The sequence below is a fragment of the Cotesia glomerata genome, linkage group LG3 (genome assembly GCF_020080835.1).
Source record: "Cotesia glomerata isolate CgM1 linkage group LG3, MPM_Cglom_v2.3, whole genome shotgun sequence".
In the NCBI taxonomy this organism is placed as follows: Eukaryota; Metazoa; Arthropoda; class Insecta; order Hymenoptera; family Braconidae; genus Cotesia; species Cotesia glomerata.
This window is the reverse complement of record NC_058160.1, coordinates 10,480,507-10,552,595: the sequence shown is the minus strand read 5'-3', so window position 1 is coordinate 10,552,595 and position 72,089 is coordinate 10,480,507. Positions and strand designations below refer to the sequence as shown.

Below are 72,089 nucleotides of genomic sequence, written 5' to 3'. Positions count from 1 at the left end.
CCATTACTATATCATTATGGGAATATTTCCTATAATATTATGGGAATGATTCCAATAATTGTATAGGAATCATTCCTATAATTATAGAAACCATTCCTATACCATTATGGGAACCATTCCCATCATTATGGGAAATTTTCCCATAATTTTGGGAAAATTTCCTATAATTATGGAAACAGTTCCTGTAATTGCCTGGGAACTGTTCCCATAAAATTATGGGAATAATTCCCATATTTTTCTTTCCGTGTACTAAATATTTATTTGGTAGAAATAAACGGGCTTTAATAAATGAATTAGTACCTATTATTAAATTTTATTAAATAGAACTAAATCCTTCTATCAGTGGATCAATTTTTATTCTCTCGTTAATTTATCGACTTTAATGGATAACTATTTTGAAATAAAGGAAAAAATAATAATTTATCTGCAAAAAGGAAGCTTCTAAAATAGAATTTCTCGAGCTCGTTATCTTATTGGAGACTAACGAGATCAAAGTGCGTTATTTATTTGAGCAGTGAGTAGTTAGCAAACCGGAGAGGCTGTGTGTGTTTGCAAAGCACGGAGCTGGTACGTGTACCGAGGAGCACCGGTGCTCTTAAATTCATGTGGTGTGAGGGAAATTTTATTGAGGATTTTTACGGGAAAGTTGAACGAGTCAATCGTTAATGGGTTCCCATGGATAGCGACTGACGCAGAGATCCTCGAATGCTTTAAAAAATTTTAAAACTTTTTTTTTGTTGTCTTATTCATTTGCTTATACTGAGGACTGAATACTGGATGTCGTTTCACGTCTCGCTCCTTCTCGAGAGCCGAGCAGGACGTCCCGCAGGATTTATCTCCCGTGTCAGAGATATATCCGGGAATAAATCCAAGTCGACGGGATTCGCGCGTGCTCCACAATGGATATACCTCGTTAGTTGCTTTCAATCTATTTTGGATCACTTCAGGGTCTTTCAGTTGATTGAAATATACTTGTATATGTGCTCAGTCCTTTTTTTTGTCAATAATGGAAGTTTAGTACTAAGAAAAAAAATTTTTAATCAAAAAATCATTTTTTTTAATCAAATGAATTTTTTTATTTATTTTAATTCAATTAATTATTTTTTTAAATTCATAATTTAATTAATAAATTTATAAAAAATTCAATTAACTAATAAATAAATATTTTGGAAAAATAATTATAAATTTTTTAAATCAAAACATATTAAATAATTTTTTTTATTTTTATAAATTTTGATAAGAAAAATTAAAAATAAATGATAAGCTTAATTATAAATAAAAGCAAATTAAATGAAGTGGAAAAATTAAAGTAAATTATTGCAATTAAATTATTGAAAATTAAACAGATTGCTAAAAAATTTATTTAAAAAATTATTGATGTTCAGTTACTTACAAAGTAAAATATTAATTATTATCAGAAAAATAATAATTAATATTATTCTAGTTACTAAATTGAATGTTAAGTATCAATAGTTTCCTTCTCCGTGAAACTAGTTCACACGAATAATTAATTCTCGCGTGTGAGATAATTTTACACTTACAATTTAGCGTAAAAAAATTCGGCTTGCATGTTGGAATTAATTTTAAGAATAAAATTGAGACAGAGTAAAAAAAGTGTATGAACCAGATAATCAGAAAATAAGTAAATCGAAATAATGAATTCTTGATTCGAAACAATCGAATACCTTAAAGAAGTTGAGTGCTGATTTGTTGTAACATTGGGTTTATAATTCAGTCTGTTGACTCTTGAATGGAACTCGGTTTCTTGTAACTGCCGCGATACATTGCAAGACTACCGAGAAAATAAATAGTGTATTTATTTCTGTTTCACTTCTCTTTGTCTAAATGGAAATAACCCTTCTTCCTTTCTTATTTCTCAACCTATTTTCGTCATTCGCCACTCGCCATTTATAATATCCATCGAATATAATGATAATAATAATTGAATAATTGAAATGAGAATTAAATGAAAAATAAAAATTATAAATTAGTGGATCGTGAGAAGAGCAATATAAGAAATAAGATATGCAATAATGATAATGATATTCTGCTGGTACATATTACATATTACATATAGTATGCAAACTAAAGATATTTGTTATTGCCTAGCTCGTAATATCTCGGCCAGTTGGTCCCCGGTATCGGGCCCGTACCTGTACCCGTACCCGTACCCGGTTGAAACCACTGCGAGCCGCATTATCCGTTTATTAAGCGCTTGTCACTAAGATTTACATCGTTTGCGGACTCGCGTCGCGACCTCTGGACATCGTTAGTTTTACAAGTCGGCTTTAGGCTTTAGCTTTAGCTCTCTATATGATATGAGAATTTTACATTTCTCTTCACTGAATATTTTCCTCCGCCTCATCTTCATCCTCTATCGTCCTCATATTCGTCATTTCATTCATTTTATTTATATTTATATATTTATCCTTTTATTATTATTATTATTATTATTATTCTTTAACAAATTTTTTATTAATCAGTAAATTAATTAAAATTCAATAAGTAAAAATTAAGGCTTTTTACTTAAATTTTTAAAAACATTAAATTATTATCTATATCATTAAGAGAAAAAGAAAAATTTTGTGTCCAGGATAGTCATATGATAAAATCGGTTTTATTAGTGAAATTGAGTGTCATTGCAACAGTCTTGATTTGGATTTGTGCCTTTTCAACATTTTATATCATTCTCACCGATAGAAAATTTCTGATGATAAATATTTAGGCTGCATTCGAAAATTCTCTATTTCTAGATACATAATTAAGAAATGATTTTGTATCTTGAGAACTATTGACATTTTTAAAGATATAAGTTCACCCCGACTTTACACTTGTCGAGACCTTTCATTCGAGTACCCACATCAATTTTTCATATATTTATGTATGGCATGTATATATGAAAAATATATCAAAATACATGTGGGTACTCAAATGAAAGCTCTTGATGAGTGTAACATTGGGATGAGCTTATATCTTCAAAACATATTTTATATATGTGTATATATGAAAAATATATCACAAATGCATATGGGTACTTAAATGAAAGCTCTTGATGAGTATAACATCGGGATGAGCTTATATCTTTAAAAACTTCAATAGTTAAAAAAGTACAGTGCAATTCAACAAAAGTCATTATTTAATAAAGCAAAATTTTATTTATTTATAATTCACAAGTCACGGCAGTCACATAGTGACTGCAAGGTTGCTAGTTATTATTATTTATACAAAAAAAAATGTATATGATATTAAAAAAAATATAAATATTTTTTATAATAATAATAAATAAATAAATGAGTCAAAATAACCAGAAATAATTCATATCGAGTATTTAAGTAGATATTTACGATACGGATAATCTTTTCATATGCAAACTGCATCAATAGTTAATATTTTGCGGATTAGAAGGCTTAAATCTGGAATTATGGTAATTGATATAAGTATAAGTATGGAAATTATAGAGAAAAAAAATATGGCTGATATTAACGTGGGAAAATTTTTTTATTTTTCATTATTTCCATCCTAACACCAGAAAAGAATAAAATTAAAAGCATGTTAAGTGATTTGTTAGATTGTAAATTAGCGCTCTTCGGACTCGGCTAAGTAATCAATCGACATATCGTGATTTATAAAAGCCAATGAATATGAAATGAATCCTGAACTCATCAGCAAGTATGGAGTAGAGACTGCCGAGAGTATAAAGATGCGAAACTGATGTTGCTGATGATGATAATGATGATGATGATGATGATGATGATGATGATGATGATGATCGGCATCATGCAACAAGAACTCGAGCGCAAGGTCGACTTGGCTATTATAATTAACTCCCACATACATATAAATATAAATATAAATGTATCTAAAGTTATTACGTCTTAGCATCTCGATAATATTATTAGTTTTTTAATATTTTTTTAGCCTCTTCACCCGCGCTCCTCTTTAGTTTCCATGTTCATCTTCATCTTCATCTTCATCTCATCTCGTAATCGACGATATTTCTCGGTAACTCGGTTTAAAGAAAATGAGCGTGAAATGCGTGCTGTACAGAGGATTTTATATTTTATACATCCTTGAGAATTATAATACTTGATGATGGTTACACTTTTCACTCTAACCATGGAATACTATATGGAATATTTATATTTATGTTTATAAAAATCTATATTATGAATTACAAAAGTGGGATAATAAGAGGATTAAAAAACGCGTTGTATCAGCGATGATCACCGGATGCTCTTGAACTAACACCTTTCAGGGCAGATCTCCTCATTTATTACGAACACCTCATGGCTCATGGCTCATCGCTCTACTCGTGTTCCAATAATTGCGCAAATACGTGTCTTGTGCATTATTGTCGAGTGCATCTGGGCAAAGTGTGGACGTAGACGATGAATTTAAAATAAAGAGTAAAGAGTAAAGAGATTGGCTGATGATGCATAAGCTACACATCCCTGTAGATGAGTTGAGTATGAGAGTATAGAGGGGAATTATGTACACGGTTTACGGTTTACGGTGCGTCGGTCATCTGTGAGTGGCACTCTGATATGATGCGTTATATTATATTCACCTGTATTTTATCCACATTTTGCGCCAGATGTTACGACAGAAGGTCAGATTTACATTTTTTGTGGCTTCTCTTTCTTATTCATGTCTTCAATTAGTTCTCATCAGGATTACAATAACTTTATATATATTTATATTTATATTTATTATATGACACAGTCTCAGGATCTGATTATGTGATTAATCCTCGTTAATTAATCTTATGATGAATAATTTTTTTTTTATTGTATAATTTATTTCAATTTTTAATGAAAAAAAATCCAATTTATTCTTTTAATAATAATAATGATAATAAATTTTTTAAAATGCAAGTTATCATTATTATTAAAAATTTGAAATTAAAATTCTTTTTCGAAATATTTATGGGATTAAAACAGTATAAAAATTAAAGTAATAATAACTAGCAATCTTGCAGTCACTATGTGACTGCCGTGACTTGTGAGCTATAAATAAATAAAATTTTGCTTTATTAAATATTAACTTTTGTTAAATTGTACTGTACTTTTTTAATTATTGACGTTTTTAAAGATATAAGCTCATTCCGATATTACACTCATCAAGAGCTTTCATTTGAGTACCCACGTGCATTTTGATATATTTTTCATATATACATATATATAATATATATAAAAATATGCAAAAATGATGTGGGTACTTAAATGAAAGGTCTTGATGAGTGTAATATCGGGATGAGCTTATATCTTTAAAAATGTCACTAGTTCACGAGATACAAGGTCATTTCTTAATTATGTATCTAAAGATAAAGCATTTTCGAATGCAGCCTAATTACTTATCGTCATGAATTGACTATTAGTGAGAATGATATGAAACCTTGAAAGGCACAAATTCAAGTCAAGACTTTTCCAATGATACCAAATTTGGACATAATTTAACCATAAAAACCCATTTTATCATATAAATACACTGGCCTCAAAATTTTGCTTATTCTCTTAATAATAATAATAAAAAGTTTATATCAATTGGAAAATTCCGGGAATAGTTTTTTTTATTCGTGTTATATCTCGAATATTTAAACAAAATATATGTAATAAAAGACACACATAAATTTTTTCTAAGAATGATAAAAGTGAAGACGCATGTGTAATGTATATAAGTACACAAGCACATAAGACAAAAATAATAATTTCCACCGTAACGCATAGAAGAATATAACCGGGCATAAGGTGGTGAGGTCAAAGGTGAATTTTCTCCGCCTGCCAGCCGATTAAAAGAGGCTTTAATCATCGCGGCAACGATCCTCATCCTTGTGTGTATTATAGTCCCATATAAATGTGTTTGTACGAGTGTATATGACAAGTATTGTGGGCTGCATATGGCGTTATGGGTTATGCTGGAAGAACTCTTACTAATACTGGGATCCGAGATATCGAAGAGGATCATAGGTGTACTGAGACCGAGATCGGGCTACAGAAAGGGGACATCAGGAAAATAGTTGTTGTGTGTGTCTGTGTGTGCATTAATGTGAGTAGTATATGGCCACCCACGGCGTATGGCGGGGTCCTGTGCAATAGCCTGAGTAGCCTTTATTTCTCAAGAAAATATTATCATAACACCTGTCGCATGGTACGCAAGTGTTGGTGAACCTACCGGTTTGCTAAGAAGATCTCTTGTAAGAAGGCTCTCCCTGTCTTTTTCCCTTTTTTTACTCGTTACAAAGAACGGACACTCTTTTATACTTAGCGAATAAAATTTTCGATATCACCGGCACTAACGTTTATTTGTTGTGTGAATGTAATATAATAATAACTCCAGTATTATAAGTACAGCGTAGGTTCACAAGACTCACAATATATTCACAAGACCGATTCTAAATTTTTAAAACTGACATTCAATTTTCTTCAATTAATGCGCTGTTTTCGGACATTTATTACTATTATTATTTTTTTTCCAAGCTTCCGGGTGCATAAACCCACCAGCTATTATCAACGTAACAGACAAGTTATGAATCAGAAGCCCATTTTTGCGAGAATCCCAACTCGTTCAAATATTAATAATGCTCTTGTACCACTTTTAAATTAATTTTTTCTCCTTACCATTCCGTATAATCATTTTTTCCAGCCTCTAAATACTCGAATCAATTTAAGAAATTTGCTACTTATTACCCTTATTTGAATACTAATGAGCTTGTAACACTTTCAGTAGGGTTAAATTAAATTTTTCTGGGCCAGCTTAACAATAAACTCCAAAAATAACGCTTTTAAATTTTTTTCAGCTCAAATCCAAGACAGAAGACTTCCTGGCTGTGATTTCCCGTCAAAATATTTTGCATTGTGCCCAAAAATAGTCAAACTCTAGACTAAGAATTACAAAAATCAAAATTTCGATCTCTTAAATTTATCAGATCTACTTTTGAATATAGAGACCTTTTAAAAAGTCGGTCAGCGTCAGCACACGTCAAAGTGGACAGCTAAATATCATCACCGAGAAGAAGGAGCTTATTATTATTCGCTCACAAATTCTCTTTGTATTGTAAAAATCTAAAATCTTAAATATTTTGTCAATTACATTTACAATGGCACTCACGATTAAATGAAGAGCAAGAAAAGTGGCGTGTGCGACACATCCCGGGAGATTCCATCTAAAATCCCCGAATGCCAAACTTATCTATGATCTGGACCGTGGTCAGGAGGTTAAATGGAGTGAAGAGCACTTACATATATCAGATCTTCTTTTTGTACGTTTTATTTCTAGTTTCATTTAGATTTACCTTAGCTTTCTTTCTTTCCTTGGTCCTTTCTTTGGGGACTGGCCGTCGGACCAGACATCAATTGTTCGAGTAGTCTGGTCCAAATCTATGAAAGTAGTTTCAGTTCCTTTCAGCGGAGCCATAGATCTGCATTGTAGCTTATGAAAGGGCTCCGGGGATTCTATCCAGGTTTATTGTCCGGGATTTATAACAAGACGATGTTTTGGTTTTCCCTCAATGCCCTATGACACCCCTCGATCTCCAGCAACATAACACCGTGTATTATAACGTAGGTGTTATATGAAATAAATAATAAATATATTTATTATTTAACACGGTAGATCATAGATCGTGCAACAAGCAACAGAGCTGGAGAATAAATGAAAGAAGAAAAAATGTGATTTCTGGTAATCGGGATTCTTGCTCAATGACACGTACTCGAGTCAATAAATTACAACTCGCCGGGATCTGGGTATCTGACAATAAAAGATGTTGATCTTAGAAAATATGTTCTGTGGTGAGCGCCGCCTCTTTCCCTATTTTTCCTGCAGGTAGCTCGATATTCTGGGTCGATTCTTGGTCATCTACTCTCAATAGGACGTTACTTATTTTTATTTCAGAGATGACTCAAAAGAGAATCTATTTCTCGTTAGTGATCTCTCCACTTTATTTAATCTCTCCGGATCGTCGCTCGTAAAAATAAATGTTACAGTTTTATTTATTGACGCCATCTATTTACTTTTTTTTCCAATTTCAGTTTTATTTATCGACTCGAAAAATAACTTTAATTCTCTTCTCACAAGCTTACAACATATTCGAGTATTTTAAAGTTAAATTGGAATTTTTTAAATAAGGACAAGTTCTAATGATGGTTATCTTATTGTTTTTGTTCTGAGAATCGATTAAATAAAATTATTGATTAAAAATAATGTTTTGGAAAATTTCAGAGTTTTTATGTTGATATTTTGGGAAAATTCTTTTATTTTTTGATTCAGCTCAATAAAATGTGCACTATAAATTAATGAAAAATTTGATTTAAACAAATAAAATGTATTAACAAAATTATTTGTAAGAAAAAAATTAAACTTGATAAGTTAAACGACTAAAAATATAAAATAAATTTGAAATTCAATATTTTTCAGGTTTTTGGTAATTTCCTCCCATTTACTTCAAAAAATATTTAATTAAAAAAAATTAGGAAAACGGTTGACCCTAAAGGCCATCCCTGCAACTTCCCGCTACCTCAATACCTAAGTGCTCAACAATTCACTTACTTTTTAAGTTCTTCGAGCTCAAAAATATAATTTTTGGATAATTTTGAGCTCTCCGAGCTCAAATAAATCGCTGTTCTGTGATTTTGAGCTCTTCGAGCTCAAAAGGCTAATGGAAGTTTTATAGAACACTATTTTTTGAATTTTCAAACCGCAATAACTTTTGAATGAATTAACCGATTTTCTCGCGGTTTACGGCATTCAACGCAGTTTTTTGAGTTCTCTGAAAAATTTTCAAGCGTAAATTGGTCAGACTAAAAATTTTATAGAAATTCTGAAAACATTTTTTTTAATTTTTTTCGACAACGATATCTCACGAACAAACCAACCGATTTTGACCGGGATGGTGGCAATCGACGTGGTTTTTTTATGTTAAAAGCTGATTAGTTTTTGGAATTGATCAGTTCAGCCGTTTAAAAGATATTTCAAAAAAACGAATTTTTGGAAATTTTATTTTTGAGATTTCTCAAAATTGATCGACAAATTCTGTAAATTAGTATCAGAATTCTAGGGGCAAAGGAACTCTTCAGAACGCCGCTTATTTCAATCGAATCGGATGATCCGTTAAAAAGTTATGAGAGATTAACACACACACACACACACACACACACACACACACACACACACACACACACACACACACACACACACACACACACACACACACACACACACACACACACACACACACACACATACATACATACATACGGACATCATCGCGAAAACAATCAGGGAAGCTTCCTAGGACCTCAAAACGTTTAGATCTGATGAAAACTCGATTTTCGAAAAACGGGGTGAAAACAATAACTTCCCGATTTTTGAAAATTTTCAATTATCTTAGCGGGAAGTTAAAAATTAGGATAACGGTTGACCCTAAAGGCCATACCTGCAACTTCCCGCTCATTTTGTTCTTAAGCGCTCAAAACTCTAGTAGCAGTTTAATAAAACACAATTTTTTGAATTTTCAAACGGTAATAGCTTTTGAATGAATGAACCGATTTTCACGCGATTGGCGGCATTCAACGCAGTTTTTGAAGCTTTATGAAAAATTTTCAAGTTTAAATCGATCGAGCCAGGAATTTTGAAGTAATTCTGAAAAAACACTTTTTTCGGTTTTCTTTCGACAACGATAACTCACGAACGAATCAACTGATTTTGACCGAGCTTGCGGTGGGCGACGTGATTTTTTGATCTTAAGAGCTGATTAGATTTTGGAATTGATCGGTGGAGCCATTTAAAAGTAATTCCAAAAAAACCTCATTTCAAAAACTTTTTTTTTTTGTAGTTTTTTTGAGCTTTCTCAAAATCTACTGGTTCGAATCGGTCCAAATAGTATTCAAAATCTAAGTTTGGTCAAGCCCTTTCAAATGGCACCAACCGCGACTAAATCGGTCAAGCCGTTCAAAAGTTATAAGAGGGTCACATACATACATACATACATACATACATTAGGGTGTCCGTTATTTCCCAAGTTGATTTATTTTTCGCGATCGCCCCCTTGATTTTTAGTTCTTGGCCTAAAAAAAAATATCTTACACAAATAAGCTCTTAATTACCAAATTGAACCGTGCCGAAGTCGAGTTACATTTCCCATTTAAATAACATGGGAATTTGGAACTTTTTGCAATTATTTTTTTTTCTTCAAAAAAAATGTCACCACGATTATGATCGGTGCATATTCTGATGAGAAATTGAATGCTCTACAAAAAAGTTCTCTTATAATTTTTCGATAAAATCATTCCTTTAGAAGTTATTTGTGGTTAAAGTTGTGTTTATAGTTATTATCATAGTTTTACAGTCTTGCTGTAAAGTTTTTTGTGTTATAATCATTTATTTTATCTATAAATGTTCCAAAAATTTTATCAAAATGATTAATAGTTACAGTAACGTTAACAATACGATGTATTGAATACATTTTTAATAATATTTCCGCTTATTTGTATTTTTTCTGTCTCTATTCACATTTATTTGTTAAGCAATTTTTAGTTGCATTATTAGTGCCAATGAAATCAAATTTTCTAAACCAGTTGCATTTCACCATGCACGCTAGATGTCAAAAGCGATTTATTCACTGAAAATATTTTTCGGGACATTTTCGAGTTAGATCTTGAAACGCAACAAAATCTTTTGGATATTTGTTCATTCATAGTATTTATTTATGTATCATTTTGGTTTTTGGCACCTCTTGCAGCATCAGCTCTATACCAAGATATAAATTATATAAAGACTATCATTACAGGACGACCGTTAAGAAAATTTCTGAGGCAGTATTGCACAAATTCAAAAACCATCTGTGGTGTTTAACTGGTGAAAAAGCTGATTTGACTTTTTTCGATTCAAATACATAACTTCACGTAAAACAAAAAATGATTAAGACAGTTGGGTTCTGCAAGGCATATTCCAAGAAAATTATGAAATTTTCTTTATCGAAAGATAAATATATTAACAATTCACAACCAAAATTTCAGATCGATTCACCACACCGTTTTTGAGAAATTAATTTTCGAAATTGCATCATTTATACGCAGAGGTACAGAGAGATGGTAAAGTTAGTATGAAATCTTCCATACCACTCGAGTGATGCAAATAATTTCATACTATAGTATATAATTTCATACTATAGGATATAACTTCACATATAAAAGTTATATAACTTTACCATCTTTCTATACCTTTGCGTGTAAATGTTGCAATTTCGAAAATTCATTGCTTAAAAACAATGTGGTGAATTGATCTGAAATTTTGGTGGTGAATCATTAATATAATTATCTTTCATTCAAAAAAATTTCATAATTTTCTTGAAATATGTCTTGCAGGATCCAACTACGTTAAATTATTAAAATGTGATGAAAATTTCGATTTTGATTCCCCCTGAACGCTATATAGTTAATGCAGATAATGAAATTATCAATTCAAAAAAAAAAGATATTGATTTCTTTCTTAAATAAATTAATTTTTATTAATTCAAATTCGATGAAAATTTTTTTTTTGATTCAACATAAATAAAAAATTGCTAGAGATTAACTTTGAGACATGAGCCACCAATAATGATTGTTTGGAAGGATTAGACATTGTTAATAATCTACAATTGTTAACGATGTAGCCGAAAGAGCGCTTCGATGAACTCAAAAATACATCAACAATTTAACGCATAAAAAAGAACAAAAACAATATTTAGTGCAAATTATTCATGAAAACAAAAACAAACAAATTCATGAATACTTATCACAATGCGACTAAAAATTGCTTAACAAATAAATGTGAATAGAGACAGAAAAAATTCAAATAAGCGGCAATATTATTAAAAATGTATTCAATACATCGTATTATTAACGTTACTGTAACTATTAATCATTTTGATAAAATTTTTGGAACATTTATAGATAAAATAAATGATTATAACACAAAAAACTTTACAGCAAGACTGCAAAACTATGATAATAACTATAAACACAACTTTAACCACAAATAACTTCTAAAGGAATGATTTTATCGAAAAATTATAAGAGAACTTTTTTGTAGAGCATTCAATTTCTCATCAGAATATGCACTGATCATAATCGTGGTGACATTTTTTTTTTTTTTTTTTTTTTTTTTGGAAGAAAAAAAAATAATTGCAAAAAGTTCCAAATTCCCATGTTATTTAAATGGGAAATGTAACTGTAATCAAGTAACTGTAACTGTAACTGTAACTGTAATCAAGCAACCGTTTGAACAGTGGAGTAGACCCCATGGCTCTGCTGTCTAGCAATGCTACAGGGAGTAAAGAAACAGCTCTGATGGAAGTAGACGCACAGCAAACAAACTTTCCTCCAATAGGTAGAAGACCTGTTGCTCCCGTCAACACTCACACATGCCGAGGGAGGATAAACTCTCTACCGACTGTCACCGGTCAACAATCGCCAATGGAACGGCTCGGTAGCAAGATCGAAGAATTAGCTGAGTTCATAAAGGATAAACGAAATCTCCACCATGAACTCAGAAAAATAGTAGCGTCCATTGCCACGGCATATAAGTTGGCCAACAAACCAGCAACGAAGTCGGCGAGAACCACGCAAACATCTCCGGATCTGAACAAAAAATCCCAGACGTTTTCGGTCACTCCTGAGAAAACACAGCATAGAGAAGAGAAAAACAAGAAGAGGCCGCTATCCACGCCCAGCCCTTCCTCGGAAATCGATAAGCCAGCACATAAGAAGACAGCCCGGGGTGATACCTGGACCAAAGTGACTCGGAAAAACAAGAAAAAGGAAGAACAGGAGCCAGTGGCTCAATCTGCTACAGCCCAAAACCAGCCAAGCAATGTTGGCTCCAAGAAACCGAGGAGGAAGAAGATAAAAACTAAAGCTGTGCTTGTCCAACCAGCTGAAGGGCGAACATACGCCGATCTCCTCAAGGAAATCAAAGCCAAGGTTAATCCGACAGAGACTGGAGTAGACATAAAGTCTATCAAACAAACGAAGCGAGGGGGCGTTCTTCTAGAAATAGGTCGCAAGACTGAAGACACTACCGCTTTCACGGCTGCGATAAAAACAGCAACTGCTAACATCGGTACAGTCAGAACGCTTACACCAAAAGCAACGATCGAGATCCTGGACTTGGATGCCATCACTACTGAGAACGACGCCCGCGAAGCACTCAAACGTGACTTCACCGACAGCCTGGAGATCAAACGGGTAAATTTGACAAAGCCTACTCGACGGGGCAACCGGGCAGCCTTCTGCGAGATAGACGAGGCTAGTGCGTTCAAAATCCTTGACAAGGCTCGTATAATGATCGGATGGGTCAACTGCCGCATTCGACCAGTTGTAAAAGTAACACGCTGTATCAGATGTCTCGGATACGGGCACGCGACGAACTCCTGCAAGGGGCCTGACAGAAGCAAGTGCTGCTTTAAATGCGGAGGAGGAAACCACAAAGCTGCAGACTGCGTTGAACAGCCAAAGTGCTTCCTCTGTACAGAGGAACAAGAAGCTCCAGATAGCTTATGTCATATTCCAGGCTCCGGGGCTTGTAAGGTATTCCGCATCGCACTTGCCGAAGCTACAAAAGGGCAGAAATGACACGCATACTTCAAGGAAACCTGAATAGATGTGCGTTGGCGCAAAATTTACTTCGCCAGCGAGTCTTTGAAGAGAGGATCGACGTTTGCTTCATCTGTGAGCAATATCTAAACCTCCAAGATAGAGCATGGTTCGCAGACAAAACTGGCACGGCGGCAATCTGGATTGCAAATACAAAGAACGTTACCACCATCAACAGCGGAAGTGGAGCAGGTTTTGTCTGGATTCAAACCCCCATAACCTACTTCATGAGCGTCTATCTCTCACCTAACGAAGGGATTAGTGTGTTCCGACAGAAACTGGCAAATATAGAGGATGTGATCACTAAGTTCGACGGCGAAGTTATCGTAGCTGGTGACTTCAATGCTAAATCGGCTGAATGGGGCGCTGATTTCTCCGACACCAGAGGCAACGAGGTCGCTGACGTCGTGGCTAGACTCGACCTCATAGTGCTAAATACTGGGAGCACCACGACTTTCAGAAGACCGGGGTACCAAGAGTCCATCCTCGACATTTCGTTGGCGACTCCAAAAATTGCCAACATGATTGAAAACTGGACAGTATCCGAAAAATACAGTGGCAGTGATCACCAGTTCGTGACATTTAACGTTGGATTGGCATCTGCTCCGGTACCACAATACGACCTTTCTAAGCGAAAGTGGAATATCAGGAAGCTTGATCCAGAGGCACTGCGAGCTTCACTTGCACGGAGCTGGTCTACCCTTCAGAACAACCTGACTCCGGATACTTGCAGCGAGACAGAAAGGACAGTACTAAATACGATGAAGGAGATTTCCGCCGCATGTGACGCCTCTATGCCGCGGTTGAAAAACCGGAGTTTTCGCAGGCCGGCGTACTGGTGGTCAACAGACATAGCGGAACTTCGCAAAATGTGCCATCAACTACGTCGCCGCGCAACGAGAGCCGCCAAACGCTCCCCAAGCCAGGACTTGTATTCAAAAGAGTACAAGCAGGCCAAAAAGATGCTAAATCGAGCCATCAAAGCAAGTAAAGCAAAGTTGTGGAAAGAGATCTGCAACGATCTCGACAATGACATCTGGGGTAAAGCCTACCAAATTGTCGCCAAACGACTTGGAAAGGCTTCACCAGAGGCGCCGAAGTCTCCAGCCTTAATGGATAGCATCGTAGCGGAGCTTTTCCCCAAACACCCGCCGCGGGAGAAGAAACACTACACTAAAACAACGAAGTAACGCCCTTCACAACTAAGGAACTACAAGACGCGGCCAAGTCACTCAAAACAGGAAAGGCACCTGGACCTGATGGCATCCCGGCATCGGTGATCAAGATTATAGCCCTAGAATACCCAGACTTACTCCTGAACACCTACAACGCATGCTTGGCAACTGGCACCTTTTCCGCGGTCTGGAAACGGCAGAGATTGGTTCTCTTAGACAAAGGTAAGGGAACCCCCATAACACCTTCGTCGTTTAGACCACTCTGTATGCTAGACATTGCTGGAAAACTGCTCGAGAAGCTCATACAAGGGAGATTTCGCGACGACATCGACCGTGCTGGAGGTTTTGCCACCAACCAGCATGGCTTCCGGAAAGGTCATTCGACAGTCGGAGCGATCAAGAAAGTCATAAAGACAGCAACACAAGCATGGTCTGGTAGCCTCAAAGCTCGTAAAGTATGTCTTCTCTTCACGCTAGATGTCAAAAACGCATTTAACAGCGCAAATTGGGGAGACATTTTAGACGCTCTGGAGCACAAGTTTGACGCGGAGCCAGAAAATCTGGCACTAGTCGACAACTACCTTGACGATAGAAAGCTAATAGTGGAAACTACTGAAGGCCCACAAGAATACGCCATAACGGCTGGCGTGCGCAAGGCTCAATAATGGGGCCTGATCTATGGAACGCAGACTACGACGAGCTCCTTGAAATCCCGTTGCCAGAGCAAGTAGAGCTAACAGGCTTTGCAGACGACGTTGCAGCCACTATAGTGGCGGACAGCGTGGAAGAGGCCGAACTGCTAGTTCGGGAAACCATCGACACCGTCGAGACTTGGCTCGACAAGCATCACCTGAAACTCGCCAAACAGAAAACCGAGATGGTCGTTTTGACCCGTCAAAAATGGTTTCCAAAACCATTCGCTATGGACATGGGAGGAACAACGCTGACGTCAACAAGGGCCTTGCGGTATCTAGGGGTAATGATAGACGAGAAACTATCTTTCCGTGAACACCTCGACAGTGCATGCAAGAAAGCCAGCAAGACTGTGTCTAGCCTAGCACGAATTATAACCAACACCATGGGACCAAGAACAAAAAAGAGAAGAGTTCTTCTAGAAGCAGTCCACTCGGTACTGCTTTATGGAGCGGAGATATGGGCAGACATATTAAAGCAGAAGACCTACCGGCGAAAGATCGCAGCAATACAGCGGCGAGGCGCTCTCAGGGTTGTCTGCGCCTACCGCACAGTTTCCGAAGCGGCTGTATTGGTCATTGCAGGAGCCGCGCCCATCGACCTATTAGCTTTCGAAAGAGCAAAACTCTATGACGCTAAAGACAGTGATGATAACATGAAGGACGCAAGAACGAGGATAAAGGCGGAAACGCAGCAAGAGTGGCAGGACCGATGGACATCGGGAGAGACGGGCAGATGGACAGCGCCCCTGATCCCAAACATCAACGTCTGGCTCTCTCGGAAGCACGGGGATACGGACTTCTTCCTGACCCAGCTATTGACGGGACATGGGCAGTTCAATGCCTACCTTTTCAAGATGGGTTTGCACAGCACACCAACGTGCAAATACTGCCCGGATAAAATCGACGACGCCGAACACACATTCTTCGAGTGTGCTCGATGGAAGGACTACAGAAGAAGCACCGAAGAGATCATAAGCACCAGGCTCTCCCCCTCAAGCCTGGTGACCTATATGATCAAACAAGAGGAAAACTGGTCAGCTGTTGCAGTTTATGCACAGCACCTCCTGAAAGACAAAATCGCAGAAAGGGACCAGTAGCCAGGAGTAGGCGTCGTGAGACGCAGCACGACTGGATTGAAGTAATGCTAACGCGGTTCCAATCCAGTCCTCCCCGTACCATCTAGGGGAGAGGGGAAGAGGAATGTTTTTTTTAGTGGGTAAAAATCTCCACACTACCGACTATCGATATCTGCCGGAAGATGGGCGGCAGAGTTAACGATACCGGTGTCTTTTGAAGATCTTTTTTCGTACCTCTTTACAAAAAAAAAAAACATACATACATACATACATACATACATACATACATACATACATACATACATACATACATACATACATACATACATACATACATACATACATACATACATACATACCCCGTCGGAAGAAGCCAAACTCCCACCGTGCGCGTCCCCAGGTTGCGGATAGGGGGGGTCCTAACCGTTCGTAAGATCGGCGGATTGGGGCGAAATAAAATAGCCCTCGCGGACCAAATCAGGCATCGGAGCTGAAGAGTAACAGCCACCGTCCGTGTATCCTTATGGGTCGGAGAAAGCTCGCTGTTCTTCGGAACAGAGGGTAAGAGCGAAATAAAATAGCTCTCACTGTAAAAAACGAAAACTCCCTTTTCGGCAGGAAGGGTTGGTCACACCATCTGACCTAGGGCCACGTACGCAAGCGGATACGGTGACGCTGCTCGAAAGAGATGTGCGAAATGATCCTTATAGCGCGGTGTACGTGGTAACTCCCGGTATCTACGTGCCGCACCCACGGGAGCAAGAGGAAGCCGATGAAGGAAGCAGGTGCAGGGTCGAAGTGGTTGACCGCGGGATTTCCCGCTTCAATGACCGAAAGCTCTTATAGCAATGGAGGTAGCTGTAAGAGTGATCACCCCTCCACTTCCGGAGGCATCGCGTTCGGAGACGACCTTTTGCTTTGGAGTATCACTCAAAATTATGGATGAAAGTAAAAAAAAACAATAACAAACAAGGAAGCAAAGAAGACGTCCCCATGGATGTTGTACAGAGCACGAACAGTGCCGAGACAGATTCAGGAGGTAGGAAAGCCTTCAGCTCTTTTTACCGAGACCGAGTAAACTCGGCACCTCCCAGTAACTGCCGCCAAACACCGGTTGAGAGACTCGGGTCAAAAATTGTCGAGCTGCTGGAATACATCAAAGACAGAACCAACGTCCACGGAGAAATCAAAAAATTGGCCAGGTCAATCGACACGGCGTACAACCTAGCACTGACGGATTTCACTGCATCCTCGAAAATGGCTCAGAACAGGACAGTGAAAACCACACAAACATCTCCCGGGATGAGTGTCCAAGCGGATACACCGTCAACACCAAACCTTGTGTATCAGGAGCCGAATCCCAAAAGAAGACAGCTATCTACACCGAGCCCCGCATCCGGTCACGATCCTAAGGTGTCTGAAATGCAAGCCAAGAATATCTGGGCCGATGTGACTCGGAGGAGGAAGAAGAAGAAAGTGCAACAAGATGTGGCAGTAGCACCGAAGGAGGCTCAAAGACCACACGTCAACGACGGTCCGCGGGCAAACAGTCACCGTAAGGTTGATAAAAGAAAACCAAGAACAAAGGCTATCCTTGTTCAACCAACTGAAGGGCGAACCTACGCCGATCTTTTCAAAGAGATCAAAATCAAGGTTAACCCGACGGAGACGGGAGTGGACGTAAAGTCCATCAAACAAACGAAGCGCGGAGGCGTCCTGCTGGAGATAAGCCGTAAAATCGAAGACAGCGCCGCTTTTACTGCGGCAATCAAAAAAGCCACCGCAAGCATCGGTACGGTCAAAACACTGGTGCCCTTAACGACGATAGAGATACTCGACTTGGATGGAGTCTCTACGGAGGAGGACGTTCGGGAAGCGCTGAAACGCGACTTCGTCAACAGCCTGGAGATCAAGCGGGTAAACTTGACGAAAGTTACACCGCGAGGCCAACGAGCAGCCTTCTGCGAAATCAACGAAGCCAACGCGACCAAAGCCCTGCACAAGGCCATAATAAAGATTGGATGGGTTAACTGTTGCATTCGCCCAGTTGCGAAAGTAACCCGTTGCTTCAAATGCTTAGGGTTCGGTCGCTGAACAGAAAATTGTACAGGACCTGACAGAAGCAAGTTTTGCTATAAATGTGGCAGGGAAAACCACAAATCTACCGACTGCGTAGAAAAGCCAAGATGCTTCCTCTGTACGGCAAGCAAAGATGTTCAAAATGACTTATGTCATATAGCCGGCTTCGGAGCTTGCAAGGCATTTCGCATCGCACTTGCCGAAGCAACGAGAGGGCAACAATGACACGCATACTACAAGGCAACCTGAATAGGTGCGCCTTGGCGCAAAACCTACTGCACCAGCGTATCTATGAAGACAAGATTGACATCTGTCTTATCTGCGAGCAATATTTAAACATCCAAGACAGAACATGGCTCACTGATAAAACTGGCACGGCAGCAATCTGGATCACAAACCCGAAGAAGATGACCGTTATCAACAAGGAAAGTGGAGAAGGTTTTGTCTGGATAACAACCCCGACAACTTACTTCATAAGCGTCTATCTTTCGCCTAACGAGGGGATCAGTGTGTTCCGTCAGACACTGGCGAACATAGAGAACGCTATTCTCAAGATCAACGACGAAGTCATTATTGGAGGCGACTTCAACGCCAAATCAGCTGAATGGGGTGCCGAACTCTCTGACACTCGAGGAAATGAAGTCGCGGATGTCGCAGCAAGGCTTGACCTTGTAGTTCTGAACACCGGGAACACTACGACCTTTCGACGACCGGGGTACCGAGAATCCATCATGGACATTTCTCTGGCGACTCCAAGAACTGCCAACATGATCAAAGACTGGAAGGTATCCGAAAAATACAGTGGCAGCGATCATCAGCATGTGACATTCAGAGTTGAAAGTGTACCTGGACCAGCTCCGCCATGTAACCTCCAAAGATGGAAATGGAACGCTAGGAAGTTCGATCTCGAAGCACTAAGAACGTCCCTCACGCGAAGTATGTCTACCCTTCAAAGTAATCCTACTTCAAGTATCCGCAAGGAGACGGAAGAAATTGTGTCACGAACAATAAACGTTATTGTTAGTGCATGTAACGCTTCTATGCCACGGCTAAGAAATCGAGGTGCCCGCAGGCCGGCATACTGGTGGTCACATGAGATAACAGAGCTCCGAAAAACATGCCACAAATTACGTCGAAAAGCAACGAGACATGCAAAACGACACTTAGACCAGGACTTTCATACGGCCGAGTACAAACAGGTTAAAAAGAACCTAAACCGAGCTATCAAAGCAAACAAAGCGAAGCTGTGGAAAGAGATCTGTAAGGACCTTGACAATGACATCTGGGGTAAAGCCTATGAAATTGTCGTGAAACGACTCGGAGAGGCTTCACCAGAACCGCCGAAGCCACCTGCTCTCATGAACAGCATCGTCGCGGAGCTGTTCCCAGAACACCCGCTGCGGGAAAGGAGACAGTGCACGAAACATGGCACATCATTCTTCACAACCAAGGAGCTTCAAGACGCAGCAAAGACCCTGAAGACAGAGAAAGCACCTGGCCCTGACGGCATCCCGGCGACGGTGATCAAGACTGTAGCTCTGGAACTTCCAGAAATACTCCTGAATGCCTACAATGCATGCCTGGCAACCGGCACATTCCCTACGACCTGGAAGCGGCAGAGATTGGTCCTCTTAGACAAAGTTAAAAGAACACCCCTAACACCTTCATCGTTCAGACCACTCTGTATGCTAAACATTGCCGATAAGCTGCTCGAGAAGCTCATACAGGGCAGGCTCCGAAAAGACATCGAACGCGCTGGAAGCTTCGCCGACAACCAACACGGCTTCCGGAAAAGACGATCAACAATTGGAGCGATTAAGACAGTCACGGAGATAGCAAGAAAAGCATGGTCTGGTAGTCTCAAAGCTCGTAACGTGTGTCTTGTTCTTACACTAGACATCAAAAACGCCTTTAACAGCGCAAACTGGGGCGACATCTTGGATGCCTTGAAAAATAAATTTGACGCAGAACCAGAAAACCTGGCAATAGTCAATGACTATCTTGACAAAAGAACGCTGATAGCGGAAACAACAGAAGGCCCACAAGAATATGACATAACGGCTGGTGTGCCACAAGGCTCAATTTTGGGGCCCGATCTCTGGAACGTTAACTATGACAAGCTCCTAGAAATCCCGTTGCCAAAACAAGTGGCACTAACGGGATTTGCAGATGACATAGCGGCAACGATAATAGTGGACAGTACCGAGGAGGCAGACCTACTAGTACGAGAAACCATCCGAGCCGTCGAAAATTGGCTTGAGAAACACTATCTGAAACTCGCCAAGCAGAAAACAGAGATGGTCGTCTTGACTCGACAAAAGTGGTTCCCAAAACCCTTTGTCGTTGACATGGGCGAGACAACAGTGACATCTACAAGAGCACTGCGCTATATGGGAGTGATGATAGACGAAAAACTATCCTTCCGCGAACACCTTGATAGTGCATGCAAGAAAGCGAGCAAGACGGTTTCCAATCTGTCAAGAATCATGGCCAACACAATAGGGCCACGAACCAAAAAGAGGAGAGTCCTTCTAGAAACAGTCCACTCAATACTGCTCTATGGAGCGGAAATATGGGCGGACATCCTTAAACAAAGGACCTATCGGCGTAAGATGGCAGCAGTGCAGCGACGAGGCGCTCTTAGAGTTGCTTGTGCATACCGCACGGTCTCAGCAGCGGCCGTGTTGGTCATAGCTGGAGCAGCACCCATAGACTTACTAGCGTTCGAGAGGGCAAAACTATACGACGCCAAGGAGAAAGGTGACAACTCCCAAGAGACAAGAACGAAAATTAAACAGGAAACACTACAAGAGTGGCAAGACCAATGGACGTCGGGGGAGACGGGCAGATGGACAGAGCACCTGATTCCAAACATCAATGCCTGGCTCTCTCGGAAACACGGGGACACGGATTTCTTCCTGACTCAACTACTGACAGGGCATGGACAGTTTAATACCTATCTTTTCAAGATGGGTTTGCACAGCACGCCAATGTGCAAATATTGCCCAGACAAAATTGACAACGCCGAACACACATTCTTCGAGTGCGCTCGGTGGAAGGACTACAGAAGCAGCACCGAAGAGATCATAGGCGCCAGGCTCTCCCCCTCCAGCTTGGTGACCTATATGATAGAACAAGAGGAAAACTGGTCAGCTGTAGCAGTTTACGCACAGCACCTTCTGAAAGATAAAATCGCAGAAAGGGACCAGTAGCCAGGAGTAGACGTCGTGAGACGCAGCACGGATTGGATTGAAGTAATGCTAACGCGGTTCCAATCCAGTCCTCCCCGTACCATCTACTGGGAGAGGGGAAGAGGAATGTTTTTTTTAGTGGGTAAAAATCTCCACACTACCGACTATCGATATTTGCCGCAAGATGGGCGGCAGAGTTAACGATAGCGGTGTCTTTTGAAGATCTTTTTTCGTACCTCTTTGGAAAAAAAAAAAAAAAAAAAAAAAAAACATACATACATACATACATACACACACACACACACACACACACACACACACACACACACACACACACACACACACACACACATACGGACATTATCGCGAAAACAATCAGGGAAGCTTCCTAGGACCTCAAAACGTCAAGATCTGATGAGAACTCGAATTTCGAAAAACGGGGTAAAACCAATAACTTCCCGATTTTTGAAAATTTTCAATTTTCTTACCGGGAAGTTAAAAATAATAATAAGCTTCAAGAGCTAAAAACTCTCGAGTAAAGAGCAGACCAGAAATACTTGGGGATTTTGCCCTTGGAATTAAAATGGTAATAGAAATGTATCATTTGAATTGCGAATGTCATACCGCGAACGAGTGCATCACAAGTACAAGCATTAATGTATGTGTTGTGTGTATATAATGCAGTAAAGTATCATCTCGAATAACCTAAGTGTATGTATATGCTAAGCAGGCACCTTGTTTTGAATTTAGAACAGGATACCACATTATTGCCTCCACTACCTATGTACACTGCACATACTTTGGGTTCGCGAGATCTTTGCCCTTTGGACCGAGCAGATAATTTGAGTCATACGCTATTTTACCAATCGCGGTTGATTTTTCTGCATTTGCATAAACTTAGACGGTTATGCGTCGCAGTAAATATCGTCCAAGTGCATGCACATACTACACATGATAGTATAATCGATAATTTTATTTTTATTGTTACTTCCATTTGTTCGGTTTTTTAATAGCCGAGCCCATATTCATGACAGGTAGCTGGCGAACCCATTAACCTTGCAGTCTCTTTGTTCTTGTTCTTATCCTTTCCTTTTCTTGTTTCTTGTACACGTATACCATCCTCTACTTGCACTCTTTATCTTGGTATCTTCTTTTCTTATCCTTATTACGATTCAACGTTCATGCTTCATCATCCTCTTGTAGTTTACGAGCACTTGATTCTTTAATCAATCTCTGAATATCATTATATTATATATCCTCCTCATATTTTCGATAATAATGAATACTTTGCTCTTTTATGAATACAACAGTAATTTAATTTTTTTTTTCTTTATACATTATTATATTTACTTAATTAATTTTTTTATCGTCTCTCATTATATTTTTGTTTGGTTAAGAAAATTTTAATAAATTTTTTTTTATAATTAAAATTTATTAAAGTTTAAATTTTAATAGCTCCAAATAAAAAATGTTTTATTTTTTACCTCATTTTAATTTTATAATGATAATAATAATAATGATACTAATAATTATTGGTAATTAACTTCACACATTTTTTTTTATTTTATAAATGAATAATAATAATAATGACAACTAGCAACATGCAGTCACTATGTGACTGCCGAAAATTGTGGACTATGAATAAATAAAATTTTGCTTAATTAAACAATGACTTTTGTTAAATTGCACTGTATTTCCGTAACTATTGATGTTTTTAAAGATATAAGCTTATCCCGACGTTACACTCATCAAGAGCTTTCATTTGAGTATCCACATGCATTTTGAAATATTTTTCACATATTCATATATATAATATATATAAATATATGAAAAATTGATGTGGGTACTCAAATGAAAGGTCTCAATGAGTGTAATGTCGGGGTGAGTTTATATCTTTAAAAATGTCAATAGTTTACAAGATACAAGGTCATTTCTTAATTATGTAGCTAGAGATAGAGCATTTTAGAATGCAGTCTCAGTATTTACCATCATAAATTGACTATCGGTGAGAATGATATGAAATCTTGAAAAAGCACAAATTTAAATCAAGACTCTTCTTATTCTTTTGTTAATAAAAATAATAATAATTTTTTAGAATTTATTAACTATTTGTTCATAAAAAAAAATTTTAAAAGAGCAATAAAAATAGTGTGAATATTTAGATGTTCGAATAAAATAAAAGAAAAGAGAAGCGTAAAGAATTTGTATTTTTTACGAGCACTCAAAACTAGAAGAAGGCCATACGAAACTACAATGTTATGTTAGCTCAAAGAAACAGAGGAAGAAAAAGGTGTTGATTTAGGTCCGAACAATAAATGTCCACAAAAAGGTCACACTAGCCACTCAGTGCTCGGAAATGGGACCAGAGGGGTTGAAACCAAAATTTTTTCCCAAACTAATATAATTATGTTTGCCCCGAATAAACAGCGTGTAATAGGGCACGCCCGGAAGAGCCGGCTTGCCGTTTGTGTATACCAGTACAATAATGCGACGCTCTAATTGACCTGAGGAATTTATAACTTGTTTGCCCGAAAAATTCCAGTGATTATTCGATCAGAATTACGACGTCTTATTTTCCTCCACTTATTTTTAGTTTTTGTTATGGAAAGTTTAAACCCACAGATTTTAATTTACCAAACTAATAGCCTCAAATAAATTATTTACCCATATGATATTTATCACAATCTAGTTATATTAATATATTTTTTATTTTGTTCGAGTGATATACCTCTCTCGCTCCTTCGTCATAATCATGAATATATTTAATAACTTCGCTCGAGATACAGATTACAGCCGATTGTGATTCTTCTTCTGATTAATTACACCAATTAATCTTCGGATCGTTATATTTATCAGTCGAATGGTTAGTTGAAAAATGGCTTCTTCCAAAAGTTCATCGCACTCTTTTAAAAAAATTTTTTATTTTTCTAATTAATATTTTTTAAAAATTACTTTTTTGTAAATAAAATACAAAAAATATAACATTGAATTTTTTAGCGCAAATCGAATAGTTCAAAAGTTCTTTGTAAGATCTTGAACGAAAGACAAAAAACAAAAGTTTTATTGAATTTTTTTGCGAGCATAAATTACTGACAAGATTCTGCGGGTACGATAATTGCAATTAGTATTTTTTATTTGGTAAAGTAATTAATTGTAGTTTGTAAGCATGTAAGATTGAAAAAAGACAGTAAATGTCGATGGTGAAAAAATTATCGTGTTCTCACGTGCCACTAAAACAGTCAATTAATTAAATTTAAAAAAATTACACAACAATATTATTGAAGATAAGTATATATAAATACACGGTTGTTTGCATAAACAAATAATCGATTACGCGGCTGGTGGTCCGGAGAAACTAAAAATATTAATTCAACACTGATTTATTCACAGATATGTATCATAATCCTCATCTTATCTCATCATTATTATCATCATTGACGGGCAAATGACAGAATCATAAAAACGTCTATATTCAATAATTTATTTATTAATATTAAGTAAGATCGAAAAATCTGACGCTGACTTTAACACTCTAGTATGTGTATGGAGAGTGAAAAAAAAGGTCATGATGACAGAATAGTATTGATATTGACGATCTGATAAATTAAATGTCATTTATCGTTATCTAATTTAAATAATTTACTCTTCAACGTCTCGGATAATAACAACAATTATTGGTTAACATCAACAGCTTGCGTACAATGTCACTACTGACGACAAATCAAACATAGGTGTATCACGGCCCACATGTGTATTATGTCAATAGTAATAATTATAATGTGTCTACATAATTTAAAATCATGTGATAAATAACGCGGTGTTTTTTTTCTCACGAATACGAATCTATTTTATGAAAAGGTTACTCGATAGCGACGCCCGCAGATGGATAGACGTGTTACCGAGCTATGTGCTCGAATCTCATTATGTGTGACTGTGTAAACTCCAACCGCAACAAAGGGTACAGGAGTCTTAGATTAATCTGACGGGTCACATAAATTCGCGTGAACAAGTCAGTTTTCGTCGATCAACCTAAGCGCTTCCGTGTCTAATCATTTTCACCAGATGTTTCTCATATTCTGATGCTAATCTCTATCCGAGAATGTCGTTACATTTTTTTTACATATGTACTTCATGTTATTTATTGACCGTTACTCAAGATTGGATTAAATTGTTTAATGTTGTAGATTTTTTCATTATTTATCGTTATTATTCGGGCTTTTTGTAAGGAAATTTTGCTGTGGAAAACTTTATTAAGTATGATATTAATTTTGAAGATTTTTTAGTATCTACACAGAAAAAAAAAATGTTCTTAAATCAAGTATATAATTTTGAAGAACTTAATCTTCTTGACTTAAGTAGAAAAATTCTTGAACTAATAAATTTTTTTTAATTTAATAAAATTTCACTTGATTCAAAAATTTTTCGTCTTGATCCAAGACAACGAAGCTCTTCAACATTATTTTCTTGGTTTAAGAATTTTTCTCTTGATCCAAGTTAATTTTTTTTTCTGTGTGTATGGTCCATAAAATTTAGCTTACAATTAATGAAATAATTTTTTTAATTTTTAAAAACCGACTTTCATTGAATAATAAATTTTAATTTATTTTTATTATTGCTATTTTAATATTTTTTATACAATTTTAATTTAATAATTATATTTTTTTTGATAATAATAATAACAATAATTAATTTAAAAAAAAACAAATTATTATTTTTTTTTTTTTTTAATTTATTTATTTAAGGTCGTCTTGCCAAATTATTATTATCATTGAAAATTTGAAATTTAATTTTAAATACACTATTAAAGATTCAAAAAATTTTTTTTCGAATATGATGAAATATATAATTAATTATTGTTATTATTAAAATATTAAAAAAAACAATCATCAAAAAAAGACGATAATATGAGAACTATAAAAACAGTGACTGAAAAATGATCAAAATAAATCACTTACGAAAAAACAATTGCCAAAAAAGTCAATTACAGAAAAAAAAAAAAGTAAAGTTGAATGGGTATTTATAATATAATGTCTACAGAAACAGAAATGGTTGTACTCGCAGCCCACATAGATCCCAGCAGGAGATCGTGTACTCGGATCGTTGAATCGATCGGGCATTGTATCGGTATTGTACTTTGGTTTCGCGTGATAACTCTCGTGTATGATTTTCCCCGATGTTAATGTTGTCTACATCGCCTCCGTCCCCCGCAGCAGCCATTTTGTTGTATGCAGGTGTTAGACATTGCGAGTTAAATGTGAAATACCAGACCAGGTGTGTTCATCGCACAACTGTTTTGATTTATCGATTTTCCGATCGTTTCAGACTCGAGATCGCCTCACGATCTAATAGCAATAACTAAATTATTGAATGCCACGTTTAACGTCCTATTTGCGTTAACCGGAAACGGAAAGCTTGGAAAAATCTCCTGGATTTTGTTACATACTCTGTAGATCCCATCTTAATTTAGTGTTTTGTACCTTCAATTTGCAGCTTGTGTACAAATATTCTTCTTCTTCTTGCGCTTACAATCCATATCACTTATGTTATCGGTTTGTTTGTTATTTCGATACCCATGTTTCATTATTGCATTATGCTATAGATGTCACGCTCGCCAGATGAAGTGAGAAGGAAGTGTCGATTGCTATCTTAATTTTTCCTTATTGTCAAAACCGGTACTAAAATTATCCCCCGTACTTTATTATTGTTATTATTTTCTTCGGCTTGTATTTACTGTACTATAACGGTTTTTATTTATGTATTCTTTTGTGTTGTTCATAACAATATCTTGTTACTATATGATAAAAATAAATAACAAAGTTTAAAAATTTACTCCTAGAAAATTTAATTAATTTTTAATAAATTTGTTTATTAAAAAAAAATTTTGTTTAATTTATATCTCACTTTTAATCTATATTATTGAGTGAATAAGACAAATTTTGTCACCAGGATAGTCATATGATAAAATCGGTTTTTTTAGTGAAACTTAGTGTCATTGCAAAGGTATACAGGGTGTCCCAAAAGTCACGGACGCCATTGTAGCATCTGATGAAAAAAATAATTCTGAGACGAAAAGTCCTTAGCCATTTTTCAATTAACCGCATAGATAATTAATTATTAATTAAAAATAACGTCTCTTTATTTGTTAGAGAGAGAGAGAGCGCCAATGTCCAGTCAAGTATGTGCCAAACAAAGACACAACTAACTCTATGGCTAACTAGTTTCTATAGCTAACGTAGTCACACATATTTACTTACACATTCACACGTGCAAGCGTCTTCGTTGGAACGCACTTGTCTTGACACTAGTGCTCTCTCTCTAACGCATAGAAGGACGTTATTTTAATTAATAATTAATTATCTATGCGTTTGATTAAAAAATGGCTAAGGACTTTTCGTCTCAGAATTATTTTGTTTATCAGATGCTACAATGGCGTCCGTTACTTCTGGGACACTCTGTATAGGGGAAGGGGGGGGGCGAAATGGGCCCCTAGGGGCAAAATGGGCCCCCTAAAACTTTCAATATCCAAAAATATTTAGGGGCAAAATGGGCCCCCAACATTTTCAACTCTCGAAGTGTTTGGGAGGTATAATGGGCTGATTAGACTTTAAAAACCAAAGAATAATTTTCAGTTAAACGCGTTCTAGAATTTTTGAATTATAGAAAAAATGATATAGGTTAAGTACGAACTAGGTCGCGAGTTGAATAACAGCATTATTTACAATATTTTTTGTTAAAAAACTATTTATTTTACAGAAGCTTCCCTGACTATTTTTGTGATAGTATGTGTGTGTGTGTGTGTGTGTGTGTGTGTGTGTGTGTGTGTGTGTGTGTGTGTGTGTGTGTGTGTGTGTGTGTGTGTGTGTGTGTGTGTGTGTGTGTACGGCCGTATGTATATTTATAAACCTCTCATAACTTTTGAACGGCTTGACCGATTTCATCGCGGTTGGCGCCATTCGAAAGGGCTTGACAAAACTTAGATTTTGAGCATAATTTGGATCGATTCGAACCAGTAGATTTTGAGAAATCTCAAAAAAACTGCAAAAAAAAATTTTTTGAAATGTGGTTTTTTTTGGAATAACTTTTATACGGCTTGACCGATCAATTCTAAAAACTAATCAGCTCTTAACATAAAAAAAAACACGTCGATTGCCGCTAGCCCGGTCGAAATCGGTTAATTCGTTCGTGAATTATCGATAACGAAAAAAATCGAAAAAATCGTTTTTTGGGAATTACTTTGAAATTCCTTGTTCGATCAATTTAAACTTAAAAGTTCTTCATGAGGCTTTAAGAACTGCGTTAAATCCCACCAACCACGAAAAAATTGGTTCATTCATTCAAAAGTTATTGCGGTTTAAAAATTCGAAAAATAGTGTTTTATTCAACTTCTAGCAGATTTTTGAGCTTGGAGAGCTCAAAATGATACGAAAATTATATTTTTGAGCTGGAAGAGCTCAAAAACGTAATAAGTGTAGGTTTGTGCGCTTAAGTATGAAATGAGCGGGAAGTTGCAGGGATGGCCTTTAGGGTCAACCGTTTTCCTAATTTTTTTAACACATCTTGGAAATTTTACGTCCGATTGTTTGGTTAGTGATAAATAATCTTTTTGTTCTAGAAAGACTGCATAGAATGCCTTTAATTTTTTTTAAATCGGTTAATTCATTTGTGAGATATCGTCAAAAAAATTCTAAAAAATTGTTTTTTTTGTGATACATTTTTATTGGCTTCACCAATCGATTCGAAAAACTGATCGGTTTTTAAGCTTGGAAACCCGCGTTGACCGCCGTTAACAGGACTGAAATTGGTTGATTAGTTTGAGAGATACCATTGTCGAAATAATTAAAAAAACGCGTTTTTTTTAAATGACTCCGACATTTTTTATCTGATTTATTATTGCTTTTGGCGTGAAATGTGGAGCGCTTAGGTATGGAGTTAGCGAGAAGTTGCAGGGATGGATTTTATAAAAGCCAACCCTATAGGGTCTACTGTTATCCTAATTTTTTATACTGAATACATAATAAAAAAATTCAAAATATAAATTAAATAAGAAACATATTGAGTTTTTTGAGGGGCGCCCGTTTTATCCCACTTTTCTCAATTTTTTAATTTCGATATACACAAAAAAATTAATACCATAAACTCAGTAAAAGGCCAAAAAAAGTAAAACGAGCTGAAAAACTCATATTATAAAAATTTTCTCGTGGTGGCCCATTTTGCCCCACATTTTCAATTTTTTATTTTTAATGAACAGAGCAAATTGAGGTCAAATACTTGGCAAGGGACTAAAAAAAAGTAAAACCAAAGAAAAACACTAAGAATATCAACATTTTTTTCTTAAAGGGCCCATTTTGCCCCCCCCCTTTTCCCCTACATTAATAATTTAAACAGTGTCAATAAAAAATTAAAAAAAAATTAAGTTAATTATTTTACTAATTTTTATTTAAATAAATTAAAAAAAATTTTTTTTTTTATAAAAAATTTGAATTTTTCATTATTTCAAGAAATTTTTTATAAAAAAATTTATCAATTTCTTAAAATTCCAATAATAATCTAAATTTATCGATTCAAAAATCAGAACTATTCAGCCGTAGGCGTGTCTGGTGTATTTATTTATTTATTTTCAGTACCCAAGCTTGAATCTGAGTCCCCTTTATTTAATACGTAAAAATCTAGCAACTAAACGCGTTGATGAAGCGAGAAGCCATCAGTTCGGCTTGGACCCACCTGCTGAGAAAACTGTTCGGACAGATCTCGTCTACGTCTGCAGTCGCAACACGGCGTTTCAAATTTTTTAAGCGTGTTTTTATTGTATATTATATAGTTTAGTGCGTTGCATCGGGAGTAGACAGATATTTGCATCATCCATCAGTGACGAGCATGAGAGACACAAAAAATCGATAATAAAAGTCGAGAGCTAAATTTCTTAAGCGACAGCTCCCCGGAGATCCACCCGCATTGTTCCCGACTCCCGTGATATTTTATTGGGTTTATGATGTCATTAATCTGATCCAAATGACGCCCACGGTCGCAGAAGCAGAAGCATCCCTTAGCTTCAAGCTTTTTTACCTGCCAAGTCATCTGGGAAACTAGTCGCCGATACGTTTCATATTTGTTTTCACCTTTTGATCTACTTAAATTAATCATCTTCGATCCATCACTACTTTTCGGATCAGCCGTCAAAGACTTTAAATTTATTTTGTAAAAACTCGAGCATTATCGTTTGTATTACTGTTATTATTAAAAATTTTTTTTTTTCTTTTTTGTAGATTTTTATTTTCAATTTTTTTTTATCCGTGACTTATTTATAAAATGATTTACACGCTTTTCTATCAAAAATGTCCAATACATTTTTTTTTTCGACACTTTCTTCACTAAAATTTCTTTTTTAAAAATTTAACTTATCGGAAAACAATAAATAAAGAAGAAAAACCAGATCAAACGTGCTTCAATGAAAGACTGATCTTCTTAAAAAATAAAATACTGATCCTAATTTCCATTTAAGTCTAGATCTTTTCATTTACAAACAAAAAAAATTTTCCGAAAATAAATTTCTTATTTACTTTTTAAATCTTGAATAACTTTTTCAGAATTTAAATTGTATACTCTACTTTATAATTGCGAGGTAATAGAAAAAATAGTCAATGGCCCGAAAAATTGTTGTATTGAAAAGAATAAAAATGAAAAATCATGTATTATATAAAAAAAGGATCAAATAGAAGCGTAAAAAAATAAGTTTCTAATATTAGATCACCTGGTACATTCCTTTAAACGTCAAAACTCTTAAGGGAGGATGAAAAGAAAATAAAAAGGCACGCATGACTCTGCACTTATGCAAAACATAAACGTTAGTTTTGTTGTTTGAATTAGTTTGTAAATTTTTTTCGTCTGTGTTAGATTAATATAATAGAGGAAAAGAAAGTTTGGTCTCTGGAGACTGGAGCCGGGAACCCTGGGGTGAATTCTGCTCGTCACGTGGGCAAACTCGATCGTTAACTAGGCCGTATTTGTATTTTAACGAGATCAAGTAGAAACTAAAAATCATTTTATTTTTTTTCTTTTTTAGGTCCGAGGATTTGGAACAGATCTACTTCTCAACTTGCTTCTTCATTGTCTTGTCCTTTGTCCGAGATTGTAGATTAAAACAGGACCAAATCTTGGGGGATTTTTAGAGTGAAAAGTACGCTGGAATTTTCATCGGTAGAAAATTGAGAGGGAAAGACTGAAGGGAAATTTATGGAGCTAAAATGCTAAGAGGGTAAAGTTAGTTTTTTTTTTTTTTTTCTAAACCGAGTATAAGTCAGGAGACGGAGAAAGGTGAAATGTTTAAAGTAAACGATGGGGTAGTCTATTTTTATTTTTCATTTATTGTCCGAACCCTCAGCTTGAAATGTTTTAGCATTTTTTACGACTTGACCCAATATTTGACGGTCGGGTGACCCGAGACCAAACGCAGTACTTCTATTGGAGTTATTTAGCTTTTTTACCGAGAATTACCCGTGGGTGTGCTCTTCATAAAGTTTAGAGCACTCAGGGAGCGTAGCAGCAGAGATTAGAAGAGAATAATGTTTCTTCGTAAAAAAGTATATGACCTCAAAAAGGTCAAAGAAAGCTGACAAACACAAACAACCGTTATATTAGAGCGTTACACGTTTAGTTAAAAAATTCTCTCGACTGCAATAAACTGGCAATAAAACACCTCACCGGAAAAACGCTCCCAAGAATTTTTTAGTTTTATTTTTTATGGTGAGAACTACGAAAGTATAAAATTATTTTTGGAGAATAAGAGTTCGATTGAGTTATATTTTAGTATTTAAACATTTTTTACTTTTACTCTATTTGATTTATTGGTTTGTTGTCCTCACTGAGGTAAGTGTTGGTCGTCGTAAACGACGATTGATAATTATCGAATCAGGTAATGGCTCTATGGAATAAAACTATCGTATACCTGGACTGTACTTTTGTAGGTTTAGATTTTATTGGTTAGTTGCTAGTTATTGGGGTTAGTTTGAGATTGTCGTGCTTAAAAAATTTCTCTGGACAATGTATTGTAAAATATAAATTTTTAAGGGAAATTAAAATCATAAATATTTTATTATTATTGTCGGAAAAAGTATTTGATTATTTTTCTCTTTGAATTTATTTTATGGCCGGCTTTTTTTTTAGTTTTTTAAACATGTTTTGACCATTTGGAAATTACAATTGAAAGAATTTTTAGTGCTCAAAATAAATAAACAGAGTTGTTAATTTTTAAATTAAAAATTATCTAGTTTAATAATTTTTATTGCAACATTTTTTTTTTATATATTTGATTCAATTTTTAGAATAAAAAAAATTTTTTTTAATTAAATGCAACCTTGTTAATAAATAAATTTTTTTTTTCAATAAATTTAAATTATGAAATAAATTTAAATTAATTCAAATAAATCGGTGCACAAAATTTGGAACATTTATTATTAAAAAAAAAAAAAAAAAAAAAAAAAAAAAAAATTGAATAGAGTATCCGGCGGTTAGCAATCGCTCACTCAAGATTTGAGATCATGGTATATCACGTAACGCTTCATATAGAATAGCTGAAGGCAGTTTAAAAATTGACCGTACATTTGTAAAATAATACATCGGGCCCTTGGCCCTTTTCATGGGCAATTTCAATCCCACGAGAGCCAATGATGAATCCAATCATAATTTAGTTACATCTTATTAGACTCCTACCGCGCTGGCACGCCGTGAGACCGCCCGTGCAACATACTCATATATATATTTATTTAATGTATAATCCATGAAATATTATTCTTCCCAGCTACCCCTTTCCTGCAACTCTCATCATCGTCTTCTCACATCGCATATCATTCAGCCCTTACACGCTTGCACGCTTGCACCGAGAATCGATTCCTAGTATAATTTATACCCCAACAGATGGATTTAGAAATAAAAACCCGCTTATTGCATATTAGTCTTAAATTTCCCTCCAAAATCGAGAAAATTTTATTTAAACTATCAGGCACTTGTCCGATCGGTAGAAGGTACAACCAGTTGATCCATTAATATTAATATCAATTCCGATATACATATGGCGCAATCAACCGATACAACTAAGTGTGTAACGTTTATTTTTTGTTTGGATTTTGGAGTATCATTGTGATCTCTGGGGTCGTCGGGAGGTCAAAGTATCGATATCTCACGTCGAGCTGGCAGACACATCACTGAGAGCCAAGATCTTTGGTGCTGAGCCTCATCAACACGCTAGGGCTGCTGTGTCATTCTCACTATCGTATTTCAATGTCCGTTTTCTTCTATCTACTTGTATTATTATTATTATTATTATTGTTCATTATTTATTATTATTATTATTGTTCATTATTTATTATCATTATCATCATCGATATTTATATTTTTAGTATTTACATTCAATTGTTAGATTATTTATTAAAACGCTTTCATAATAATATTAAAAACCCATTCTTCAATTTGTCAAGAGTTTATCAAATTTTCATCATTCTTTGTACTTTTTAAAATTAAATCAGTGAAATTTTTTTTTTTTTACTTATTTAGTAATTATTTTTATTGAATAAGTAGTAAAATTTTAATTAATTAATCAATAATATTTAATTTTGCTAATTAAAAAATTAATTCTGCCGATTAGTAAATTTTTTAAAATAATTTTGTTCATTTAAAATTTAATAATAAAATTTGATGAACTTTTTTTTAATATTCTCAAAATTATATTATTTTTTAATTATAATTAATAAGATAAATTTTTAAGCGTTTTTATTTCTAATAATTATTTTTATTACCTTTTTTTTATTATTTTGAATAATTAGTTAATTAAACTATAAAAATTTCAGTGATTAAATTAAAAAAAGTAGGAAAAATTTTTGCCAAGGTTAACAAGAGTTAACAACTGATAAAATTAATTACAAAAAGATAAAAACAAGTAAAGTATTCATAAAAAAAAAAAAAAAAAAAAAACGATTATTTGTTTAAAAAAATAGTAAATTCTTGAAAGCTTATATATTTTTACAATAATATCAGACGGCCATCAATCTAAAGCATATAATAATGTCTAGAGTTTCGAGTATGCGTTAAAGTGTTTTAAAACGTGTCACTCGTCAAATGGTTAGTCACAGACGATTACGCGTGCGTGACCAGGCATACGTCTTTTGTACGGTGTTTTGAATTGCCTTTTAAGTTCCACCGTCTTGTGTTTTTTATCATCTTCGTACTCGTTCATAGAACCAGAGCATGCTCAGGTGATGATTGTGAGCAACAAGTCGCCTTTTTCATTTTCCTGATCATAATTTACAACAAAATAACACTTAAACAAAAGAACTCAGCGACAAGGAGAACAATTATCCCGGAAATGACTCTCGAAAACCGTTCGCTATCACAACAAAAAAAAACCACTTGTAGATTTAAATATAAAATCTAGAGTCGTGACTTTTAGCACTTATGAAAATAAAAATATTTTATATTGTCTAGTCAAAAGCAGAGTTTGGTTCGGAGAATTCTTATGGCGCCAGATTTAAAATAAAAGAACTAAAGCCTGCGTTAGACTAGGTCGTCGTTTACCTTGTTGGAGGCATGACTTGGGAAAAATAAAATAAAAATCTAAGTATCTGAGGAATAGAAAATAGGGATCTCAGTCCGTCTTGCGGTGTGACAGCCCGGAAGAAAAGATCTAACGTATAAATAGTTAAGGAAGAGCTGGACGTTTAAATAAAATATTAAACATATATAAACCTTACTTCACCCAAGCAATTATTCGTTAATCGAAGAAACAGCCTCGGGCTTTACCCTATTCTCCTACGCTTTTATTTTTTATAGTAATATTAAGAAATTAAAATAGTTATTTCTAGTACCGTACACGGAAAGATTAAAACCCGACTGGTTCGTGTTCTGCACCAGACTCAGTCGTGTGCGGGTTACTTTGCACGGATTCTGGTGCATCACCCGATTGAGTCTGGTGCAGAACACGACTGAGTCGTGTGTGCACACGACTGAGTCTGGTCCGCACACGACTCACTCTGGTGCAGAACACGAACCAGTCGGGTTTTAATCTTTTCGTGTACCAAGTACAAGTACAAACAATATTTACTTATTTTTTTGCAGCTAAGATTTTTTATACCCGAGTAATAAATGACCAGCCTACTTTGCCTTGAAACAATTGTCTTTCTCAAGGATAGGATCAAATTTTTCTTTACTATTCCCAGGAAATTAATTTATCTGAAATATCTATATTATTAAGAGAATAAGAAAAATTTTGTGTTCAGGAAAGTCATATAATAAAATCGGTTTTTTGAGTGAAATTTAGTGTGATTGCAAAAGTCTTGATTTGAATTTGTGCCTTTTTAAGATTTCATATCATTCTCACCGATAGTCAATTTATGATGATAAGTATTTAGGCTGAGTTCGAAAATTCTCTATCTCTAGATACATAATTAAGAAATGACCTTGTATCTTGGGAACTATTGACATTTTTAAAGATATAAGCTCATCCCGACATTACACTCATCGAAACCTTTCATTTGAGTATCCACATCAATTTTTCATATATTTATATATATTATATCTATACTAATAAATGGAGAGCCGGTTTTTTTGTCAGGCTATACTACGAAAACTACTGAACCGATCGGAATAATACTAATACGATAAGATGCAGCGTGTTACGGAGAAGGTTTTAGTATATGATACGTTGGCGATTACTTGTCCGGAACCTATATTTTTTCGACTTATAAATAATGAATTTTCATCGCAACTAAATTTATGCTATTCGATTTTCATTTGTTCAAAATAAATTTTTTAGTTCAATTGGTTATGTTTATATACTAGGCAGATTTCTTCACTTATAAGACCTGAAATTTCTTTAACTGAAACTTTCAATCCTCATTACAAATTTTTTTTTCATATCAATTATTATTCATTTTTGTAAGAAAGACACGGGAATGTTATACACGGAAAAAAGTAAACTTTAATAAATAACAGTCGATTTATAATAAGTAATGATCAACTGCTAAAAATTACAATTTCAAACAGCAAAATCGTGATTTTACTATTCACTTTATAATATTTACCATTTAAACGTTACAATTTACTTTTTACATGGAAGAAAATACTATTTCAAACAGTAATATTCGCTATGGAAATGTCTAAAATGTTAAAGTATATTAATTAAGAATTCAGACTTTGATATTTATCATTTCTTACCTAAAAAATGATCTTATAATATGTAAAAAGTATAAAATAAAGTTAATAAATTTCTAATACAAGCAACGTCAATATTTACAAAGTAAAATGGTAAATTTTAAACGCAACGCTAAGAATCAAACTGTAATTATAGAATTATAGACTTGCTTGGACTGGTAAAATGTATATTTTAAAAGTATAATTTTTACTGTTTCAAATGTTAAATTCTCCGAGAGTGAGACCCCCTTCTCTTTCACTGAGTTCCCCTTCTCCTCATAATACACGGAAAAAAATTTATTGTTGCTGCAACAGGATTTTCCTGCAGCTGCAACAGGAGGCAGCCATGTTGCAACGACAGGAAAAAATCCTGTTGTAGCAACAGGATTACTACTGTTGTTGCGACTTGATAGTGAAATATAGTTGGGTCAATCCATGTTAAGTCGACCAATAGTTGGAATCGACCCCTTTCTATTTGGATAAATTTTGGTCAGAAGTTTTCTTTTATCATACAACGAACTGCTGCCAAAGGAAAAAAATAAAAAATTTTTTTTCAAAAGATATGCAAATTCAAAATTCCCGATTTTTCCAGTTTTTCAATTTTGTTTTTGTTATATCTTGAACGCTATTTTATATTATATTATAAATACTGAAATGGCCTTTCGTTTGTTTGAAAGGGGACACGGGGCTATTGGAAAAAAGATATTTTGAAAAATGCCAAATTTGTTCAATTTTGAATTTTTAAAAATCGAAAAATGACGATCTATATTAAAATTTTGGCTCAATTTTTTTTTTGTATAATACGTTGTACTGATCTTAAAAAATCCTGAAATTTTAAGAACTGTAATTTTTTTTTCACTTTACTTCATTTAAAGTTGTCGACGCCACTTATCGTCTTATTAACATGGAAATGATTTGAAATTTGAGATTGAGCAACATTAATATGCAGAAATTTGTAAGTAAACAAGTACTCAAAAGAACGAAAAAAAATTGATATTTTCACCACATTATTTCTGATTGTTATTGGAAATTAACATCTGTTTGAGTTATTTGATGTTAAAAACTGTTATTGAAGTGAAAAAACGGACAAAATATATCATGCGTTAAAAAAATAAGAAATTACATCATGTGTTAAGCCTGACTTTAAGATTACGTTTAAAAAATAGAAAAAAAAGTTGATATTAATTTATTATTTAATATTTCCACGTAGTGCATTTAAAATTTTAATGCTCAAAATTACAATATTATGTATCTGCATAACTTTACATTATTTAGAAGTTGCGAAAAACAAAAGAAAATTTTTTTTTGAAATTGAAAAATTCATATTTAAAAAAAAAACACAGTTCTAAAAATTTCAGGATCTTTTAAGATCAGTACAAGATATTATACAAAAAAAAATTGAGCCAAAATTTTAATATAGATCATTTTTGACGATTTTCAAAAATTCAAAATTTAACAAATTTGGCATTTTTCAAAATATTTTTTTTTCAATAGCCCCAAGTGTCCCCTTTCAACCAAACGAAAGGCCATTCCTGTATCTATAATAGCGTTATAGATATAACAAAAACAAAATTGAAAAACTGGAAAAATCGCAAAATTTTGAATTTGCATATCTTTTGAAAAAAAATTTTTTATTTTTTTCCTTTGGCAGAAGTTTGTTGTATGATAAAAGAAAACTTCTGACCAAAATTTATCCAAATCGAAAGGGGTCGATTCCAACTATCGGTCGATTTGACATGGATTGACCCAACTATATTTGAAGATCAAGTCGCAACAACAGTAGTAATCCTGTTGCTATATAACAGGATTTTTTCCTGTCGTTGCTACATGGCTGCCTCCTGTTGCAGCTGCAGGAAAATCCTGTTGCTGCAACAGGATTTTTTCCTGTTGCAGCAACAATAAATTTTTTTCCGTCTATGGACTATATATTGAAATGGCAATTTTTACTGTTTGAAACTGTAATTTTTTTAAGATGAAAGAGTCGTTATTTACTATAGTGACAGCTACCAATTACTTATTTTGGATATTAAATTATAAATTGTGGCTTTTATACTTTTTACATTAAGTTCTGTAATATTTATATTTTTGCCACCTCGATGTCCGCTTTACTGTTTGAAACTATAAAAATTAACCGGAATCCGAGTGAATATTACAGTTTACTTTTTTCCGTGTAATGATTGCACATTGAAAGTTACAATGAATATTATCTAGAATAATTACATGGATAAAAAGTGCATGCCAATTCGACGGAATTTGGAATCTGTGCAAGTCAAAACATTACTCTAATTAAATTTCAAGTCTAGATCTAAAAATGCAATTCTATAAAGCGTCCAGCGAAGCGGGCGAGTAACAGCTAGTATTTGTATATATGAAAAATATATCAAAATGCATGTGGGTACTCAAATGAAAGCTCTTGATGAGTGTAACATCGGGATAAGCTTATATCTTTAAGAACGTCAATTGTTAAAAAATTACAGTGCAATTTAACAAAAGTCATTATTTAATAAAGCAAAATATTATTTATTTATAGTTTACAAGTCACGGCAGTCACATAGTGACTGCAAGGTTGCTAGTAAAAATTAATATTAAAAATTAAATTGATTCTATTTTAGATAGCAAAGAATTTGTAATTAATTTCTAAATATTTTTTTTTTTAAGAGTAGAATGTATAATAGAGGAATATAAATATTTATAATTTTTTTCAGAAGCTGATTGAGACCCGACGGATTATTTGCCGGTCGAGTTGCTAAGGGTCCAGACTAATCAGATCAATCAGAGAGAAAACGGATCGTGCTTACGGAGCGTACATGTGTAGAGATGAATAAGGATCATAATCCTCGTCCTCATCTTCATCTTCATCATAATCATCATCATCATCATAATCATCATCATCGTGATCATCTGGGGATCCAGCACGAGAGAGCATCATCCAGAATCTAGCTTTCTACCTGCATAACTCGGGTCCTGGGTCCTCGTGACCGCAAATCGAATTATTAAGCGGCAACCGGCATTCCAATCTCCGATCAAATTCACCCAGGCAAATTTATGACCTCGAGAAATGTCATCGGATCAATTGTCGATATCATTTTATGACAATCCTCGACGTTGAAAAGTTAACTAGCAAATAATATGAAGATAGGGTAAGTTTAATTTTTTTTATTTTTTCACTCGAGATTACGATAATTTGCCAGCGCACATATATAACTTCCTGTTAGCTAGTTGATGGCCCAATCTTCATGGAAAACATGACAATATAGCGATATAGTCGTAGTAGTAGTAGTAGGCAACCTTATATTAGATACAAATTTCAGGCACTCTAATTTCAAGCTTGCCTTTTATAACTTTTATTTTATTATATATTAACTAATAACGCCAGGGATATTACGACTAGACGATGACTTATATATATTTCCGAGACCCTGTAATTATCTACAAGCCATATAGATCAGCTAGATACTTTTTTATGGCAAAAATAAGAATTAATCAACGAAACAACTGCTGCTAGTTCCCTAATTATTTTAATCGGTACAGTTTTTTGTCCCAAAAACGTTTCCGAAGAAACCAAATCAACGAAACTAAACTAAATCTCAAGCATAAAAGTAATATTATACCAACAAAAACCGTCCAGGTGAATTTATGACAGGAAATTTATTATTTAATATATTTATCCACGGGATTACACTAAAAAGTAAAAGTTTAAGACCGAAAATATAGTTGATCTAGAAATGAATGATACAAAAAAATATAGTTTTGACTTATGGCTTACATAATACCCGGAGATTTTCACACGATACCTAGCAGAACAAAATATTTTTTATTTTTTATGTACACAACAAGATTCCAGTGGGCGTGGTGGCGTAAGCAGGTAGATTCCACCCCAGCTTCCTCAAAATAAACCCAAAAGTCTCTTCAGTAGCTGTGTAAGCGTCCATACAGCCTACAGATCTAAATATAAATTTCTACATCCGTTTGCGACCAACGCAGAGTACACAAAGCTGCCCCAGTCACCGTATTTACCTATAAAATATCAAATGCATATCTTGCATTGAATCACCAATGGCAATCCATGATTTATCACTCGCTGATTAAAATAATTCAATGTTTCGGGTGATTGATGGAATAATTATTAATATATCGCACGTTATTAACTTTTGACAGGATCAGAACTAACGGTTGACTTACAAATAACGAGGATTATCATCAGAAGGGTGAGCTGCATTCTCCTTGTCAGACATTCAAAATCCAAATGCTGTTGGTATTATTCGATTATTTAAGCCGGAGTTAAAATGAGAGTGATGCTTGGAGTGTAAAAAATCCTGAAGCGAGTCAGACTGTAGCTGCTTGCTGGTTTTGATTGATCAGGTAATATAGCCCTCTCACACCCCCCGGTGTTTCCGCATTAGACCGCGACGTCGAAAAATAGCCTGATTGAGATGCACTCATTAATCCTGGCTGATAGTTTGTAAGGGGAGATCGCTACACATATTTCTAAGCTGGTATTTAGTTTATTAATACAAAGGTGAGTAATGGGACAGCATTAACTAACTCATCCCGAGGTATTTGGTGCGTCGGTTAATAGAAAAAATAAATAATCAAAAAATGATCTAGGCTAGCTTGTGATTTTGAATGGGGATCAATTTAACCTCAACTCAGTAACCTTGGACTGGTTATGAACACAAAGACCTGGAGTCTTGAGGTTGAGCAGATATATACGAATAAAAAGGATATAAAAAAGGCAAGCATGATTCTTAATATCTCTTGATTTATCTGCACGAGGTCACGACGTCCTCTCGGAACGGCGTACTTGCCTGCATTCTGCATCAGCAGCGTATGGGCGGGCCAATAACTTTTTTAAAATAACCATAACTTCTGTTTTTATTACCGCATTAAGTTATTCTGATAATTTATTCAGCATGGCCCGGTAAATTTTTTTAATCGCTTCCACGAGACCGTTACCGTTATTGACATTGCAATTGTCCCCTTCAGCTTCTTTGGTTATTTTTTATGTGGTCATCGATAGTATGAAGCGATTCACTCTAGCTTCTGCTACTGGTTGTGAATTTGCATCTACTACAAGCTCAAGCTGGAGTTGGAGGTTAAAGCTTCGAGATGTTTGATATGTTTTTAAGAGCGCATCAGAGTCAGGTGGATGTGTGGTAGCCCATGACAAAAGAAACGTGACATAGGAAAATAATAATAAGAGAATAAATAAAAATATGATAATAAAAAGAAGAAGAAGAAGCAGAAGCCAACAGGCAAATGTCTTCGTCCCGGTTGCATATAGAATGAAACGTAGGATGGAACAACGTGCCGCAAAGAGAGTAGCGCACGTTTGAGTTCGTGGTCTTTCACCAGGTGGGTGGCACAAAGTTCTCGTACCTCCATCCTCGAGCGAGCAGGACCAGAGCAGGCTCAAAGTCTCCAGTCTGCTGCTGCAGAAGCTATCACAAACCGGGTGGTTGGGAGAATAAAAGAAAGAGCTCACAATATTATATGCTACAGCTCCACCGCTTTGTTGTTTTGTGTCGAGCACAACTCGGTAAAGTAGCTGGTAGCTGGGAGCTGGAAGCTGGGAGCAACCGCAATACGCGGTGTCTTCTTTGCCCTTTGCTTTTTCATCTTCATCTCTGCTCGGTCTTGAGAGTAAAAATAACCTTTTTAAAACTGACAGACCGACACCACCGCCTCGACAGATCCACTCCAGAAAGACATCCAATAAGCTTAAATCATCAGCACGGTAGTTGATGCTAATGGAATTGAAGATGCATCACCTCTTGCATCAGGTATGCCAAATAGTTATGATGCTTCGTCTTTAATTCCCAACAGCTGAAAGCTGTTAATTATTTTTTAGACTCTTCAAATTTCCCACGCTTATTAATTAGAGTTGGTGATTGTAATTACTGTTAGTGTGTAACTAGTAACTAGTGATTCGCGAATCAGATAGCTAACAAAACGTTTTCAGGCTTTTAATCCTAATAAATCGAATTCAACCGTCAGTTTTAGAGCTGGTAAGGTATGACAGAAAAGAATAAAAAACGGCGGAGGGTGATGCGAGATCCGAGCTCTGTGGAGAAAAAATTCAAGAGTGGGAATAATAAAGAGTACCAGGTGTCAGGTTGGTATAAGAAGACGGGCAAAAGCAGTGCGTATCATTAGACCCCGTGAAAGACGTGACAAATGACAGTCTGTCTGCTCTTGAATAACCATTGGCGCCCCCTATCGCTTCTGCTCGTTTGTTTGCGGTCACACATTGTTCCGTGAGCGCAGAATAAGTGGAACCGACCCAGTAGACATCCGCTGCATTTAAATATACTAGTGTACCGATCCTATGCAGAATGCTATACAATCCCAGGAGACCTACAGCGTTTAATCGAGACACTTTTTTTTTTAATGACGCTCGCTCACTCATTCGCTACGGATTCTTGGGGATGTTTTGACGGGTCCTTGACGAGCGATTGTTCCATCCTTGAGATTCAAGAGTCTTGCTTTTAATTCCCATGGATTTTTTGGAAAACTTTAACATTCTTCAGATAAATCCTGGATTTAAGATAAAGTATGAAGATTTTATGATACGTCAGATTATTTTATAATGAACTGATAACGGTTAGAGCATTAACTAACTGATTGACTGACTGACGTATCTTTTGTCCTGACAAATTGATAATAAATGATCGTGTAACCGCTTTAACCTCGAGAGCGAGGCGTGTAAATGTCTGGCTGCTAAAAAATAGAATTTATAATAATAAGGTTCGTCTGGTGGTAATCACCGATTGGACATTGGACATTGAACAGTGGACCACACAGGGAGAAACACTGGGACCAATGTTATGAGGATCAATCGCAATTTAGCAATTACATCGACGAACATCGACAGCGTCCGTGTTCTAGATAACGAACTTAGATGAGATGATCAACCTAAGAGAGCTCCCCATACATAAATAAATACATAACTGCATCTACCGATGCTCCGTGCTGGTAAGTGGATGTAGTTCTGAAGAAATGTCCAGAGATAGATCCTGAGCGGATGTCTTTTACACTCTTGAGGCTAAGACCAAAGACAGAGAAGATCCCAACGCTAATCGTTCACGTTTTCGCCATAACGCCCGATTCACCGGTTTCTTTACGGCATTGTTCGACTCCCGTGGATCGCTATCTTAACTAGCCTCGTGCCTGCCACAGTAGCCGGACTCGAGTCGCCTCCGGTCGAGATAGGGCTGATGCTGATCCTGATCCTGATGCTGATGGTAAAGCCCAAGCCGATCCTCAACTTCTTAGACTGTATAAATATGTGTACAGTGTTCAAGTGTTGGCTTACCCTGGAAACTGCTTGCTCGGAAAACATTCCCGATCTATCGGACGATACTAAACTCGCTTCTGGCTTGATAAAGAGTTCAAGCCTGGTCTTAGACTTCTAGGTGTGATAAAGATAATATTAGTCACGATAGCATATCGATTATCATTTGTGAAAGCGCTAATTGTTTTTTTGGTCCCACGGAGGATAATTTATTTTGAAGTTGGTTTATTGATTTTTGGGCTAGGTGGCAAACCAAATAGCCCTGGGTGTGACTCAAAAAACTAGATGGATGGGTTTTAGGACGTCAGCAGGTATGTTTATCCAATGTGTACACATTTTTAGATTGATCTTTGTAGAGACTGTGTTTCTTGTAAACAGACAAGTCATCAGATGATTGATCGATCGCCTAAATCTGATCAATCTTCAAATTTAATCTGATCCAAGTTATACAAATTTGTTGGCAACTTATATTAATGTCAATATTAATATCATAAGTAATCTGATCTGATGAATAAAATTTGGGCATATGTGCTAACAAATTAAAAGATTTGGTATTGCAACGTCGAACTTGGATGCAATGGAGCCCGAAACTCTGACAATGACTTTTAGTTTAAATAAAATTATTAATAGATAGTGGAGATATTTATATGGGTGTGATCAATTGCGATATCATTCGAGGAAATTAGTCATTATTGAATGGTGATTGGGTTCACATTGAATCTCGCTCCGGGGAACTCAGAGTTTAGTATCTAAAAGTGACTCTAATGAATTTGAAATGCGTATCTAAAGCGTGAATCACAATAGCCTCAATTCACGATCTGATCGGCTCGGGAATAATCTATATCAATATTACACCGTGGGTCAATTTACTGTTACACGATCTCGTATCGATCGATGATCTCACAATAAAATCACGTCCATTTGTACACAATGTGGTACTTTTTTATACTGTTATAGCTTGTAACTAATAACGCGTGTCATTCACACTTTTTACGATCCATACCATTATTCTCGGGGTTTTAAATTAAAAATAGTTCTGAAAATCTCTTTGCAGGACCCTCCCACTGGCTGTTCTTGGTTGATAAGCTAACAATTGATTGTCTGATGGTCAAAGAATTTTGAACCCGTCCAAAAAGACATAAGTCTCTTTTTTAACGAAGTCATAGATAAGTTTAGGAATTTCTGATAGTCATGATCGTTTTTGCTTTTCTATTTTATATTATTGCTTGCAAATGTCCAACAAGACAGTCCAAAATTGTCAAGTTTCTTTAGACTACTTCTCAATGAGGATCAACGGTAATGACTCGCAAGTTTTGGACTAATGGGATTTTCTCTAGGTGTCCAAATGTTTTATAAGCCTCGTCGAAGGATTTTTGAACCTTTTCCAGATCTAACCCGATAATGAATGAGTAACTAATCAATATTAACGTATCCTATTTTCTACTCCGCCCGCGAAAAGCCTTTGTTTTGTACTAGAAAGATTAAACTTGAGTGAAATTGCGAAAATAGTATTTTTGGTTTAGAAAAAAAGACGTCTACTTTTCTAAAAGTCTTTGTCTGAGTTATGAGGGTACTTTCGAAGAAATTCAATGCAATAGCGTGATGTATTTACAAGGATTTTAGGATAATTCTGTTAGATATGCTTTCGCCAAGCAAAACTCTTTTTCAAAAAGGTCAACCACGCCCTGAACTTGGTTAATGATTTATTTATTTATTTAAGCGACATATTTTTGAAAAATAACATGCAACAGATGTTAAATAAAACGTCCTCGAAATTAGATCACGAGATCATATCTAGGGTTTCGGTGACCAGTAAGCCGGTTTAGGCAAAGCCGAATTGACGATACAGATGTATAGTCCTTGGGAGTGAAGGTTTGGAAGAGCAAATCGGCGCGAAAGACTAATAAAGAGTGGACGGAGGTAAAAAAAGATGTGAGGGTTTTTTTTGGAGGGATCTGAAGACTGGCCTCTGGGCTGAGGCCCCCAAGGAGGATGGAGATATCAAAGAAATGAAGAAAGATAGCTGAAGATGGACACAACAACGACGACAACGAGCCAACGGGTCCTAATCCGAATTTAAATGGATTCATCGTCACAAAAGCGGAACGGACAAAGTGAGCCACTGATGGGAGATGGGTATATATATTTGGATTTTGTGCGTTGAATGTGGATATATCGCACACCTATGCAGCCGACAAGTTCAAACCCGAGGGGGCGGTTCGGAGAGCTCGCTTTTCGTAGACTCTTTTTGTATTATTAGGATTAGCGGTAATCCTGTCCACGGTTAAGATCCACCCAAGTCCACCGTGAAATCGGCGACAATATGATTTCTACCCTCCACTTATTCTCTGTACGACAACGAGCCTTCTCTTTAACTCGGACACGTTTCAATTCTAACAACTTTTAAAGGGTACCGGATAGAACAGAACATACAACACATTTTCTGTTTATCATTTTTGAATATTCTACTTGTGGAAAGAAAGTTATTTCTTTTTTTTTTGCTATTAGTTTTTTTACTCAATTTTTTTTCTCAATTTATTCCTCATTTTTCAGAAAATTTCACTCGAAAGTGTTCCAAAAAAATTGAAACATTTAATATTTTCTCAAAGCTGTCAAGAACTAATTTTAAGAAAAAAAATTAGAAAAACGGTAGACCCTGAAAGCCATCCGTGCAACTTCCCGCTAATTCCATACCTAGGTGCATAAAACTGCACTAATGATGTTTTTAAGCTCTCCTAGCTCAAAAATACAATTTATGTGTTATTTTAAGCTCTTCGAGCTTAAAAAGATAGCTTTTCTATGCTTTTGAGCTCTTTGAGCTCAAAAGTCTGATAGACGTTTCATAGAACAATATTTTTTAATTTTCAAACCGCACTAACTTTTGAATAAATCAACCGATTTTCACGTGGTTGGCAGCATTTGACGCAATTTTTTTAGTTTCATGAAGAATCTTCAAGTTTGAATCGATAAAACTATGAAATTTGAAGTAATTCCAAAAAATAACTTTTTTCGGTTTTCTTTCGTTCATGATATCTCTTGAACGAATTGACCAATTTTGACCGGCATGACGGCAATCGACGTAATTTTTTCATGCTAATAACTGATTAGTTTTTTAAATTGATCAGTGCATCCGTTTCAAAGTTATTCCAAAAAATGTCGGAGTTATGTTAAAAAAACACTTGTTTTCAAATATTTTATCGAGGATATCTCTCGAACCAATCAACCGATTTCTACGTTCTTGGCGGCGATCGACGCGGTTTTTTAAGCTCTAAAAATTATTTCATATCATTAAAAACGATCCGAGAAGAAATGACGAAGTTATGTCAAAAAAAGTTTTTTCGGTTTTTTTTCGTTCACGATATCTCTCGAACGAATCAACCGTTTTTGACCGGATTAGCGACGATCAGCGTGGTTTTTCAAGCTTAAGGGCGGATTAGTTTTTACAGTTGATCTATAAAGCCGTTTAAAAGTTATTCCAAAAAAACCACTTTCAAAAAAAATTTTTTTCTCATTTTTTTTTGAGATTTTTTAAAATTTCTCAAAATCTATCACTCCGAATCGGTTCAAATTCACAGGAAATCTAAGTTTGAGGGAACTCTTTAGAACGCCGTTGAGTAGATTCCGATCGGTTTAGTCGTTCAAAAGTTATAAGCGAGTCACATAGTCACACACACACACACACACACACACACACACACACACACACACACACACACACACACACACACACACACACACACACACACACACACACACACAGACACACACACACACACACACACACACACACACACAGTGACAACATCGCGGGGGTGGTCAGGAAAGCTTCTTATGACCTTAAAACGTCGAGATCTGATGAAAACTCGATTTTTGCAAAACGGGGTGAAAACAATAACTTCCCGATTTTCGAAAATCTTCGATTTTCTTAGCGGGAAGTTAAAAATACCATAATTATTAAGAAATCATTTAAAAATAATCTTGAGGGAAATGTGGGCTGTCTTTTTAAAATTTACGAGCGTTTTCCTGCAACATGCGGTCACCCACAAGTGTCACTACTGTAGTCGTAAATAAAACCGAAGCGCAGTAGGCGTTCTGGACTTAGGTTACACGGTAGAATCTCGTAAAAGACCAGGCCCCAAAAAAAATCCATACATATTTTAGAGGTGTAACAATATTGTACCTGAAGTATGAAGAAGGGTTGAAAGCAGCAAGCAGCCCAAAATAATCTATTCGAGAATAAACTAACTTGTTATGAGTCCGCGTGCAGGGAAAATCTGCTTCAGATTTGTAGCGTAGCGGAAAAAGGGCGGAGAACTTTTGTGCTAAACGTTTCATCTCAACTTTACATTATTGTCGTTCCCATTTACTACCCAGTCTAGCATAATATACCCGGCTAGTTATTCTTTAATAATTTTGGCTTCTGAGAAAGTTTCTTCAAATAATAACAGCGGTGAGGGAATAACCTCTTGCTTAAACTTTTTTTACGTCTTAAAACTGTCACGTTGTCTTTGATCTCATCCGGAGCTTATCGTGCCGAGTCGTAAATACAAACAACCACTCGATCGGAAGCAAACCACGATGATCCCGTTACAGAAGTAAGCCGCGTACAAATACAAAATCCGAGAAAATAATTTCTCATTGTTGTTATTATTAGCTATTATCACTACACAATTGTTTACTTTCCGCGAAATTAAGTTGTTCCATTTCTTTTACAATCCACTTGATTATTTTCCTTCCTCTGATAAAGCAAAGCCACTCACAAATCGCTGTCTACATCCTTTTCTAATCTAGATTCCGGATTATCACCAGCAACCGGTTTTGATTGGCCATTAGCACAAAAAAACAGAATTTTCTCAAGCGTGTCCAAGAGTTTTCATTCCCTTCTATCTTCTCCTTCTTCTGTGATTCCCCATGCATCAAGCTCTTCAGTTTCAAGTGGACTTATTTCGGCTTACTGGATCCAAAAGTTGTCATCTAAATAAAACTCGCCAACGGTTTTTGAAAAGCAATCGAAGCTCAAAAACCAAAGCACGATTTATCGCTTCGAAAAGTGTCCTGGTTGGTGATAATAGTCGAGAAATCACTGGTGACTCCCCCAATATTTTGACTGGCGTGTCAACGCGGAGCGTCTCTTTGAGTCCGCTCGGTGGTCCGTGAAGCCATTCATTCTCCCGCGTATACCAGACGCTAACGGAGAAAGAGCCATTGATGATGGAGAAAAAACGTGTGTATTATTATATTATATTGCCGGGAGATGGGAGACGAGAGCGTTAAATGCTTCACAGATTTATTATCTGTACGTTGGTACACTTTCGGCGCAAATCTGCGGTCAGGATGTGGCCGCATTCATTATATTATTTATTGTATTGTCTGATCACAAGTTTAATGGGACGTACATCATATATCTCATTCAGTATTTTACAATATTTATTTTTAAGAAAACCAATAATATAATGTAATGTAATATAATGGTATGTTTTTTTTTTGGAAATAAACTTTTGGTGATTTGATTAATGTTCGTACAAAGATGTCTAAAAAACCAGCTGAGCTATGAAATCTTGGAATAGTTGTCAGTTTTATTCTCATGTACATGCTTTTACTTCCATTTCTTTCGGAAGAAAGCAAAGATGACCGGCAGAGTCCCTCGAGGATCTCCAAATTTGAAAGACGAAAGACGAAGGGCGGATTTCCGTCGCCGAAGAAACAATCCGAATAATTTGACATCTCTAACGTCAGTTTCTGGGATTTTCTTGCAATTTCTGGTGTATTAGGTATGGATACCACCGCATAGTTTTTTTTTGTACAAACTTAAGTCTCGTAGGAGCTGCTTACACATATTTTGGAAAAGGGATCAAAGCTCGGGGGAATAGAGACCAAAAGGCTGAAACTTGTGAACATTGCCGTTGAAAAATAGTCGTCTTTTGGAAGAAATTTTGACGTATTTGGAGAATAATTATGGATGTTTGAACTGTTGTCAGTAATGTGAAGCAATTAAAATAAAATTTACAGCTATATGAACGAGGACCAAAAATATGTAAAATATAATGAAATAATGGATTTATATTAATTTATAAACTATAAATAGTAAGGTGGGCGTCGGTGATCAAGGACAGAGATCTTTAAAAATGTAATATAGTAAAGCAATAAAATAAAAAAGCAAAATAGTGATCAGCGGGATATTAAGTGTCGTCCGAGAGGACAAAATGGTTGGATGGTAGTCGAGCCGAAGATATCGCGTTTCAGTTCCCGCGGAGTCGACGAAACGTAAATTTTTCATTCACAAAAAAGAAATTAAGTTTGCTAAAATGCCTCGATACTCGTAATGTTGATATTTCCTGGTCATCCGGTCTCCAAGCAGATCCTTTAAAAGTAACTGCCGTTACCTCCTCTCTTGACTAAATAAAACTGAAGTACATAAATAAATAAAATAAAAAACATAAACATAAATGAAAATAAAAAAGACAAGGACAGATAAAAAGTGTTCCATGAATCGTTAAGTGTCTCGGGATCGTTAAAACTAAAACTTTATGGACATTTTAACAACTTTTAGACAAATTTAGCTAATTTAATAATGTATTGCCGATACTCGATTATATTTTATGTCCCACCAAACACTTACAGTTTTTGGGTGGTGTCATAACTGTAGTAATCATTTTTATTTTTATTTTTATTTTTATTTATTGAAACTAATAAATCGTTAAAAACGTCTTAGCATGTGAATACACGTCCTCGTTAAGTGATATTCAGTGACAATAATAATGACGATTAATGACCAGAGTTTATTATATTTTATACTAGAGTCTCGTTAGAGCCATTCATCAATTATTCACACACATTTGCTACTCTCGAGTGGTGCTACTGAAAAATCTCCCGGGTTATTTGGTAGCGTACCACTGGAGATGTGGATACTGGAGACTAGACTCCGTTGTTGTGTTATGTCGGGTGCGGTTTTGAAAAATTACCAAGGACGAGCTCCGGGACGAATTGACAGATGTCGATATGCCTTTCTGACGCTAGTTAGTATCGCGGTTTCGCCTCTCTCTTTTCCAATTAGTCACGCTTTTGACGTTTTGTACATACATATGTGTCTATTCTTCGCCAGATTTACGCATTCTATCCTTCATTATTATTCTTTGGCTAAATATTACACTCGACTTTCATTATCATCTATAATTTTCATTAAAAAATTCGTTGTAACATTTTTTGGCTGGTAAATTTTGGGTAAAGTCATTATTCTACCCTTTATTTATTCAAATTTATTTTTTGCACATTTGTAAATCTCTGGGGTGGCTCAAAAAAATTTTTAAGGTATTTATTAAAAAGTAAAACTTCACTTATTTTTAGTCACAAAAAATTAAAATATTTCTTATTTAAATTTTTGATAAAAAATCAAAATTTGAATTTAAAAATTTTTCCAACCAAAAAATTTATTTTTGGCAACTAGAATTGACTTTGATTTTATTTAGTGAATATTTTTAAAGTCTCAAAGAATTTTTCCAACAAAATTCTCTTTAAAAAAACCCAAAAATTAATTTATAACATCAAAATAAAAAAAAAACAAGTTTGAAGCCGTAAAAATGTATAATGACCAAAAAAATATTGAAATTATCTGGTAAAAAAAAAAAAAAAAAAAACTAAAAACATATTTAACCAAAAAAAGTCTCACTGGGTTGCATATTTATTTGACAAATGTTAAACGAGTGTCAGTACAAAATGACTTCCGATTTTATTTAGTGTCCATGGTATGTACCCAAGACACCTCGGGCCTCTATAAACCGAGTGGAACCTGAACGTGTGCTCGTCCCGAAAATAAAACCTCGTGTCGGTGATGGTGAATGGGCACTCGAGACTCGAAGCGTCCCAAACCGTGTCCAAAGTATGTTTGCCCACAAGACGCTCGCGGGGCTACACACTAGAACAGCAAGGGTGATCCTCCAAGGTGGTCTCACCATTTTTCTTCGCCTCAATTCACTTATTCACACGTTAAATTCTTATCTACTCATACACTTCCACGCCTGGGTTCTCTTTATGCATATTTTTGGTTTCATAATTTAGATTGATAATTCAATTATTCACGATCGATCAAATATTTAATACTCGTATCAGAATTACGCAAGAAAGGGAAAGTCTAGCTCAAGCACGTGGGAGACTATTTTAAGAATTAAACAAGAAGCCTCTTGTCTTTATTTATTTAAGAAAAAAAAACCTTTTGGTATTCCGTGAAAGCGAAAATGTTAAACAAAATTAATGTGATAAAACAAAATTAATATGATAAAACAAAATTTGTTTAAATTATGTTGAGGTCATGCGTGTTCTTTTTTTGGGTGCTTAAAAAGGAGAAATGAGGTGAAGGAGCTTGTTCAAGTGGATCATCCGGAGAATTTGAATCTGAAGCATTTAAAACTCGCCGGCGATTAAATATATTTATTTATGTGAATAAATATATCAGTGGATGAGTTGAAATTAATTAAATATTAATTAAATATGCATGTTACACAATTTTTCGAGTATCCATTTCAACTCTCGTCTCTAGTATTTAGTTTAAACTATAAATTCCTGGCTATGGAAATTCATATCACACACTGAGAAAAAAAAAGTTAATTTTAATCAAGAAAAAAAATTTTTGAATCGAGTAAAATTATAGTTTAAGAATTTTTTTACTCAAATGAAAAAGATCAAATTTTTTAAAATATTTCACTTGATTAAAATAAATTTTTTTTTAAGCATATATTGAAATAGGCATGTTAATTTTGAGAATTATGATTTCGGGAGCAAACAAATCGGATGAATAAAATCTGGAGATAAAAAACGTGTGATGATTAATGTTGTAAATTTCCGAGCCAGTGGATAAACCGAAAGAGTGAGTCTATATTTGTAAGCTTTGTGACACGGAATCGAGTTCATATTAGCCCCATCTGCCTCCTCGAATAAGCTTCCAAGTGAACGAGCAAGCATATAGTCCAACAACAATAATATCTATCTGTTACATGTTACATAAGCGGGGTACATTATTTTTATTTTTATTTGGGAACAGAGTAAGAGTGTGAAGCTATTGGCGAGCAAGTCAACCCGACGGATTCCACGCGGGACCAATGGAAGACTTGTCTCTGTCTATATATATTACATACAATGAGTATTCTTAAAAAGTTATGTGTAACGTTCTGAACCGAATTAGCTCACAGCCAATTGATCAGCAATCACCGAGCCTACTAGGTTTGTCATATGGCTTCTAAAGTTCGCGCTCAAATTTAATTCACTCGCTTTTAAATGACGCGTAAATCAAAATTGTTAGTTTAAATGGGACTAACTTGGATATTTATGGTATAGGGAGTTTAAATTTATATTTTATTTTTTATTTTAATTCACAGCTATCAAGGTTTTTTACAATGACGTAGATTAAATATAAAATCATAGATAAAAATAGTTTCGCTTTGAAAAATATTATCGAAAACCAGTTTCTCGTGTCAGTTTTATTTTATTTATTTCCTGAATGAGGAATTATTGTTGAGGTGTAACTTTTAACTTGCCTCGAGCACTCTTCGACATTTTATCGGGTCTAAATACCGTGTAATGCATACGCGAATTCAATTTTATACAATTGGTATTTAATTATATACTTTTAATGGAATTTTTTGTTCTATTGAAATGTAAAATTATTTATTGTGAACTAATGCCTCATTGGATAATTTTTTTTTTATATTTGTTTGTGTTATTATTTAAAATTATGATGAAATATTAAAAAAAAAAAAAAAATTAAGTTATTTGTCAAAATTTTCCAAACGAAAAATAATAAAATATTTGGACACTTGGCTCAACCGCTCCGCCCAAAATTTTGATAAACACAATGAGTGAGTAAATTTAGCAGAGTTAATGTATACAATTATAGTCCTGTCACTTCTCGGAAAGAAGATTATAATCCCATTGTAAAGGAGTTAAATATATTTTGGAGTCAGTTATTTAAGTACCGTAAATTATTGACAAAGTAATGCAGTATTGTTAATTGTTGGGAGTACAATTAACAAAAGGAAGACGCTGGACAGTGCCCGTAGCTCTGCTATACTTTGCCAATTCTGACACATTAACTTTTAAATTTATATTTTGGGTCATAATCCGTTGCCCACCCACAAAATTTTGGGCTTTATAAATTAGATCGGGAATATCTCAGGAGCCGACAGCTTTTGAATGCACTTGTAATTCTGTAAAATATGATGCCAACATTATGAATAATATACCTGGACAATCCTTTTTTCCGAAATACTGAGCATAATCTCGTTATTTATTTATGGCTGTCTTTTGGGCATAAAGTCACTTATGAAACTTAAATATCTATCTGCTTTTTATTTAAATCCTTTTGAGAGTCATCTAGAACTTGTTTGTTGTCTGTCAAAAAATTTTTTTACAATTATGTTTTTTAATTAATTTTTCTTCACTTTCTTTTGTAACTTTTTAAAATTTAAAATTTATTTTTAATTTTGAAAAAATATAAATTTTTTTTTTCAAAATTCAAAAATTTAGATTAATAAGATTAATAATAAAAATTGTTAAAAAAAATTAATAAATTTTTTAAAAATATCTATAAGCAAAATTTTTAACTTTTAAAAAATTTTGAGTAAAAAAATTTTCTTAATAAGAAATTTAACTATTCTCAAACAAATGTAATTTAAAATAAATTTTCCGCTTTAAATTTTGACAATAAAATTAATTACAAAGAAAACAAACAACCAGTTCACAAAAACAAATATTTAGAAAAAAAATAATTAAACAAACATTACAAGCGGAACATATTAAATCCCCCGATCGGGATAAATCTGTTGGAGATTATTAAATCTGGGAGGGTTCTTCATCTTGGGATGCTGGATTGGCTGGGATACCGATCCCCCTCGGTCGGCAATTGGCAGATCGGTGAACAGGCGTGGCAAGCCGGTCGGGCCCATTTCTCCCTCCATTCTCGCGTCGCGAGAGGATTGAAAGATTGACGAAGCGGAGCCAGGTAAGAGAGATTCTTGTGCTGAGTGTGTCTCCTCACCTTCGGCCAGACGAACAGGTCGCAACGCTCCAAGTGCGCTAGTCCTCTCCCGTCCATCGACGTGGCCGCACCTCGTCTCCCTCGTGCGCCACGGACGTTACTCAATAATATTTTATTTATTCAATCGTTATTTATTAAAACTAATAGTCATCATTTTAATTGTCATCCATGCTTGCGCTTACGAACTCAGTGATTATAAATAAAAATTAATATTTTATCAAATTGATAGTGGACTTTTAAAGTTTTAGTGCGAGGACCCAGTGTGTTTGTGATTTATCCTAAATTTAACAAACTAGTTAATTAATTATTCAATTACGTTCTTACTGTCTGCTGGATTCCGTCGTGGGAGTTATTTATTTTAAAAGGTACGTACGAGACTTCATTGGTGACTTCAATGCTATCTCTGGTGATTTTAATGCTCCGATTATTTTTTTATCTCTTAATTTTATTTTTGTGAAGCTTCAATAATTTTTTAAAAATAAATTAAATTTGTTGACGATAAAAAAATTGTAACATTAATTAATTGTTTTATATAAAAAAAAAGTTTTTTAAAGCTTGAATAATTTTCTAAAAATTAATTAAACTTGTAATAAATTAAATTTGTTGATTAAAAAAAATTATAATATTAATTAATTGTTTTATACCAAAAATAAAATTTTTAAAGCTCGAATAATTTTTTTAAAAATTAAATTAAATATTTAATAGTTCAAATTTTTAATTAAAAAAAAAATTAATTTAGTTTTTTAATGAATAATAATCAAAATATTAAACAAAAAAAATTATGACAAGTAATTGATTTTTTCTAAAGATAAATTTTTTAAGTTTGAATAATTTTTGTCAGTTATTTAATTTATAAAATACTTGCAATAAATAATGAGCGGTCGCAATAACCCTACTGTAAGCTTAACCATAAAGACAAACTCTTAAAACTCAGCACACGTGCTCCAGCGAAATGAAAACATTAAAGTGGTGTCCCTCAATAAGCTATGTGGTGGTCGGTTTGTGTTGCTAAAATATTTGTTCCCGGCAATTCGAGAGAACAAAGCCCGAAATAAGTCAAGGCAAAGGTAAAAAGGATCCTGGTCCCATCTCTCTCTTTTTCTCTGAAAGGACTCGAGTGTCGGAGCAAACGTTACAATTATTATGCATATATAAACTCACAAAGGCACTCCCATGTCAAAATATATTTATTGCACTCGTTTCTTTTCTTGCTCCGTCCTTACTCAGATTATTACCCTCATTATTACCATTGCACTTCTTTTATTAACCTTTTTTGTCTACAAGCGTTTCAAAGGGCTGCGGTGTGTCACTTTATTGTCGGCCGGGTGCTGGACTACCTCAGTCCTTTGCGTCTACTCGTACTACTTCCTCAAATTCGACCCTCAATCTCAACTATTTTTATTTAAACAAATAATTAGATCACTTGAAAAATGAAAAATAAAAATAAAAATTGCTTGCACATAAATGTTAACATAATAGTCTTGTATTCTCAGGAATTGAAGCGAATAAATGCATAAATAATTAACAAGGCTACTAAGTATGAGCGTGAGAACTGCAATATTTTAAAATTACAATAATAATGACGTCTTGCCGATGATGGTAATGAAAATAAATAATTATTTATTTAAAATTGAATAAATAAAAATACAACTGTGTTATTATAATTGATTTTAATCTTGTAACTATTTCCGTGAACCATAAGGTCTCTTAATAATAAAACAAATTATTAAAATAAGAAAATAACAGAGATAATGAGTCACAGTTGAATTGTATCGAGTATCGAGCGACCCGGTAAAGATCTTTAGCTTTAATACAGAAGGTAGGAAGGAATTACAACAGCTGGCGATCGTGTAAGTTTTTTAAGGCAAGACGAATTGCTAAGACGTAATGCCACGCTACTCTTGTAATATTCTGAGAACTATGAAAGTAGATATAGGTATGTACATATGTAAAAAAAAAAAAAATAAAATAAATACAGCGCAAGGATCTGCTCGAAAAGGATTTGGCTCTTTCATCTGCAGATATATAAACTCTCAAGCTCAAGTGTCGTATCCTAGAATTGAAATGTGGCTTTGAGCGACTATATAGGCTCGTGTTAAAAATTGAATCGGTCACGGCCCGAGAAGTTGAACAATGTAGGTTTTTAAAATCCTCTCGGCCACTTCTCCCTGTATAATTTTTTATTTAGTTTTATTAGATCGGCGTGGAAGACTAGGCAGTATTGGGTCCCCACTCCTGAGAAAGGGGATAATAACCAGACAGCAGACTAAACTGTCGCGATAAACGATCCTCGAGAAGAAAGTTATTAATTGTCTACGGCTCCTGGTTCCTCTTTTACATTGTTGCTCGATCGCGAAAATATTAACCGAAAGATATTCGTCCCCTGGTGGATGAATTTCTGTGGATGTCTTTCCAGGAGAATCATTTTTCAAACATCACCCTCTTGCTTCTCGCCTCCCCTCGCTGGCTCTGTTTAGATCAATTCTAGCTCGAATAAGCTCTTTTAAATCCACTCCTACCTTTTTTATTTTATTTTATTATTCTCGCTCTTCTTTTAAGCATTAATTTTATTTTTTTGCCATCTCACTTGACAATGTCGATCCATCCATCAGAATGATCGTTAAAAATCGAGAAAGATACACAAACATTATTTATTTTTATTTTTCCGTCTACTGAAATATTTTTGTTATTTTTTATAAATTTAATAAATTTAATTAAATAAAAAAAAATAAAAAATATTCTTTGTACAACAATTAGTCATCGTTCCGAACAATAGCTTACAAAAAAAAAAAATTGCAAGTAGTCTCTTTTCGGTTTTGAAAGCAATAACAGGACAAGCGCAAAATCGCATCAGGTATAGAGAAAGTTAGTTTATGAGAGTGAAAAGTGACAAGAGTCAAAAAGGTTGAGATATCAGCCCTAACTTCCGATTCAACTTAACTTTGGGTGAATGGGGACTCGCTCCTAACAGAATATAAAGTATAACAATAATAAAGGTCATGAAAGGGATTAACTTTGTGCTCGAATTTAATGGTGCGTAAACTGGGGTACCACGACTCACCCCTCGTCCGATCCTCTTCTTTATACATCGTACATACATACATAAATATATATCTTACTCTTGAGTTTACTTAAAAAGTCAACTAGGTCTGACGGGAGCTAACCCGAGCAGACAATAAACCAAATACCAGTCCGTGTTATTTTTCTTGTAGACGTTTGAATATACTCACCCCAAAAATAAGGGAAATAAATGTACATGTTACATATAATACATATAATATATCTTCGGAAGTATTTTGCCGACTGAGGCACGCGTTGCTCCGCAGACTTCATTAACCAGCAAATATTTACCCAGAAAAATACAACTAGGGCACTGGGTCATTTTTCAACCCTCTAAATTATTTAAACTCCAAATTTTTCGATAAGAAATAAAATAAAATGCAAATGTTGAATGTAAGCTAATTGGAGCCAAGTCGAAATTGCCGAAAAGAAGACCGTAAAAAAATTCCGAGGATAAATGAGCTCGGAATGAAATATTTAATGGTCTTACCGGTATCAAGAGGGATGTTTTTGCCGGAGGTATATATACATATAAACATACAAAGAGGAGACTGAGCCGGGTATTTTAACGAGAACTCACTGGGTAATTAGAACTCTCTGCGGACGAAGCGTTGACTCCTGGATAATTGCGTTAAAACGGAGACTACGCTTTGTCCGCTCGTTATTGTCCTTGCTCTTCGTTAACGATCGCCCGGCTGTTTGTTAGTAGCTTTTTTACCGAGGCACCTTTTAGTCGCCCTTTACCCTCACTCTTGGCTGTATGTACTATACCCTCTAAGCGATAGAGGGACACCGAGTTTAAAACCAATCATCATATCTCAACGCACAATCTCGGACTCCTACGGGCATTTACTTGCTTCCTGCTTCGCAAAGTTTCATTTTGCCTCGAGTTAAATTTTTGCTTTTTTGGTAAATTATTATTCTGGATTTTGAGAACTCTCTTTGGAAGAATTATAATTTTTTTTTAATAAAATATCTAAACACGTTATCGCCCGGGGGAAATTTGATGGTTAAATTGAGATATAGGCTCCTAAACGTGGCTTGAAAATTAATAAATATAAATACGTTTTTTAAATAAATAAATAAATTATTTGGACCGTTAAATTTTAATAATTTAAATAATTTGTTTAATAATTCATTTAAATTAAATTTGTTTAGTAATTTTTTTAAAGTTGTTCAATAATTTTTTAAAATAATTTAATTTAAAATAAAAAATTTTCAAGGGTTGTTGAGGTTTAAATTTATTGTTTTAATTGTTTTTCAATGTTCTCACCGTTAAAATTCCAACTCAGTGACCGTTTTAATTTATATCGAAGCAAAAAGGCCTAGATAAAGCAAACATGAAGAAAAAATACCGAACAGGGGACTGTAATAAAATAGTGAGAAAAGTTGAAAAAAAAAAAAAAAAGACAGCAGTTGTAAAAAAGGCCGCGGGCTTGTTATCAGATCCTGGCCTAATTTTATTCCCGTTTAGTTTTTAAATTTAAGAAAAAGTATTTGTATGAGCATGTAGTACATATCCGAGTTATTTGGATTTGTGTATTTATATTCATTTAGAGGGTGGAAGAAGTAGAGAAGAACTAACGAATCGAGGGAACTCCGTCCGGCAGATGGCACCGGCCGGGCAGATAGTGTTGATTTATGGACACAGAACGAGTTTCCGTTGGCTCTAACGAAGCTTCCTAATGTATGGTTCCTCTAAAATAAAGTCTAATATAATCCATATCTCTGAGCGAATACCGAGACAAAAATGAGAAGCATAAAGAGCGAGCCAAAAACCATAAACACCGAATAATGCTTACTAACCGTCGATAAAGGAAAAATTTAACCGGTCAACTTTATTTTTTTACACTCAAATCGGATATGTGTTTAATTTTGGAGCAAACCGGTTATCTCCCCCGCATTTTTATAGAACTGCTTTTTTGTACCCCGACTTTTGTTGCCTTTTGATTGTTTCTCTCAGAGGGAATTTACTTTTTATAAAACGTTTTTTTTACGGTTGACCTTGAGATTTTTTTTTATTTTAAGAGCTACTGTTTAATAATCTCATGAATAATTTTGTTTTTTTTTACAGATGAATCAACAGTGCAAAGTTTGCGGCGAGCCGGCAGCAGGCTTTCATTTTGGAGCTTTTACGTGCGAGGGTTGTAAGGTAAAAACTATTTTTTTTTTACACTTCAATTAATAAAAATAAATTGATGATTTAATTAAACTCATCTGTTAATTATAAATAAAAGGTGTAAATTAATTTGTCGATTTAAAAAAAGGTTAATAAGCCGATACTAATCAACACGTTCGAATAAAAGAGCATAAGGTGCGAAAAGCGTGGAAAAAACTAGCGCCCGTTTCGAATCCGTAAGTGGTCGCGGGGAATCCAGCGCACCGAATTGATTATCTCTTCTCTCTTCTCATCTTTCTTGAGATTCAAATTCTACATATTCTCACAGTATACTTTTATACACTGATAATAATAATAAATAATAATAAATAAAAAAAAATAGAATAAAAATCATAAAAGTCTCCTTTAAAATGAAAGTCTGATGACTCTGAATAATATTTTATAACAAACAATAATTATCGACAGTACAATCTACAGCTGGATGGTAGTTACCAGTTACTAGTTGACGTCCTGGTGGATATTTAAAATAATTTATAAAATGATCCTCAGCGTTTATAGATACAGATACAAAAGATATATGCAATATAAATTTATATTTGAGTTAGAGCTAGTGAAAAAATAAAAAAACTATTCTCACTCCCTGGTGTATGTGCTCGTATAAGTATAAAATATACACTTTGTTATTTGTTATGTTACGGTATACACTTTCACGAATCCTTTCACCTTGCAGGCTGATGTCGACTGTAACTAAATAACCGCCGGTACGGGAAGTGGTTCATATCTCTGCCTAGTACATGAGCACGCTCTTCTATTAAATCGAGCTCTGCCCATCATATAACCCAAAAGCTCTCTTGGATTATAATAGCAACAAAAGGTCTCTCTCATCAGAGGACTCTGCAGTACCGACTAAAAAAATTTCCAAGGCTCAGATTGTCGCAATCATAAATCCGGGAATAATTGCCGAGATGCGCTTCTGGTGGAAAACGCAGAATAATTAAAAGCTCGTTAAACAACGGCTGTCTAACGAACCGAATTAACAATTTCTAAATAACTTGAGTCTTTTAAATTCCTACTATTAAAGTATTTAAATGTCTTCTCGGGTTATTATTAGTCTTTTTATTATTTGTTTTTATTTATATATTTATATATACCCCTGACAGATTTATATTTCGCGAGAAAGTATATTAAAATATTTTTATTGCTCTGTAATATGGGTAATTTTCTTTCTTTTACTCATTCATCTTTACAGCCTTTTTATTTTTTTATAATATTAAACTGGAATTTTCTTAATAATATTTTAGCAATTAGAAAATATTTTCCAGTCATTTAAAACAATTTTTTTTTTTCAATGCCGTATAATTTTAAAAATATTTGAACAAATTGTTGAGTAAAAAATTCCTGATATATTTTAACCTCTTGATCCCCCGAAAAAGAATAACCGAGCGTATTATCCCACGAAAATTAACTGAAGAGTAAAACGAAAAAATTTGAGAATAAGACAGAACACGAAAGCAGAACGAGGAAGGTTTAAAAAAAAATTAAACGCATGAATATTAACGGTGATTTTTCTCACAGACCATCTTCCTCAATCCATATATGTATCGTCCATCAGAAACTCTGCAGCAGCAGGTTGTATATTATTTATACATACATTCTCGGGATAATAAAAACGGTCTTCTTAAATTTGTTTCTCGTTAAGGGTCATCAGCTTTCCGGCAATTCAGGTCGCGGCTTTGTTCGATGTAAATGAGTCGTTCATTGTCGCCTCAACAATGTACCAAATACAACAAACAATGAATAAACAATGACAGTAAACAGAATAGAAGTAATATTTATGCAAGATGGAAATCCCAAACATATACGACCACCGAAAATATGACTCACTCGGTTATTATTTTAAAACCTAGCTGTTTTAGTTAAACAAGTGTCGAATTTGTTCTCCGGAGGTCGATGCTTCATATCATTCTTCTTCTGTATTGTCCTTGTTGCTTCTAGATCATCGGGGACAAAGAGATGCTCTGTGAGGGGGAGTGTGACGAAGAATCCCGTTTTGGTTTTGTGAAAAGTCACTTTGCATTATTTATATCTGTATAGATATAGAAGAAAAAAAAGAAGTTAACTTCCGGTAATCACTAAAGACACTTAGCGAACTACATTAAACATAAAACATAAGACATTAACCGTAATTTAATTTCCGGATGTGGATAATGTTGATGGTAATAATCAGGATGATAAATAGCGATAATAATGAAGACGATAAAGCTAGATTAAACCCAATCATAACCACCGATTACCCGAGCATCATAAAGCTTAAGACTTTAGATGTATAAATAATATTAATTGTCCGAGTAAATATTGCGCACGTGCTCAAACCGACTCTACAATAAGTATGTGTATAAGCTAGTAAGATAAAGATAAAGATAAAAATAAAGAGAAAAATAGTTGATGGGAGCACACGGTGATTATACGGTTAATTACCTGCAATTCGGATTCCAGCAGGTGCTTACGCTCAACTAGCGATTCACTTGCGAACTAAACTCTTGGGTACTCGGAATAACTATCTGCTGAAATAAGTTTCTGTTCTAACTAAACCACATACTTGTTTCAGCTATTAAATTTTCATCCTGCTATCGGGTATCTGCTATGGATTGAATTAAATGGATCATGTTTGTTGATATGGAGAAAAATAATTATCCAGCCGGGACTGGGTAATAGCAATTATGTTTTTTTATTTTTATTTTTATTGGTTTTATTAACCAAATAAATTAAAGCTTTTTACTCCGAATGCCTGAATCTGAAATCGTTAAATTCGCGAGGATAAAATAAAACTGGTGTAGTAAGACCACAACACAATCGCATCCATAAGCCAACGATTTATGGCTCGGTATTTCTCGGGCTTACTCACTCATGTGTGTGACATATGAGCATGTGTATGTATAACATTCACAAGCTATATTATGTAGTAGAGTATCAGTATTACACAGGTATCAGCATGACTTATAAGCACAAAGCTGAGGATATTTGTGTTTAGTCTTGTGTGTTTTGAGCGAGTCCATAATACAAGAGCCCACCTACGGATTAACCCGGGACCCCCGTATGTGGGCCAAGCCACTCTTGTCCCGTTTGTGTGTGTGTGTGTGTGTGTGTGTGTGTGTGTGTGTGTGTGTGTGTGTGTGTGTGTGTGTGTGTGTGTGTGTGTGTGTTTATTTGCATTAGTGTCAGTGTCTACAGGGAGGATACACCAATACGGATTTAATGTAGACGGGACATACGACATACGACGCAGTATCCTCCACCTTTACGACTACTCTTTACGAGGGAATAAATTTAGTCCCACCGAAATGATCGGTATCAGAGTATCCTCTGGCGCCGTGAACAGCTCGCAACCCACAAAATAACAACAAATAAAAAACCGTGTTAATAAATTCGGTTGTAAAATTTAAGATCGTCATGTATGCACACTAAAACTTTTGTCATAGCCGTAACTTGCTTTTTTTTAACCAAACACCAGGTGGTAATAATAATCCTTACTTAGCTTTTTATTTTCTTGCTAAATTCCGAGGTTTTATCACTCCTTTAATACCAATTACAATTAATCCACTATTTAAAATTTTTTTTACAACTTCCTATTTACTGAATTAATTATTACTAACTATAAATAAATAAAATTTTCCTTTATTAAATAATGACTTTTGGTAAATTGCACTGTACTTTTTTAAGTATTGACGTTTTTAAAGATATAAGCTCATCCCGATGATACACTCATCAAGAGCTTTCATTTGAGTACCCACATGCATTTTTGATATATTTTTCATATATACATATATAATATATGTAAATACATGAAAAAATTGATGTGGGTACTCAAATGAAAGGTCTTGATGATTGTAACATCAGGATGAGCTTATATCTTTAAAAATGTCCATAGTTCACAAGATACAAGATCATTTCTTACTTAAGTACCTAGAGATAGAGCATTCTCGAATGCAGCCTAAATATTTATCATCATAAATCGACTATTAGTAAGAATGATATGAAACCATGAAAAGGTACAACTCCAGGTCAAGACTTTTCCAACGATACCAAATTTAACCATAAAAACCCATTTTATCATATAAATACACTGGCCAAAAAATTTTGCTTATTCTCTTAATAATATAAATTATTGTTGTTAGATATTAATTTAATTACTGGGTAATAATAAAAAAGAAAATCGATTTCTCAATGATTAAAATGCATCAGATCGAGTCCAGCAATAAAAAAAAGTCGCCCTTGAACCACTTAAGTATCCCGGGACCGAAAAATATTAGTATTCACGAAGGAAAAGCATATCATTTGTATATAATCAAATCACTTGGTATCGTAAGTACTATTGTACATTTAATTCAATAAGATAATTGTGTAACCTAGCACGCAATCGAAATAATCGCGAATCGAGATCACGTTACGCATTCATCAAGTCCATCTTCTGTTTCTGCAATCCGAATATGTTGTAGCTGGTTGTTAATATAAAAAGTAAAACTTATTCCCATTGCATATTACACATTAAAGATTACACATTACACACTAGACATTTGACATAGAAACTTGTGAATCTGTTTCTGTGGCAAAGTAAACTCTTAAGAATTGCAATAGGGTGAAAAAAAGGCTAAATAAATAGAGAACTAATCGCCCGTTGTATCGTACTAGAAAAATAGTTTTTATATTGCCAGTAGGCAGAGTACGCACATAATTGACCGTAGATTCTTGCCATTGCCGGCGTGACTTTATCTTTGAGTGGATCTATCGCACACGCGGCGAGTCAAATGTATCTATATAAATGGATATATAAGTATGAGTGTAAAGAGCAGAGCTCGGAAACAAACTGGCAAGTGTTTTATTTAAGCTCTCGCTCGTAAGAATAATCCATCTCTTATTGTCAATCTTTTATGTATTGCACCAACCAGTAAACTATTAAATGATTTGCATAAGAAATTTGCATGTGTGGTGCGTTTACGCATCCGTAAATCCGATCGGGACTCGAGAATCCATTTATACGTCCATTCATACACTTATCTAAATATTTATTATAACGTTAATTTAAATAAATCGAGTCTTCTTCTTTAGCTTTAGCTTTAGCTTCTGGTCTACTCTCAGATTTAAAATCTAATGGATAGGATAGGACGATCTCGAGAAACTGATGCGAGCAAATCGTTCCAGACAAATTCTCTCCTACCGTATCGGTAGCCAAGGATACACGCCACCGGCAAAATAAAAAATAAAAGTGGTAAAAAATAGTGACTTACGATCCTGCTGGAGTGTCTTGCCATAAAACGACTTGGACGGAAACTCTCTTTACTTTTCAGTATGCTCTATCTCGACTCGCCAGTCCGGCAGCTTAACTTGAGAGTTTAGATCGCTGAGTTGTGATCTCTCAAGTCCACGGAAAACGATTTATATATATGACCATTCAACACATATATATATATATATATATATATATATATATATATATATATATATATATATATATATATATATATATATATATATATATATATATATATATATATATATACTCAATACTCAATCCCTTTCACAAACTCACTCGATTTTAGTTTTTTCTAAAGTCAATTATATTTTATAAATTACTATTTTATTGATTTGCATAAAAAATAATTTTTTCTTTTTAAAAAACCCCAGGTGTTACCTCACTTCGAGTTCCCCGAATAAAACAAACAAAAACAAGTGACGCAATTTTCCGGAAAAAAAAAATTTAAGAGATTAGTCACGGTCCAGAGCATGAGCAAGAAAGTTAATAGTTGTATTAGTTGGAAATTGAGTTAAAAAAAAATTAGTGAAGGAAATGATCTTGATTCGACATTATTATGTACATTTTAGATTATATATTTGTCAGAGTCACGGTGATTCACACTAATGAGACGCTTAGCGTTAATTAATTATCTCAAAACGTTAAAAGTTCCCGGCGGAATTAAAGCCGGTATAAAATATGTAATATATGGGTCATTTTTTAGCCGAGTCATGTTCCGAGGAATGCGATCCTACGAGGAAGGAAACGATCTCGATTTCGTAGAAGGAGATCAACCGGCGTCCAGTATTGGTGACTCATCGCCAGCATCATCATCGTCGTCTTAAAGATCATGATTAATTGAGTGAAAAGTTTTATTTATCGAATCGATCAATGACAACCCGTCAAACTCGATCGATAAATAATAACATTGTTGATTTTATTTTCTTCTTAAATGAATTAGCATAGCAGGTGACTCCGGAAGAGCGTGTCCTGGCAGGTGGGTGTGGGAACTTGTACTCTTATTCGGTCTCTGGTTGAGTTGAGGTCAGCCGAGGCGACACACGAGCAGGATGAGACGCAATTCAGATGCGGTACAGACCACACTGATGCTGAATATGAGTATGAGTGCATAGCACGAGCTACAGACTGCTCGAGCGTAGCCAGCAACTGCATGGCACGGCTCTCGGCAAACGTCTGGACAGTACAGAGTGCAGGCCATTTCACATTCCCACGTCCTTAATATAGATTGTTGATACGCGGAGTAGTGTAGAATATAATATAACACAGTAAGAGTGCACTCACACGGACACTCAACCTCGGAATTCGACTCGGGACAGTCATGACTGCTTAGAGTCAGCCTATTCCAACAAAAGTTGTTATTATATGTTATTATTTAAGTGATGAGTCTAGTCGGTCAATAACGTAAATGATCCTTTGCGAATTTTAGTGCCTGGAAAATAATTTTGTCCGGGAAAATCTATATTATTAAGAGAATAAGCAAAATATTTGGCCAGTGTATTTATATGATAAAATGGGTTTCTATGGTTAAATTTGGTATCGTTGGAAAAGTCTTGACCTGGAATTGTGCCTTTACATGGTTTCATATCATTCTCACTGATAGTCGATTAATGATGATAAGAATTTAGACTGCATTCGAAAATGCTCTATCTCTAGATACAAAATTAAGAAATGACCTTTGTATCTTGTGAACTATTGACATTTTTAAAGATATAAGCTCACCCCAACGTTACACTCATCGAGACTTTTCATTTGAGTAACCACATCAATTTTTCATATATTTATAAATATGTATTTATGAAAAATATATCAAAATGCATGTGAGTACTCAAATGAAAGCTCTTGATGAGTGTAACATCGGGATGAGCTTATATCTTTAAAAACGTCAATATTTAAAAAAGTACAGTGCAATTTAACAAAAGTCATTATTCAATAAAGCAAAATTTTATCTATTTATAGTTTACAAGTCATGGCAGTCACATAGTGACTGCAAGGTTGCTAGTTTTGAATTAAACGTTTAAATAATTTGAAACAGTTATTCCATTGAATAAGTAGGAAAGGATTGAGAAAGGAATGTGGAGAGGATCATCTTAATGTGAGTTTATAGAATATGCGAGAAAAAACTATTAGATAGCTCGGACTGGGATTCGAACCCAGAACCTTCCGAAGACATGTCGGCTACTCTACCATTTGAGCTATCCGGTCTATACTAAATTTCCTTTCGCTTATTCTATATACATTAAGCCACATCGTCCATCTTACGGCAAGCATTTTTACAAATATAAATAATTCTGTGAAGCGAGAAAGAATAGGAGTTACGGTAATTATTACGTGAAGCGTTTCACAAGACCATTGTCTTGAATAGAGCGCGTCTTTCCGGATTCCAGAATAAATAAATCCATTTTTATCTGGATGGGATTAAATAAAATACATTTGTATCTGTTATTTGCTTGAGCGGTTTTTGCCGAGCACGTTTGTGGCAACGAATCGGTCCGGGATTCCGGGCGTGCCAGCTGATTTTAGATAATCCTCGGTTGTATATTGTAAAGTGAGGTTGTCCGCGTGCGACGGATTTGTCGCACGCGACCCCTAAATGGCGTGTAGTGGAGCTCGCCGTTTAGAGAACCCGCAACAACGTGTTCTGCCACTGGACACTCCGGCAAATAAGACAAAAACTAGTGAAATCCCCTAAGAGATTGATCTAGCTGCTACCTCGAGTAACTTTGCTTACCATATATCATTTACCTCTTAGCAGGTAGCTCTGATGGTTAAGTACAACTCCAACTATTAGGTATTACATAAAAGTACGCGCGAATCCCGTTGTAAGCGATTACTGCCATCGAATAAAACAAATCCGGATTAAATAGAGGTATTTACCTCTGTTTTATTTTAATCGATTTATCACTTACTTTTAAATAATTCTTACCGCATTCGCGACCAATTCCCATACAAGTACATCGACAAATTGGATTAAAATTTTTCTACAACTATGTACTGTCTCTAAACTTAAGGCGGCAATCGACGGCTTTCTACAAAGACTGACATAATTGTATCTCCGGTCTATGATAATAAATTAGTTCTCGATACTTTTTGTAAGAGCAGAGAATTCAGTTTATATTATATTATATGCATTAAGATCCTTCGGTTATTCTCTGGCGTGGCCTATCCGGGGTATTCTCGTATATCGTACATCGTATATCCCCTTTGACTGGGTTTTATCGTCGGCCGACAAGCGTTTAACGTTTTACGATCGACCACGCCGCACAATATACAATATACAATATACAATATACGGGCTGCAGAGCAAAACCCCAAAGCATCGAGCTCTCTTGTGATTCTGCTCTCCTACTCGCTGATGTCTGATGTCTGAAGCGCATCACGCTAATTCTCGTGACGCGCGTAACATTTTAGCTTGACGTTTAATCCAGAGATACACTCGTATAATAAACCGCAGCGCTAAATCAAAAACTAACAGCTTACAATTAATCATTTTCACTTTTTTTTTTTTATTGACATCTTAATTAGTCAACTGAATTTGAAAATTTTTTAATTTCACGTATCTTTGTCTTAGACATTTTTAAAAAAAATTATTGATAATTAATTCTAAAACAGTAAAATTATTTTAAAAAATGGTAAATATTTACAAGTGGGGTCAACTATTTTAATTTTTATATTTTTGAACGAAATTTCTATTTGATTTTATTGATATATTTATTTTTTTGAAAAATACATAAAAAATGAACAATTTAAAAAAAAATGATTATCACAATTTTAACAAATTTTCAAAAAAATTTATAAATTTTTTAAAAAATTGTGATATTAAACTTTTTGTTTTAATTGTTAATTTTTTCATGTACTTTTTAAAAAAATATTTATAAAAAATATCAAAAAAAGATAAAATTGAAATTTTATCCAAAAACAAGAGCTAAAATTTTTTCCATCTTTTGAAGGCAAAAAAGCTATCGAAATCTTTATTTTTTTTCTTTCACGGCATTTTTATCATAAATGCGCCATAAAAACAAGCAGAATCAAAAAAAATTTGAAAATGTTAATTTTTCACCTAGGGGACGGACGGGCAAGACGGAGAGGGCGGGTAAAATGAATAATCGTTTTAAATCGCTGGTCGGTCGATAGAAACATTTTAGACAGCAATCTATCAATCTATTATGTAACTACACTTACCGTTATCGATAAAGCATTGGTTTTGCATACTTGTGGGAATTTTTTTTTATAAATATTGAAATTTAGGAAAAAAAATAAAATTTTAAATCGTAAGTATACAGTACTTAGTTTAATGTTGTTAAGGACGATGCAGATTTGATTTTTTTTCTTCATATTCAGGACGCGGTTGATATTTTTGCGACGATTGTTTTGATTGAAATGTATTTTCCAATCAGTATTCGTTTTACGCGACCTGAGTATTCATTTTGCCCGCCCTGGTAGGGCAAAACGGATAATGTTGACTTTTTTTTTTTTTTTTAATTTCGAAGAAGAATTTCTTTGTTATTATTTTTATTTTACTTTAATTATAAACTTCAATTACCCAAAAAATTATTAGCCAAAGTTAAGAATGGATATGATTGTAATATATATTTGTTATTTCATTTTCAAATTAACATATCCGTTTTGCCCGTCCTTCCCCTAATAGTTGTGGCCCAAAATGGGGTTGACCCCACTTGTAAATAATTACCGAAAAATTTCTGAATCTATATATTTTGATTATATCAAAAAATCATTGAGCTGGAAATTTTTCTAGAGCAAAAGAAATTATTTAAAAGAATAATCTAAATTTTAACTAAAAATACTAATAATAAAATTAATTTTTGTTATAGTCTTTCTTCGGACGAACATACAACAACCTAAGCAGCATCTCCGAGTGCAAGAACGGCGGAGTGTGTGTAATAAACAAAAAAAACCGAACTGCCTGCAAAGCCTGTCGTTTAAGAAAATGCTTGTTGGTAGGAATGTCAAAATCGGGATCAAGATACGGCAGGCGTTCCAACTGGTTCAAGATCCACTGTCTTTTACAAGAGCAGACGCACAACCACGCATCAGCGTCCCCCTTCCCCGGTGGCTACATGTCAAGTTTTATGCCGTCGCAGAATCCAGTTGACGGAAGCCTGAAAGAGAAGGAAATCGCCTCGGCCAGCGAAGAGAACCTCAACATGCACAGGCACCTGATCCAGTTGGCGATGATCAACAAGGAGTTCGACAGGACCAAGTCCCCGCACCCAGACGACATTGCGCTCCAGCAGAGACTGAGAATGCTCGCCTGGCAACGGGACCAGGAGCGACTGACCCACCAGCAGCAGCACCAGGGCCCAGGGACTCCCCCCCGCGAAACCTCGCCGCCCTCCGGCTACAACTACAAAACTTCCGCGGTGGCTCCCTGCTTGGTGTACCCCAAGGACACGAGTCCTCCGGGAGTCTTCCGGCCCTTCTCCTTCAAGAGAGCAGCGGACACCCCCAGCGACAGTGGCGCCTCCTCGATAGACGGCGAGTCCTGCAGCGAGTCCGACTACTACAAAAATCCCTCTCCGGTCAAGTCCATTCCGACTGTCGCTGCCTTCCCTCGACACCCGCTGCAACTAGTCTACTCGAGCGGGAGCTTCGTTACGACTCCCGTCGCCTCTCAACCTTCTCCTCGCGGCGGTGACCTCAACCTCGTCAGCCCAAGTCCTGGCGGCGTCGCCGTAGAACAGGACCAGCCGATTGATCTTAGTGTTAAGTGCTCCAGGAGCTCGCCCCGGCCTGTGGAGTCCCCATTTGAACACCTCCAGGTGGACGACCATCCCGAGACCAGCCATAACGCCGGGGAGGAAACCGCGACGAAGGGAAAACCCTTGGACTTGACGCTTGCTGTTAAGAGGCCAGAACTTCCTCTTTCGTTGTAAATTCATTGTTGAGGGTTGTAATTGTTTTTATTATTTTTAAACAATGGTTTTACGAGTGAGGCTGGACCCTACATGCAGGTCGTGGCTCATAAATAACTGTGTTCAATCTGTAAATATATATACATACATTTATATATATATATATATATATATATATATATATATATATATATATATATATATATATATATATATATATATATATACATATATTTTTATGCAGACAATTAATTTATTGTAATAGTTAGCAGATTTTTATTATTACTATTTTAATAACTATTATTATTATTGTCATTATTATTCCTATTATTATTATTTTATTATTTTAATGGATATGGATTTTTTTTTCATTTATGTGAGAAGTCCG

At 35.1% G+C, this 72,089-nt stretch overlaps 1 protein-coding gene across 1 annotated transcript; it reads left to right on the top strand.

Annotated features, from left to right (window-relative positions):
• The first annotated feature begins 55,312 nt into the window (after positions 1-55,312).
• Positions 55,313-71,874, top strand: LOC123262302 (protein embryonic gonad-like). The gene is made up of 3 exons (XM_044724484.1): positions 55,313-55,706; positions 60,476-60,553; positions 70,661-71,874. Exons 2-3 carry the CDS (start codon positions 60,476-60,478, stop codon positions 71,720-71,722), a joined length of 1,140 nt encoding a protein of 379 aa, XP_044580419.1. The 5' UTR covers positions 55,313-55,706; the 3' UTR covers positions 71,723-71,874.
• Positions 71,875-72,089: the final 215 nt, after the last annotated feature.

Coding starts and splice junctions, on each gene's coding strand:
- LOC123262302 (XM_044724484.1), top strand. CDS start 60,476: ATGAATCAACAGTGCAAAGTTTGCGGCGAGCCGGCAGCAGGCTTTCAT. Junction 60,554..70,660: donor TTACGTGCGAGGGTTGTAAG/GTAAAAACTATT, acceptor TTTTTGTTATAG/TCTTTCTTCGGACGAACATA.